The following is a 71,720-nucleotide window of genomic DNA, read 5'->3' on the forward strand; positions in this document are numbered from 1 at the left end:
GAAGGGATAACTCAGAGCTGGGAGGGGGGGGGCGGCTAGAGCACACAAGCTGCGGCCGCGATTCAGTCTGCAGCACAGCTACAGGACCTGGTCTTCAGACGCCGCCCTGGGGGGTGTGTGTGTGGGGGGGGTATTCGTATCAAGAACCTTTTAGAATCCCTTCCCAGTCACTCTTCCTTCTCTCACTCTCTAGCACAGCAGTTGTGGTATCTGGGACAAAAAGAAAGGAAAAACTATTAGATCTTGAATGTGAAAACCACAGGGCTTTTTTAAAAAAGTGTTTACTTTTCTGCAAAGTTTGTTTTCTTTCCAGTGGGAGCCAAGACGCTCTCTAATGCTGGGCTCTGCTGGCCACTGGGCCAGTGGAAAAGATTCCTCTACATGGAAGAAGCCCGCTGATGGGGACATACAGGCTGAATGCCCTGAGGTCCGATTGGTGGGAGGAAGGTCCTGCCTGAGAAGGGACCAGGAGCAGAGAGGCCCACTGCACTGCAGAAAGTGTTTCAAAATAATGGCTACTAATTCCTGAGAACTAACCAAGTCTTCAGGCAGGGTCTTCATTTTACAGCACATGCTCCTCTCCAGGAAAGCATGTGGTTAGTATTATGGCCATTAAACAAATGAGGACACTGAGGCTAGAGACTGTTGTGATGATCCCATTGTGACTGAGCTTTGATTCTAGGTCCAATCTGATTCTCCTGCCTTTGCTTTGAAGTTCTGTGTTCTTAAGTGTGCCTTGAGTAACCGTGAGTAAGTGACTTAACCCTCTTGTGGCTCAGTTTCTCATCTGTAAAATGGGCACAGAAGTTTTGAGGATGCAGTGAGAGGGAGGGTGTAGAGTAGGGCCCATATATTGTTGTATGTAAACTTTTACTGTGGGAACACTCAGACTTGTGATTATCCACGTGGTATCCGGGGAAAGAGGATGGAGAAGGCTCTGCTTTCTATCTCAGTGCTGCACACACAGGCCCTGCCCATGTGGGCATTCCCTCTTTCACCCACAAGGCAAGGCATGCTGCTCACCCAATATGTGCTCAACCTTATACCAGGGGAGAAGTCAATGGAGTCACTGCCCTAAGGAACACCAGCTTGTTGGAGAAAATAAATGAATTTACAAAAGACATCATGGCTAGTGCCTCTTCTTCCTGGGGTACAGGGGTGTCCTGGCTCAGCCAATCTCTTCATCATCCAGCACCAATTCAGGTATTAGCTCTCATTTGAAGACCTTCCCAACACTTGCTGCCTTCACCTCGGCTTGGGGACCCTTCTGCTTCATAGAACACTTTCTGTGAGCTGAAATCTCTACGTAGATCTTACTGTCTGCTCCTTCTCATTCTCTGCCCGTGGAGACCTCAGGGCCTCACACCATGCCTAGCACGTGGTCAGCAGTCTTCCCCGAACTTCTGGGACCCACTTTTTAACCCATAAGAGTGGGCGTGGCTTGTTTGTCAATCACACCAAAGAACAGGCAGGAATGCTGTTCCTCCAGGTCCGAGTCCAATAAATGTTAGCTGTTGTCACCAACATTATCAGGGCAATAACAATGGCCCATCAATGCCAGACAGGCTGGGCCATGTTAGTGGCAAGTTTACCCCTTTAAGATTTATTGCCTCTGAAAGAGCTAAGGGCCTTTGGAGCAGTATGCTTCTTGCTGAAGGAAAGAGGAATGGGTGTTACAGTGTAATAGCCACATATGAATGTCACAGTTCTTGCATGCAGTCCTCCTGCTAGAAGCTTTTTCTGGCCTAGTTGGCCATGAGCCCTCTCCTGCATCCTTCAGCTTCCCAGCACATTGGGAGCTGCCTGCTTAGCGTGGATTGCAGCACACCTGCCTCGTTCTCTGCTTGCCTTCTCTGTGGACGCCTTGTCTGTAGCGGAATCTCAAGACCTCTGCGAGTAGTGGCCACCCATCACTGATGCCTCCCCAAAGGCACACCTCAGGACTTTCCACACAGGGAGTATTTAGTAAGTAGCTGCTTATTTGGCATGCTGGAAAACATGTGGTCCTGAGCCTGGCACAACAACACACCCTGGTATACCGTCAAAATATGGGCAAGAGGCAGGAGTCATAGCAGCAGCCGCAGAATGGTCAAGAAATAGAAGAAAATGTCTAATCTGGCTTACTAGAAATCGAAGAAATGGAGCTGGGCGTGGTGGCACATGCCTTTGATCCTAGCACTTTGTAGGCAGAGGTAGGAGGATCACTGTGAGTTTGAGGCCACTCTGAGACTACCTAGTAAATTCCAGGTCAGCCTGGGCTAGAGTGAGACCCTACCTTGAAAACACAAAACAAAACAAAAATTAAAGAAATGGAACTCAAATTGAGGTTTTCTTGGGATTTGTAGGCACTTAACATGTAGGCTAGTGAGGCTCTATAGCAAGAGTCAAGCTAAGCCTAAAGCTTTAGACTTAGCAATTCCACCTCTAAAAATCCCTCAAAAATACTGATAGATACAGACAAATATTTATATGAAAATATGGTCACCACAGTTACATTTTCAAGGTGAAATTGAAAATGGGCCAAATAGAGTATGGTATAGGATAGAGTACATGTTGCCAGGACAATGGTGTTTTATTTGAAAAGATACTCCACTCTATCATGAAAGACATGGACATTAAGACACTAGTTTTGGCTACAAAAATTGATAAAATCACTTCGAAAAACACCCATACACACTAATGGGCTGGTCATTGTCAGTGACAGTTCAGACACAGCTGTCCAATTTTGAAAACTCCCATACATTTTCATATAACTATGGTGTGCTTGAAAACCACCACGCCCAGCAAAGGGACTATTTTGAAAAGGAGTACATAGTAACAACCAATGGCTCCTTACGTGATTGAACTCTCACCACGACTCCAAGTTAGGTTCTGTCACCACAGAACTGTTCAGATATGAGGCAACTAAGGCACAAAGAGATTAAGAGACTTGTCAGTCACTTGCCTGGGGAGAAAATAGCTAAAACGGGGTCTGAGTTAAGAAAACGTCTCCGCCAGCCGCTCTGGGACTTACTGTCACAGCACCGCTGTCTTACTCTCATGAAGGACCAGTTGTCTCTGGTGCTGTTCACTGTGCCAACCTCTGCCTCACCTGTGTCCCTTGGGGCTGCCATCCTACCTGTCCCAGCCCAAGCACCTCAGCAGCGGCACATTTCTCAGCTTGCCATCTGGCTTGCATCTCTTCATTCTTCAGGACTCAGCCCACTATCACCTGCTCCGAGAAGCATTCTGGGATCGTCAGGTGGCAGAGACAGGTGCCTCTCTTGAGCTCCTGTGGCCCTGGTGCTAAAACTCCCTGCATTTAATGCTCCTCCTGCCAACCTGTGATAATGCTAGCTCCAGCGCTGCCAAACTAGAGCTGCGAGCCGTAAGCCCTGGGCTGGACTGGGCTTGCAGATGCTTCGGCTACATGGGCTCGTGGTCGTCACAGTTTATCAGCATTCAAGCAGCGGGAGCTCTTGCACGTGCATGCTGATTTGGGGCTTCTTCTTAAAACGGGATGGCAGTGCTGGGCACGTGTTCCGGAAGGGCAGTCAACACAGGCAGGCTCTTATAAAGGAGGATAGTTGGCTGTCACCTGGTGCCCCTATTGCTGATGCCAGCTCTTTCCCTTGCTCATGCACTGGCCTGGCTTCGGGGGCCAAGGGTATTACGAACAGTGCTTTAGTGACTTTTGCTACTTAACAAATCTTGGAAACTGTAGTGTCTTCCTTCACAATAATGCTTGCTGCAAGTCGGCACTTAGATTCAGGCCAACCTACTGGTTTCTCTGCTGGTGTCACCTGGACCTTCTCAGGTGTCTTTGGTGAGCTGGCAGCTTGCTGGGCTAGTTAGGTGGAGAGATTCTCATCACCCATCAGGCGAGCCTGGGCTTGCTCATATGGGGTAGATTCCGGCCTCAGGACTCCCAAGAGCAGCCAGAGGCCAGGTCTCCCTTATAAGTATGTTCCCAGAGGTGAGCTTCAAAGCCACTTGCACTGAGGGTCACTAGCCAAGGCAAGTCATGCGTAACACAAGGCTTAGGGATTGAGAAAGGGATCCCATTTCTTTTCTTTTTTTTTTTTTTTTTTTTTTTTTGAGGTAGGGCCTCATTCTAGCATAGGCTCACCTGGCATTTACTCTGTAGTCTCAGGGTGGCTTCAAACATGATATCCTCCTTTGCCTCCCATGTGATGGGATTAAAAGCATGTGCCACCATGCCTGCCAGAGACAGAGGGGGGTGTGTGGGAGAGAGAGAGAGAATGGAGACACCAGGGCCTCTAGCTGCTACAAGTGAATTCCAGACACATGCCCTACTTTGTGCATCTGGCTTTATGTGGGTACTGGGGAATTGGACTTGGGCCATTAGGTTTTATGGGCACTTTAACTGCTCAGCCATATCTCCAGCCCAAGATCCCCTTTTTTAAAAAAATATTTATTTATTTATTTATTTGCAAACACACAGACAAAGATAGGGAGGGAGAGAGACACACAGAGAGAATGGGTGCACCAGGACCTCAAGCCATTGCCAAGGAATGCCAGATGCATGTGCCACTTTGTGCATTAGGCTTTATGTGGGGACTGGGGAATTGAATCCAGGCCTTCAGGCATTGCAAGCAAGTGCCTTAACTACTGAGCCATTTCTCCAGCCCCACAATCCCATTTCTTGATGGGAGGATCTAGAAAGTGGCAGCACAGAGGTGCAAGCCCGCTGAGATAAGAGGGTTTGGTGATGGGTTTTGCAATCCACCTGCAGGCAGGAACCATGTCACATTTATCAGTGTGACTTGTGGCAGAAGGCAGGGCCTGACCCGCAGGATGATTGGCAGGTTTCACTTAAAGAAATGGAAAGGAATATGAATGACCTCCTTGCTCTGGCTTTTGCATCTCTCCCAAGCCTTCCATGGACGCCCTGCCTCTTCACACTCTCTTGGTACTGAAAGGCAGCAGGAGGGTGGTACCTCTCAGAAACCCAAAGACAAAGGCACTGACTACGGAGCACTTTAGGTTAAGGCACCATCCCAGGCCACATTGTCCTGAGGGAAATGCTATAGAAACTGCAGCCACATTAAAAATGCCAGTGGAGCCAAAATGCTACTCTACTGGACTGGTTTCCTGTGGTTCAGAAACTGTGGTGAGAAATCCTGGACACATCCAAAGACCATCTGAGTGGTCAAGTGGCCTCTGGCTAACAGTCTGCATCTGCCATGTGGTTCTGCCCTTGATCTCCACATGCCCTGTAGCCCATCCATGAGGCCACAGCTGCCCTGGAGGCAGAGCTAGAGACAGAAGCATGGGTGAGGACACAGCGGCTCCAGGCTGGTGCTGTGGGATGGCTTGGCTTCCTGCTCACAAGGCAACCTCCTAAGTCCTAGCCCAGGAACTGGGAGACACAAAGTCCCTCGCTCAGCTCAGCCCAGCCCAGTCCAGCCCAGCTATTAGCTTACTCTCCTGTCTTTTTAAAAAATATTTTTTATTTTATTTGCTTATTTGAGAGAGAGAGAGAGAGAGAGAGAGAGAGAGAGAGAGAGAGAAAGAGAATGTCTGCTCTAGGGCCTCCAGCCACTACAAACTCCAGATGCATATGCTACCTTGTGCATCTTACTTACATGGGTACTAGGGAATCAAACCTGGGTCCTTAGGCTTCTCAGGCAAGCACTGTAACTGCTAAGCCATCTCTCCAGCCCCCTTATTTTGTAAAAACAAAACTTATTTTATTTATTTAATAGAACAAGAGAAAAAGATGGAGAGAGAAGGAGAGGGAAGGAGAGAGAGAATGGGCATGCCAGGACCTCTAGCCACTGCAAGACACATGTGCCACCTTCTGCCTCTGTCTTAAAAGGGTGTTGGGGAATTGAACATGGGTCCTTAGGCTTTGCAGGCAAACGCCTTAACCATTACGCCATCTCTCCAGCCCTTCTCTCCCTTCTTGAGCCCTCTCCTAACCTGTTTCAGGAGGCTTACATTGTCTGGAATTTTTCTCAAGGATGCAAATGAGACTCTCCATTCTTTTTTGTGTTTCTCATCCACCCTATGACCTGATCTCACTTCCTTTGAGGCTGCTCAGATGTCACCTTCTCAAGGAAGCCTGTCCTGAGCATTCCCTTTAGGACTGTAATCTTCTCCCTTTCACTATGCTCCCCAACACTCCATCCCACTTCCGCTTCTATCATGGGTAGTCTAATACATCATATCATGTGTTTCTGGGTATAGTATTTGCTGTTTGTTGTATATCCCCTCCCCTTGCATGCAAATGCCACTGGCCTGAGGATTTAATTTGATTTGTCACTGTATCAGTGCCTAGGATAGTCACTGGCACACCAGTAAATAGACAAACATGTTGACTGAATCAACATTTGGAAGCAACTTCCCCAATCTCCCCTAGCACTCTTGTTTGTGGCTTGAGCCATGCCCATACATAGAACTGATGACCAGGCCTGCCCAGGGCCCAGCAAGGAGCCCACTGTACTCTCACGACTTTCCTACTGAGGGTAGTCATCATTTCCATCTTACGGGGGAAGAGACTGGGGCCCAGAAAGGGAAAGTGGGGCTTGTCTATATTCAAGAACATCTCAGGGCTGTTCTGTGGAGTCCCTGCTTCCCCTCCAGGTCAGGAAGAGGAGCACACAGAGAACAGGCAGCCAGAGCAGCCAGGCAGTCACTGTGTCCAGAAACAAAGGCTGCCTCTGCCAGGTCTGCCTGATGTCCCTTTCCTCCTCTGTGAAAACACTCCTTCTTTAAGGAAAATCAGCTCCTCTCCCCTGCCAGGACATTTGTCACCAGCCAGAGTGTTCTGTCCTTTTGTTCATGAAGTCCTTTATGGTATCTCATCTCTTAAACACAGTGGTTACAGAAGGACCCAGGACCCAAGGTAACCCATATGTTGAATCCTTGCTTGAGCTGTAACATGTGGACACTAGGAGCAGAGTCTGGTGTTACGTGAGCAGCGACAAACCCAGAGTCGAGCTATCTGGGCTGCCTGTCGCTCCCCAGAGCTCCATTCTCCACGCTCCTCATGCTGGACAGCTGAATAGCAATAGGACCCATGAAGGGCAGGCAGTAACACGAGGGAGCACGGGAAAGAGGGAATGGGAAAGCAAGTGCACCAGAGAGCTGGCTGTGTCTTCTGGCCCTGAGAAGCACATGCTAGAGACACTCCTGGACTTCCTGATAAAGAGAGCCAATGTTGCTTTCTGGCTTTAGCTGGTTTAGTGCAGTTACTGTTCATTATAACCAAGAGTGCCATACACAATACACAGGGAAAGCTGTGAAGAAATCAGCCAATGAAACTCAACCCAAGAGAATTCAACAGGGGACCTCCACCCACTGGATTCCCACCCAAATAAAGGCGGCACCCATAGAACCAGCAGGTGGCCCTGGGGCTCATTTCTGAGTCAGGACAGTCCTGAAGGAACTGGACTGGGGTGGGGCTGGGGGCGGTGTTCAGTGGCTTGGGCTTGGACAAGTGGTTCCCCTGTGTGGAATTTTACTTCCTATCTGCCTGTGAGGTACCATATCTGACCTGAGCATCCAACGAGGAGAGACAGGCATGAAGGGGCACAGTGAACCCAGGCTGACCTGGAATTCATCAGGTAGTCTCTCAGGGTGGCCTTGAACTCTCGGTGATCCTCCTACCTCTGCCTCCCGAGTGCTGGGATTTAAAGGCCTGCACCACCACGCCCAGCTCCTGGCTTTTAAGCTCCTGACCACTGCCTTAGTGGACAAAGCCCCTGTGGAGGAGTGGGTCCCTACTCCCATTGGTCGGGTCTGCTTGAGCTGTGGTGGAGCCTGCACAAGGGGGCTCCTAGCATGGGCTGCTCTGGAGTAGGTTGGCCCGCTGTTGGATCTAACTTCAGTACCTGTTATCTAAGAGGCCCTGCCCATGCAACTTACCCTTCTAGAAGCTTCAGGTCTATCTCATGTAAAGCAAAGCAGTTTGTTCTAACTACTTCTTAGATCCATGAGGGCTTAATTGAGATCATGTCTCGGAGGCGCCCTGACGACAGGAAGTGCTAATGTATGCCAGTTCCTCTCATAATAACCTCTGACATTTACACAGCAGTTTGCATTTTCTACAAGGGGCTTGCACATGCATGATTTACTTAATGCTAACCTTATCCATTTGAGAGAGAATTTAAAGTCCCATTATGTGTGGGAGGATACTGAGATCTGGAGACTCAGAGGGACTAGCCCACGTCATAGAGGTGGTGAGTGGTGGGGTCCAGAGCTGAACCCCAGGCCTACATTGCCACGGCGGAGCTTCAGGGACACTTGGCTATTCTGGAGTTCTGTCAGAGGCAGATTCCCCCCTGAGGAAGGGAGAGTGTGACCGAGCCCTCAAGCTTTTAGTAAAGACCTCAAGACCTGGTACCAGTCCTGGCACTGGGGTTTGGGGAGATGATGTAAAAAGGTGAAGGAGAAAGGAAGTCCCCAAGTAGAACATCACTCAGGAACATCTCCCTTCCCTCTGTCAGCACTCAGCACAGCCTTGTCTCTGGACTCCGCTGCTAAGCAGGGGAAAGGAAGGAGCGAAGGAGTAAAGTCTCATATCACATACACATGTAGATTATTTAAGTCTTCAAAAGGGTTTTTAGCAGAATCCCTATGTTACAGTCAGGTTTGAGTTACTGGCATAAAACCACTCGACCAAGAGCAGCTTGAGGAGGAAAAAGGTTTATTTTGGCTTGCAGACTTGAGGGGAAGCTCCATGATGGTAGGGGAAAATGATGGCATGAGCAGAGGGTGGACATCACCTCCTGGCCAACGTCAGGTGGACAAAAAGAACAGGAGAGTGTGCCCAACACTGACAAAAACCCTACTTTTTTCTTTTTTTGTTCATTTTTATTTATTTATTTGAGAGTGACAGAGAGAGAGAGGCAGATAGAGAGATAGAGAGAGAATGGGCATGCCAGGGCTTCCAGCCACTGCAAACAAACTCCAGATGCATGCGCCCCCTTGTGCCTCTGGCTAAATGTGGGTCCTGGGGAATCAAGCCTCCAACCCGGGTTCTTAGGCTTCACAGGCAAGTGCTTAACCGCTAAGCCATCTCTCCAACCCAAGAATCCCTACTTTTTAATGAAAAGAAATCTAAAGATAGAGTTTAAGGATTCTGCCCAGAGTCATACCTAGGATGAGGTAGAGCTGGGAAATGCACACAAGTCTGCTGACCAGTCAATGAGTGCTTTCTCATTGTCTCTCTTTTAAGTGAAAGGCTTTCCCAGGTTGGTCTGAAACTTGTGATACTCCTGCCTAAGTCTCCCAGGCTCTCTTTATCACCATGTCCCTCAAAGGTAACCAGAGTCTCATCAACAGTGTCACATCGCAGATGTTACACTGTGGTGGTTTGAATTTGGTGCCTCCTCCCTTAAACTTGCATGTTCTGAATGCTTGGTCCCCAGCTGATGGGAATTAGGAAGGTGGGTGGAGCCTTGCTGGAGTGTGTCGTTGAGGGTAGGTCTAGGGTGTAATAACCAGCTTCCCCTTTGCTAGAACTCAGCTCCCCTTCCTGACTGTTTGCCACCTGCTGTGGCAAAGAGGTGATGTCCAGCCTCTGCTCTACCATGTTTCCTCTGTCGTCATGGAGCTTCCTTTCTAGTCAGTAAGCTAAAATAAACAACTTTCCTCCCATCAGCTGCTTTGGTCAGGTACTTTGTGCTAGCAACACCAAGGGAATTGCAATATATACTGAGGATGTCATGTTAATTTTTCCTTGCTGTTCCTATCTGGCTTTGTGCATCTGCTCCCACAGAAGAGACTTTTGATTGAAGAATGAACTTGAAAGTATAAGGATGGTGTTGGTTGTAGTATAGGGTTTGTGTTTCTTTTTTTTAAGATTTACTTTTATTTACTAGAAACAGAGAGTGAGAGAGAGAGAGTGAGAATGGGTGTGCTAGGGCCTTTATCCACTGCAAATGAAATCCAGATGCATGCACTGCCATTTGCAGCTGGCTTACATGGACCTGGAGAATTGAACCTGGGTCCTTAGGCCTTGCAGGCATGCACCCTAACTGCTATGCCATCTCTCCACCCAGGGTTTGTGTTTTTAAGGTGGGAAGTGTAGACAAGCAGATCTCTTGGATCATGGGCTATCTAGTCAAGCCTAAATAAGTGAATTAAGCCAATAAAAGACCTTGGCTATCTAAAGAATTACGTCTGAGGTTGTCCTCTGGCCTATACATTCATGTACACGTATACACATATCATATACATCTGCATCTGCACACACATAGGCATGTATTTGCACAAACACAAAACTTTTTTTGGTTTGTGGTTTTTCAAGGTAGGGTCTCACTGTACCTCAGGCTGACCTGAAATTCACTATGTAGTCTCAGGGTGGCCCCAAACTCATGGCGATCCTCCTACTTCTGCCTCCCAAGTGCTGGGATTAAAGCGTGCACCACCACGCCAGGCAAAACATTTTGATGAATGCATAAAACTGCACAAATTTATGAGGTGCAATGTGATATTTCAATCCATGTAAACAGCTTGTGCTCATCAACTCAGGGTGATTAACATGTCTATCTCCTTATCACTGCTTTGTGTTTGATGCCTTAGAGTGTCTCTCTTCTAGTAATTCCTCAAATATATAATAGGTGATTAAGAACTATAGTTACCCCATGGTGCAGAACACTAGAATTTATTCCTTGTCTCTAACTGGATCTTAGTCTCTGGTATCCAGCCTCCCTCTAGCTTCTACTACTATCCTTCTTAGTCTCTATTCACCACTGTTCTTCTCTCAAATCTACTTTTTCTAGAGTCCACAGGTGAAAGGGAACATGCATGCTTGATCTTTCATGATACCCTAACGCTTGTAGCAAGATGGGTGGAACTGGACGATATTATGTTAAGTGAAGTAAGGGTTGGTTTGCATATCTATTAACCTTGCAAAAGCATTACCTTAATGTCTACATAGTTTGCTATTAATATAGGTACATCTATTTAAAAATTAGAATTAGAATTTTACAATCTATGTATTACATTTCTGTATATTTTTACTTATGTACATTTTATAAGCACATGTAGTTGATTTTATTTTTAATATATACTTGTGCTCTTTGTTTTGTAATCGGAAGGCTTTATGTCATTCATGTCGTGTTTTCAAATACTTGTGAGTGTGTGTATGTGAGGAAGAGAGAGAGAGAGAGAATTTCTCTCTGGAATCAGAGTCCACACAGACCTCAAGTCTTCTTTCTGTCCTGTCTGCCCTGTCCCCTCCTCTCAGTGGCCTGCTATCTCCTCACTGATCCACACAAGAGTTAGGCGTGCTCCCTGAAGATATTCTCACACCGCGATCCTTCCAGGCAGGTTCCTGAGTAACTCATATAGAATGCTCAGCCTCTCCCCGTCTCTTGCTCTCACGTCTACCCAAAGCACCCAAATAGTCGCCTCTTTGTTTTGCTTCTTGTCAATCTCCTCCCACTAGAAATCAAGACACAGTCCTGTGTCTTCTGTTTGTTGTGGTCTTCCTGGCACTTGGTAGAGGCTCAGTAAATGCTTACTGAGTGTGATGGTTAATTTTCATTGTCAGTCTGACTGAATGTGGACTTGACTCTGGGAATATCTGTGTGGTGTGAGTTGTTTTCAGACAGGCCTAACTGGAGCAAGATGACCCAACCTGAATGCGGGCAGCACCATCCCATGGGCTGGGTCCTGGACTGAAGAAACTTTCATACTCTTGCTGCCATAGCTACAGCCACTATTGCCACTACACATTCTCCAATGTGACGGACTTCACCTTCAAACTGCAAGCCAAAATAAATCCTTAAGTTGCTTTTGTCAGGTATTCTGTCACAGCAAAAAAAAAAAAGAAAAGAAAACAAAAAGAAAGTTACTAATACAACAAATGAGTGAATTCCCATCTAGCTCTCTTGGACAGCCTGACTTTCACACTCAAGTCCAAGCTGACAAAGGCAGCTTCCTTCAAGGTGGCCTCAGTTCCTGCCTTCCACACAGGCTCCATCTCAGTGGCCCTGAGCTCTGCTCCTGACCCCTGCTCACAGGCCCCGGGACTGCTGCCACCAGGAAGTGGGGTGCAGGAAGGCTTGTGTGACAGGCCTTGGGGTTCAAATAGTCCATACGTTTGTTCTAGATCAACGTGGAACCAACCCGTGTCTTTCATGTGGGCCACAGAGATTTGGTTTCCTCACTGTGATGTTCCTGAGGACCTAAACTGGCTCCCTTCATCTTTGTTCCTCCTCCTCTCTCTCTCTTCCCCCTTAGGGCTCTTTCTTTCACTTCTCCGCACCTCACACCAATAGTCTTTCTGCCTCTCTCTCTCTCTCTCTCTGTTTCTATTCCTCTCTGTCTCTCGTTGTCCCCACCCCCCACTGGAGCTGGGTCATGCTTTTCTTCTGGCCCTGCTGTCTTTCCCTGACGTTGCTCTAGAGTGCTTCCTCTGTCCCTTGGTCACAAGTTCTACCTCTGTGCCTTTGTCATCCTCGGCTCTGCCGCTGACTCCTGACCTCTGTACTTGTCTGCACAGCCTGTAGCTCCCTGCAGGTTCCCAGGTGTCTGTCTGTGGCTTGAGCATTCCTGTGCCTCTCCGCTGCTCTGCAGCCTGGGACACCAAGAAAGCCAGGTAGAACAGGAGCAAACTAGGCCAGGGCCCCTTTCTTTCCCTTGCATGGAGCTTCTTCACCCCTGAAAGCCCTCATATTCTGCTTTGCCCCTGGTATGTGCCAGTGCTGAGGCCTGAAACTGAGGAAACCCATTTATTATTCCTGGTGGAAAGACCCTTCTCTGAAAACCTCTGCCCAGTAACCCTGCATCTGAGGGAGAGCTAATGCCTTGCCGGGAAAGAGGCTCCACCTGAGTGGCTTCCAAGGAAAACACCCTCTTGACAGATGGAGCGCCAGGAGGGAGCAGGCTCCACACGCCATAAATTGCCAGCCCGACCTTCTTCCTCAAGGCCCTGTCGAGTCCCCCCGCTGAACCAGGAGGGGTTTGCATAGCTGGACTCAGCGGTGAGAGGAAAGGCCTGAGAGGCCATGACGCTGAGGACTGATAGCCAAGTGAGACCCCCAGCAGAAGGCTCAGGGTGGGTCATCTGCCGGATGCCTAGGACTGGGAAGCCTATAGTGGTATGGTCCTGCCATCACTCAGGAAAGCTTTGCTCCATCCTAGGAAGAGGGGTATTCAAAGCAAGAGAAAAGTAACTGAAAGGTCCACAGAAATGGAGGACCAAGCTGAACATAGTGGGCCGACTCAATATCCCATCTCTTCCCCTTCCACACCCTCTGTACTGTCAGAGATTGTTGGAGGAAGAAGGTTTTAGTTTGGCTTGAATGGAGAGCACCTACATTCATTTATAAAGTCACTTGTTCATTCATACACTCATCACTCGGTGTTTAATAGATGCTGTGCATTGTGACTCACTCAGATTACCCCAGTGCCATTCACATTTTCTGTCTCTGAGCAGCTCATAATATTTGGTTTGACCAACATGGGGTAAAAAGCAAATAGAATTGCAGATGGCCCAGTGGGACCTGGAGGGATCTGAAGGGAAAGCTGGGGACTTCTTAAGCCCTTTGCAGCTGGGTGAGGCAGTCGGGAAGGCTTCTTGGAGGGAGTGAGCGCAGGAGGAAAGTGTTACATGCAACTGGAGCATGGTGGCCTGAGGTCTGAGGCCCCAGAGTAAACACTGAAAGCAGGCCGGGCCAGAAGCAGAAGGCAGTAAGGGTGAGGAGGGTCTGAATCCCCCAAGGTCCCGAGGAGGACAGTCCAAGGGCAAGGGTGTCATGAGAGGGTGGAACAATTTGTATTTGAGGTCTGGATTGTGTAGAGGGTTAGCAGGGCATTGGTGAGGAAGATGCGACAAAGTGTGGTGACTGAGCTGGTCTGGAACTCTGCCTTGGTCACAGAACAGCAGTGGGACAAGTCAGTTTTTCTGGCTTCAGTGCCTTTATGCTTAAAATGCACCCTACCCCATCATACCTCTTTCTTGGAGCCTTCCCAGAGACACCATGAGGTCGTGCAAAGACTAACAGAGGTCATGGGGTATGAATCTTGTTGTCCATCCATCACTGCCTGAACAGAAATGGAGTACTGGAGTCCTTGCCTCAGGGAGCAGAGAGCCAAGGGGATCCTAGTCACACCTAGTTCTCAGGATTTTGCTCTGGACTAAGACGGGGAGGGGGCTGCACAAGTTGTCACTTGGTTGTGCTTACTGTCCCCTCCGACATAGCTCCTTTTAGCCTGGAGGCTCTAGCAGACTCCTGTGTTGTACTGAGGTATGTCTGTTTAGATGTGCCTTCCACAGACACAGACAAGTTCTTCCCACCCAGTCATTCCTTCCTGCTCCAAGAATACACACACCCTGCTCTGCTCCTAGCCCAGCCTGGGCGTGAGAGGAACTCTGCCCTTCCCAGGTCTCCCAAGCCAGGCTGTCTCATCTGTGTGTCAGCTCCTCTTGTCTTTCTCCTCCCAGGAGCTTCTTGCCACTCCTGACTCTGTGTTTTTTGAAAAGAAAAACTAGAAACATTTGGTAGCCAAATGCTTTTTCTACCATGCCACACATGTTCCCTGGGGCAATGACCATAGAGAAAGTCCCTGCTGGAATGAGAGGAGGGCAAGAGAAGCTATAAGGACAGGGAAACAAAGCATCGTGTCTCAGTGTATCATCAGCATGGTTATCATCATATCACCATCATCACCATCAGCTCCATCATCACCATCATCTTTCTTGTCATCAGTTACCTAAGCCCTCTAGGAGCAGAGAGACAGGGACAAGTGTAAGGGATGCTGCTGACTCAGTTTCCCCTTCTGAAGCCCCTCATGGCTTGACCCATGTTAGTGGGCTGGAAGTGTCACTCTGTAGCTTCCAGCACCGTGAGATCATTTATGAAACATCCCCCGCCCTCCCCCAGGGAGTCATCAGGTCACTGCGGGCTGGGTGGCATGGTGCTAGAGACTGGACATCTGAGGTCCACATTACAAGGTATTCATAGGTTTGGATTCTTCCAGAGCTTCTCTCCTTGGTCTGAAGATGGCTACCTTCCCCTGTGTCCTCCTAGGGCCACCTCTATGCCTCCTAGTTTCCCATTCTGTGAGGGCATTAATACTACTGGCTTGGTACCCAGACTCATGACTGTGCTTGACTTCAGTCACCTCCTTAAAATACCCTATGTCCCAACACTGTCATGTTCTCAGGGGCTGGGGAATAAACTTTGTTGTGGCTGGAATCTGGAATGTCCCCTACAGGCCTATGTGTTTGAACATTTTCTCCCCAGCTTTTACCCAGGCAGTGGAGCCTGTAGGAGGTAGGGCCTACTAGTAGAACTGGACCGTCAGCCGTGGACCTTTGAAGGCCTCACTTGGCCATACTTCCTGGTATGCTCTTTGCTTCTAGGTGCATGTGGTGGCAAGGCCCTGCTGCCACAGACTCCACCACGCCTTCTCCCCTCAGTTGTTTCTGTCAATGATACAAAAGTAATGCACACAGACTTCAACACATAAATCTGGGGACACTTGAACCTGTAACAGGGAGTTTGCCTTTAGTGGGACAGCTAGATACAGGAAGTAGAAATAAAAACAGTTTAACCATGATAGGACTATGAAAGAACTAAAACAGGCTGAGAAAGAGTTTGGGAAAGATTGGAGAGGGGCCTTTTGGACGGAGCAGCCTATCTGGACTGACTACTGCATGGGCAGGGGCCAAATCTGCTCCCTATTCTTCTGGGGCCCCCACACGGCTTACTCGAGTAGAGCTCCAAGAATGCATTGAAAGGGGACAGAGAAATGAAAAGATGCATGCAAGTGGGGCTCCCTGAGGTTGAGAAGGCCAAGCTCTCGTGCAGAAGGCCCTGAGGACAGCAGGGGGTAGGCAATGTCTCTGCTTGTGTGCGTGGGTGGTCAGGAGCATGTGGGTGGCCAGACAAGAACCTGGAGCCTCAGTCCAATGGGAGAGGAGGTAGAAGGGGGGGGAGAAAAAATGGAGGTGCTAAGGACTGAGTGCTATTCCTGAGTGTAATCTTAGGCAGGATACTATCCTTGCTGAACTAATTTTCTATTTGTAAAATGGGGGCGTGAAGTGGGGAGAGCGTCCTCAAAGAGTTTCTGTGGAGACTAAATGAGGACATATATGTAAAATGCTTAGCGTGGTGTCTGGCGCATAATGAGTTCTCAATCAATGCCAGCTAATGTCACAATTGTGTCCCTTTTAGAAAACCCTTACAGGGCTACTGTGAGGATTAAATGATGTCACATGTAAAATACTTATGATGTTGCCTGGTTTATAGAAAGTGCTCGATCTATGCCAGCTAATCTCATCATGACTATTATACTCCTTCTGGAAAGCACACAGTGCCTGCCAATCAGAGCTGCTATTAGCTCCTTCTTGCCTTACCACATGCCCTCTTCAATCACCAAGACCTGTCCATCCTGCCTGCAGCTACTGCTCTGATCTGGTCCTGCCCTGTACCCTTGGTGATGGGGTGATGGCCTTGCTACCTTCTGCCCACTCATCCCACCAGCTCCCTAGATTGCCCAGCTTCTCAACTGCCCTGTCCCCAAACTAGCTTCCAGAGAACCAGTACTGAAAGTCTGATTACAGAATTCTTTGCTCAAACTCCTCCAGTGCGCAATACTAGCCAGATGGCAAAGGACACCCAGGGCCGCTCAGATTCGGGCCTCACGTTCCAACCCCATCTCCTGGCACAGTCTGGTCATCAGGCACCTCGTCCCCCAACCCCTGTTCCTAGGCCTGTGGGATCTTCTCATGCTATCTCTGTGCCTCTGCTGTTCCCTCTATCAAAAGGCCTGTCCCTTCTTCCCAGCCCTGGCATCTCTCACTGATGCTCCTTCTGGAGCAAGCACAAGGACCAGGAAGTCAGTACTGCTATTCCATTGCAGCCTAAGTCAGCTAAGCCCTGTGAGCTTCCTAAAGCCAAGCTCCCTGGGACATCCCCCTGTAGCTGCCCTGCCCACCTGAGCTCTTCAGCACAGCCTTGCCCTGCCCTGCCCATGTTCCTGACACTTCTCCAGACCCAACCTAGACACATCGCAGGTCCTGCTGGGAGTGACAGCGTGGAGTTCTGACCCAGACTTGGTCTCAGTTTTATAGGCAAGGAGGCTGCGGGGAAGATTCCATCCTCGTAGTGGTTCATTATCTAAGCTCCCTGCAAGGCCCTCTGCTACTCCAAGATTCTCCGACTGAGTCTTGGGGAGACTCCGTCTTGAGCTGGACTCCACAGGCTGAGCAGGGAAGAGGGGCAGCCTGGACTCCGATGGGCTTATACTTGGCTGAGCTGTCTGTTAGGACAAACTGCCCTTCATATCTGGTGACAGTGGAGGTGCCTAGAGCCATGGAAGCCAGAGCAAGGCACTCTCACACCCCATCCCCAGGCATGCCTTCAAGCACTCAGAATGCTGTACCTTGCGCAGCGGTGGGAATGCGGGATCACTGTGCGAGCCGGGGTGCTGCCCTTGCACGGTGGCTCAAGAGACTGAATGTTAAAAGTGGTTTAGCAGCCGTGTGTGGTGAGTGCTGGAGTCGGGCCGCATGGATTTAGTACAGTTCTGTCACTGTGGAAAGCTCTGTTGAACAGAGCAGCTCAACGACTCCAAGGTTTGTTTCCTCACCATGCAGCCCCACAGACCGAAGGGCCTCCAATGCTGGACAGGCCAGCTTGCTGTGTGATTTTTGAGAAATCTTTCTACTTCTCTGGTTAGTCCATCAATACAATGAAATGGCAGATGTCTAGTTTTGAAGACTGGGTTTAGGACTTGGAGCCTTCTCTTCTCCCTTGGAGGAGAGAAAAGGAAATCTTCACTGTCTGTCCCCTTGTCTCTCATTCCCTCCGTTGACCCCAACCTTCCACCGCTCAGAGCACAGCTCCCAGCGACCCAGAGAACTTTTGTGTTTACCGCTTAGCACTTGCTGTACGGGTCTCTGACCTTCTTTAGAAACTTTTTCTTTACGAGTTTATTTTGGCTTGTGCTGAGCATTCATAAAATTCCTAGGAACTGGAGGTTTAAAAGTCGGGCTTGTAAAAGGAGTAGGTGGGAGGGGGTGGGAACAGGCAGAGAGGGGCGAGGCCAGCAGCCAGCCCTGGGAAGCTGGAGGAAGAGGCGAAGTTTTCCATTCGCCGCTCAGGGCCTCCCCGCTGCCTGTGAGTCCTGGGTTTTCTGGGTCGTGAAAGGGGAGAAGAGGTGGAGGAGAGAGAGGGCGTGGGGGAGCCTGTGGAATGGCAGGCTCGGGAGGGCTGGGATTTTCCCACCGCAGCAGTAGAGCCACAGATACTGATAAGCGGTCCTGCTGGCTGGTCTTAGGTTTTTCTTGTCATTCATCTCCTCCCTGGCCAGGCGGCTCCTCAGCAGGTTGTAGGCACGGTGAACCTCCTGAGCTCTAGGCATATGAAACAAATTAGGACTCCGTTACAGCCACCCAGAGGCGGGTGATGGATGGGGCCTGTGCTCACGGCAAAGCTAATTGGCAACACACAGAGACATCCAAGAAAGTATATTATTTTGCCAGACTTTGGAGTCACTGGCCTTCTTCTTCTTCTTTTATTGTAGAACATTCTACAGTCAGAGATAAAAAGCACAGTGAAAGTTTTAAATCTAATAAAAGCTTTTGACTGCAGAGTAAAAATAACATACACAGAGAAGTTTGATTTGGATTCAGGTTTTATTAATGTTCTTTCATTGCAAAATGTTTCCAATTAAAAAACAATTCAGAGAGCGCCACATTAATAAACAGCTTGTCTTTCTGAAGGGCCAGAGATTTTGAAATGCTTTGATAGACACACACACACACACACACACACACACACACACACACACACACGCACGCACGCACACACGTGCAGTGGTGCAGGAGGTAGCTGCAACAGCACAGAAAACATTCCCAATGTCACCAGACCCGAAAGGAGGAAAGCCTCATGACTGCGTTTGTGGAAGAACCTGAAATCCTTCAGTGTCACCTGACCCAAGGATCCCAAACCATGTCCAAATTGACCCAGATGTGACCAGCGGGACCAGCTGATAGTCTAGGCCTCAGTTTCCCCATTTTTAAAATAAGGCTATTAGTTTTGATGATCTTTGATGCTCTCAGATATTCTCCAGGAAATTAATAAAGATACTCATTGCTTATCCTCCAGTGTTTCCTAATCTTTGCTTTAGGAAATATTAACTAAATCTAATCTTTATCAGTGATGAAAAGAGTTCAATCCTAGTCAAAACCTATCAAACCAGGGGCCTCTACTTGTGCCTAACTTTTGTAAAGAGTAACTGATTGTGTGACTCTGGTGGGAAGTGGGGCAGGAGTTGAAAGTATTCATGCCCAGAGGTTGTCAAAAAACCCTTCATGGTTGCAAATGGTCAATAAATCAATTTTGCTTAATTCCCAACCAGATGCTTTTAGAATAATGGGTCATTTTTTACTCAAGTACTTTCTTTTTTTAAAATCAATTTGCAAACTTTTTATTATTGAATCCTTTTCTAATGAGTAAAAAAAAAAACAAAAAACAGGTAGAATGTAGTTCATTCTTATAATTCCAAGATTTCTGCATTTAACAATTCCTCTACTTGATAAAATTTATTTTTTAAAATTTTTTATTAGATATGGGCATACTTAGTATGTAAACAACACAAGTTGGTACCATCCTTTCCCTCATCCCTGACCCTTTTCCGAAGAGGCCCTCCTCATTGGGGATGCAGGTCAACCCCATGGGGATTGTGGGTCATGCATTGTAGGAGCAGCAGTCAGTTATTCGGGAGAGGCAGGGTCTTTGTGCATAATGTCCTAACTTGTGACTCTAATAATCTTTCTGTCCCCTCTTCTGCAGACTTCCCTGAGCCATGTCGATTGCATTTTGAGACTACTTCAGTGATGGCCTCTTAGGAGCCTCTGGATCTCTGTTTTGATTGAGTGTCCTCAGTGTCTATCTCCTTCGCCCTTTTGCTGATATCAGGTTCACCAAGAAAGAAGCACTCTTGCTCATTTCCCCAACTCCTCTGTGGTTTCAGCTGGGGCTGGGTAAAGTGCGCTGGCTCATTTATCTCTTCAGGTCCTGCTCCCATCTGAAAAAGAGAAGCAGAATCTCTCCATGCCTCAGCCACCCACACTTCAAGTACTTTTTTTAAAAAGTTTTTTTTAAATACATTTTTATTTATTTATTTGAGAGTGACAAAGAGAGAGAGAGAATGGGCGCGCCAGGGCTTCCAGCCTCTGCAAACGAACTCCAGACGCGTGTGCCCCCTTGTGCATCTGGCTAACGTGGGACCTGGGGAACCGAGCCTCGAACCGGGGTCCTTAGGCTTCACAGGCAAGCGCTTAACCGCTAAGCCATCTCTCCAGCCCGGAGTTTTTTAACTATAGGGAGGAAAGAGATTTTTAGGAGAAAATACTATCTTAGATGGGCTAAGCTGTTAGGCCCAGGAAGCTGTGCAGGGTGGGTCAGTTTGGGGGAAGTAGCCATATCTTCCTGGAGACTGAGCACATAGTGGTTGGTCTGTGGTGTCTTCAACCTGAGGATGGTCACTTCTTCTCCAGGGCTCTGTTCCCCAGGGCACCTGGCAGGTGTCTGGGTGCTTGTTTGGGTTGTGTTCACTTTTGGAAGCTGGACGTGCTCTATTAGCATCCTCAGCCTACCACAGCTGATCCCTGACCCTGCCATGTGCGTCTCCCCAGGGCCACCACAAAGAGCCCAAGCAGAGTTGAGACAGACACACAGGGTCAGGTTTCCAGAGATTTTGCTGCCCTCACACACAGCACAGCCACTCAGCATCATCTGGCTTCTCCAAAGGAAGAGATGAGCACATCCTCTCTGCAATGGCTCCTGATCCTCTTTTAGGCAGTTCTTCCATACGGCTGTGTGCTCACATAGACTCTGGGCATGGTTTCCCATGGAGGACAGAGTCTGACTATCTGTGCACCACTGCAGGGCCTGATGGCCTTTCCCATCCCCTCATCTCGGCTGCACCCCCTCCCCGCCCCCAGAGTCCTGGCTGGAGCAGCCTGGAGGTGACCATCGCCTATGGCTCTCTCTTTTCCACTTCCCAGGGCCTGGATGGCCTTTGAGTAAACAGATAGCCCAGCGAGGTGTGTGATCAATTAGCTTTGCTGAAAATACAATCATTTTGTTATTCCAAGCTGATGAGGAGGCCTCTTCGGCCTGCTCTCCCAGCCGCCACATGCCAATCAGCCCGTGTCACCGATATAATTTTCCACATAAACACAACCTTTGTGCAACATCTACTCTTGTAAATAGATGTAATTCCCAAACCAAATAACGCACTTGGAGGGGAAATGGATATTATGCATGCAAAAAGAAAAGCTGGTGATTTTTACACTTTCCAGGCAACAAAAGATTACCTCTAATTGTGAATGGGGAGGGGGCGGTGGCTGCTGGGAGGCAGGGGAGGCAGGGGAGGCAGGGGAGGCAGGGGAGGCAGGGGAGGCAGGGGAGCAGGGGAGGCCAGCTTCCAGGCACATTTTTTTCTCCCTCTGCACATGTGTGAGTGCAGACCACCAGGAACTGACTAACCAGGGATTTGTCCTGTTTAGGCAACAAGGAGAACGCGGTTGTTGTTGTTGATATCTGAAAGGAAATAGAGTTACTTAATTATAAGGTTTGGTCTCTCTTGCCAGGAGAGACTCTCTGAACCTTAAACCATACACATCCTGTTGCAGCGTTTCCCCCTGCGCTCCTGCTCGCAGCAGCCTCGGTGGGCTGCAGAATGGGAGTGCTCCGAAAGGCACTGGTGTGTTCCTCTCAATGTTCTGCTCATTTCCATGGATCCCTAAATTAGACCTTGAAAGCAGCGGAAGTTGCCGGGCAGCCAAGGAGTGAGAACACCGCAGAACCCACTGTGTAATCCCAGCCAGGGCTCTCTGAGGGCCAAGGAAATGAAGTCTGAGATGCCCCTGCCTCCTTGTGCCCCCCTTCGGTGCAGGAGCAAGAGTCCCGTCAGCATGCCCAGGGCCCTGGGCCATCTGTGGGGACTGAACAAGGACTCCCAGCCAGCAGGAGGATGCCACAGGATGGCTGAGCCACCCCCACGAAGGCCCCATCCTGGGACTCCACCACTGACCTTAGGCCCAGCAGCTAGCCAGTCTCTGGACATGACTTCTGTGCATCTGGGAGGTACTGGTGTCATTGAAGATGTACTTGCAGCAAAGATGATTTCTGGCTTTTGCAGAGATGCACTATTAGCAGGTGAGTAACGACAGCTTGGCCTCAAGAAAGTCTTGATTTTCCTAGAATACTTCTTGGTCTTTTTGGTCTGAGTTGAAATGGCACACAGAGAGGATACTGATCTGTAGGTGTGTACAGGGAGGGGAAGAGAAAACAAGCACATAAGCAAGCTTGGGGAACAAGCAGGGACCATGAGTCTCCAGGTTCCACCCTAGCTTCTGTCCATCCTAGCCTGGAGAAGGTGTGTGTGGCCCTGTAATGTATCTGTTACTAAAGACTCTTCTTTTTGACTCTCCTCTGCTCCAACAAAACCCCGCTCAGAACCTTCCTCCCCAATGTCTCTTGGTGCCAGGCCCCTGAAGCCCATCTGAAACTCATTAGCTGCTTGAAACAATTGTCATGGGAGCCCTTGATGGAAAACAAGAAAGGGAGAGGGGTACTTTTAAAGGACAGAAATCGGGATACAGGGGCCGGCAGATGTTTAGAAACCTGGCTGTGGAGGAGGGGCTGGGTCCTGAGGCATACCCCTCCCCTGACTCTGAGCTTGGCCCCTCCTCCCCAAGCCTTTTTCTTTAGCATCTCCCAGAGTCCTAACCGGGTGAACTAGTCCCCTTTGGGTCTTTGTTGCTGCACAGATCTTGGCCTGGGGACATTGCACAGTCTGAGCTGGGTATCCTGTGGGAATCCCTCCACTCTGTCGCTGCAACTTAATTCCCAATCTTTGTGTTTTGCAAAATAAAATCCTAAGAAATGAGAAATGTTGGAACTATAACCCATAACATTTAACTGGCAGAACTAAGAATCTAAGCATTAATAGAGTTGTGAAAATATAAGCTGTGGGATAAAAATTGCATTGCAGCATCTGAGAAACATAGAATGTTAGGACCATGCTGCTATAATTCTTGAAATATTAATTTATAGAATCACATAATTTAAATCTTAGTAGCATAAAATATTAGAGTTCAATAATTTTAGGATTATAGAATCAGAATCCAGATTTATGTAGAGCATTAGAAATACAGAGAATAAATTTATAGAAGTACAGAATTATGACCTTTTACAGTCAAAGAACTTGATAATGATGCAGTGTTAGAATATTAAACTAAGAAACATTGAATAAGAGAGTCTTAGAATCACAGAATATTAGCATTGTGGAATGGCAGAATGGGAGAGCCATGAAGTCTCTAGGACGAGAGTCATAGTAGTTTCTAATTATAGACTCATTGGCTTACAAGCACTTAGAATCACAGAACCTTATCATCAGGACATCTGTTTTGTTATAAAAGCATAAGATGTATGAATTATAGGATTTTGGAGTGACAGGATTTTAGTCCTTGAGGAATTTTAGAGGCAAAAAGGGATTTGCAGGTCTTCTGACTGCACCTTGGCCCAGTCCTATTCCTGCTCACATTCTCTCTCCCTCCCTCCTTTTCTCTCTCTCTCTCTCTCTCTCTCTCTCTCTCTCACACACACACACACACACCCTAGCTGACACAGTCTAATTTTATCGTTATTATGCCCTTAGGACTCTCGTCCTCCTTTTCTGCCTCTTTTCTCTGCCCTGCTTCCTGTTTTTCAGTACGGCTTACATTCTTTTTACAATCATCCAATGTCTTAATTCACCATGCCTCTGCCTTGCAGAACACGACTTCAATGAGTAACATACTAGAGGAGTGAAGCTTTCGCTCCTTTGGGAGATGGGAGGGTTTGCAGAAGGGACTAGGCAGAAGTGTGTGTGGCCTGGGTCCCAGAAACAGCAGCGAATGGGTCTTCATAGAAAGTCATGATATCCTTCCTTTCTTGGGAGGAAGCAGGAGCCACAGTGGTGGCTGTGGGAGCAGCCTGGCCTGTCTAGGTGAGAGATGAGACTCCAAATTGTAAACCATTTCATGCTTATTTCTTTTATGACCCTCATGGGCTGGGGTTTATACAAATCAGACAGAATGTGGATTAGATAATTTGGTGAGAATGAACAGCCTCTGATGGCTAGCAGGTTTGTTTGGGGGTGATTAAAGATGGGTTGTTGAGGATGGTTGGGTGATGAGTTAATAATGTTAGCCATGTCCTCACGGGCACTGATTGAGATGTGGTGGCTCCTCACCCAGCCATAAATCCCCACAGGGGACAACACAGGGGAAGAGGATGGTCAAATATCAACAGGAGAGCAACACTCGGGATTCTATTACATCATTGAGGAATAAAGAAAAACAAAACAAAGACAGCTTCAGAGGCACCCTGATACATTAGAAAACATTGGCTTCCTAGTGAAATCTATCCCAACATGCTATAAAAGAACTAGCCAAAGATAAACAGCTGAAATAGGGATGCTCCTTGCCATTTGTTCGAGCACTAAGACAGTGGCTGTGGCCTTTTTCAGGCTCAATTTGCAGCAGTGGCCCAGCGACAGGTCCACCTAAAGTATGTCTAAGACTTCTAAGGGTGTGAGCAGCATGGATTAGAAACTATAAGACATCAGGCATTTTCCCCACAGATAAAACATTAAAGCAAGCCCTTTTACCAATTTCAAGTCTTTTTTCTTAATAATCCATTTAGTTTAGAACTTCAGATCCCCATAGCAAACTGATTACAGCACCCTGCTGCTTCTACAAATATCATTTTGATGGAGCCGAGAATTTTCCAAAACTGTAAATGCCTGAGTGAAGTGACCAGGTTTCAGGTGACTAGCGCAGCCTTGCATGCCTGCTGTGTGCCTCTAGGCAAGTCACAACTCCTCTCTGGTTCCCAGTAGGCCCACCCACAAATAGTAAGTTAGATTAAGTAATCTCTATGTGGGAACAAAAATATTAGAAACAGGAAAAGAACAATTTGGCTTTGTTTCCTTTTATGAGTTGAATTTGAAATTAGTCAGGCCAGTGCTTCTATTTATTTTAGAGGCAGTTCAACCAAGAATTGCCATTTTTATGGCTTTAGCTTTTGATTTTTCAATGCTAAACAACAAAACCACGACCTCAAACTCCGAGACTATTGGCTGCAGCCATTGTACACACTTTCAATAGTGGGGTAGACTGTGCTAACAACAAATGACAAACACCTGCTCAATTCTGAAAACACAAGAAAGGAGATGGGGAGCAGAAATGAATGAATGGTATGACAAACCCAGGTTGAGAGACCACATTGTCAGACTCAGTTTCCCCATCTGTAAGACAAGGAAAGGATGGAAGCAGGAAAAATCTCCAAGTCATCTTCTGCTTCTAAACACAGCATTAGGGATTCTGTGCTTCCTCTACTGCCCAACCCTGCTGCCGACGGGGACGCCCGAGTTGATGATGGAGTTGGAAGCTGTAGAGAGGAGGGGAGGAGAGAGCCCTTACAAAGGGACAAAGGCAAATGTCCCACTTGTGGACAAATCCCTTTCACTATGAGCCTGAAAGGCCAAGGAGGGGTATGCAGGGTGAAAGGAGGAACGAGGACCTTCTTGTTACAGCCCTGCTCCAAGTGGACAGACTTAGAAGTGGAAGGAAGTGAGTCAAAGAGACACATAGGCGGCAGGGTTGGGGGCATGCCAGTTGCCAGCAGACCACGGTCAGGATGGCAGGTCCTGGCTCAGCAGCTGGGGCTGCTGGGCAAGGCTGGGTGGCAGGTAGGTATTGAATGGTGGTTGACAGAGGCTTTCATCTGAAACTTGGCTTTAAGCCTATGACAGTGCCATGTGTCCTTTCATGATTATCAGAAGAAAGTTGCACCTGAAACATTTTGCACTGGATCTTCTAGAAGTGGTCAGATTCATGGTGAGGTTGGGGTTTGGGGATGGTGTGATGATAGAGCCCAGAAAGGTCCATTCAGCTAAAATACCCAGTCAGGACAGCTCTGACCCACCAACCTCAGTTCCATATCTGATCTCTGTAGACAAAGAGCCAGATTTACAACCCCCTAACCAACAACATGTCAGCCTGACAAAACAATCTGGTAAGTTACAAAAAGGGAGTAGGGATGGTAACAAACAATAATATCAGTTCAATGTTTTTTAAAAATAACCAAAAGAGACATTTCCTCCTACCCATAACTGAGGGCTAATCCCACAATGCATGACCCATCTACCCCTACAAGGAGGGGCCCGGAGGAGGGGTGAGGAGAGGGAAGAGGCTAACAATGGTACCAACTTGACTGTATTCACTGAGTACTAAACTAATTAAAAAATATGAAGCAAGGAAAAAAAAATAACCATATAGCTGGGCAAGGTGGCTCAAGTTTGTAATCCCAGCCCTCAGGAAGCGGGGGCAGGATTGCCACAACTTAGAGGTCAACCTGGCCTACATAGTGAGCTCTGGGCCAGCCTGGGATACAAAGAAACTTGGTCTCTAAAAAGCAAAAGAAAACAAACCCATGGAGCTTCCTCCAATCTTATAAAAGGAAACAACCAGTCTGTTCATAGGCACAGTTGTCTGTCTCCCAAGCAGCTGACCATACAATAGGCTTGAAGATGGAAGCCTTGAGAATGGTGCTTTGGTCTAGCCTGGTGCTCCATTTTGCAGGTTTACCACCTGTTAGAACATGTGAGGAGGGACTTGGGGACCTCCTTCTTCCCTTGTCACAGGAGATGGGGGTGTTCAGGGCTCTTACCAAGAAGCCACAGCACTTGTGAGGTCCCTCTTCTCTCAGGTGACCCTCCTTGGCGGTAGTTCTTTCTTTTGTCTCACCACATTTTCTCTTGCTTCCAGGACCAGACTGGATGATCCTTTTTGTGGCCAGTCTCCTGAGGAGAGCATGCCCAGTGTGATGAACACGGGAGAGGGCCGTTTCCTCCCTGCTGACGTAGCGGAGGGTCTGGGTAGAGAGGAGATGCAGGAGAGCCTTCCCAGTGTTTGCTGAATAAACATTGAATCAAGTTTCTGGACTGTCATTCTGCAGCCTTTCAGAACAGGAGAGGCCAGATGGACCCGAGGGAATTCCTGCGGCACATGAAGAGGCCAGGTCCTAGGCAGGCCTGGCTCTGCAAGGCCCGTCGAGTCAGCATTTGCAGACCAAGGAACTTCACACCTTTGAAAGGCTCCAGAATGACCCACAGGAAAAATAAACTGTTCCTTCCATCCGTGGCGGGTCAGCCATCCTCAGGGGCTGGATAACACACACACACACACCCACCCACACACACACACACACACACACACATGGATGCCGTGTAAAAGGGCCCAGTGTTTCCTTTTCCACTCCCTGAAAGGATATGCACTGGCCTTGCAGGCTGATGGGGGTGGCTAGGAGCCTGAGTCACTGCCTGCCAGGCCTGGGTCCAGCTGGATTCCCTGTGGGACATCCACCCCACTTAGGAATCAAATTACCTGCCGTAAGGCTTGATGAAGGCAGTGTGCATAAGAAAGCTCTTAGTGTGTGTGAGGGGTGCTTCTCCTTTTCTATGTCACCTGGAACCAGTGTACCTGTAGCAGCCACAGCTCCCTCCTACGTCCCTGTACAAGGCAAACCAGGGCAAAGGACTCTGCTTGCGGCTGGCCTGCCAAGTGCTCTCCATGGGATTTCCTCTTCCCCCTCAGTCCCAGGCCCACCATCTTCTAAGCAGGAGGGGCAGTACCTCCTTGACTTAATGGGTCCAGAATGGCCCCAGAGCCTGGTGTGTTGGTACATGCCTTGAATCCTAGCACTTGGGAGCAGAGGTAAGAGGATTGCTGTAAGTCTGAGGCCACCCTCAGAGTACATAGTGAAGTCTAGGTCAGCCTGGGCTAGTGTGAGACCCTACCTTGAAAGAAAAAGGGGGACAGGATGAACACAGGGCCATGGCACTTGCCAAGCCTCCACAGCTCTTAGAGGAGACCCGATCAAAAGACACATTGTAAGCCAGCAGGAGTCCACAGATAGCATGTCCTGGGATTCTCTAACAAGCCTGTCTCAGGGAATGGAAGTTTAATCAGGAATGCTGCGTGCCTTAGACATCACAGAGGGCTTCCTGGAGCAGTTCAGTTTTCACCCAAGTCTCATTTACTGAAAATGCTTGAGGCCCAAACTTGCTTGCTTCCAACAAGTTGGGAAATGGCCCCAAAAGGTCTGTGCTGTCCTACTGGACTTTTTGGAGCTAGAAAGAGACGGTCCAAATTATGATCAAGGTGGTGGGTGTAAAGCAAGATCCCTATGTGAACACTAGCAATGGCTGTCTCCCGAGGCAGTGAACCCCCTGCCATGCGGTGTTCAGAGAGCTGAGGACCAGTGGCAGCTATAGAAGTGGGGCGGGGGCAGAAGGGAGGAGGGGCTGCCTGGCGAGAAGCTTTGCAGTCAGGCACTCCAGGTTTTGGTTCTGGCTTTGTAGTATTCTCCAGTGACTTTGTAGGAGACTCCTAGCCTTGCTAAGGTCCTATTTTCTTCAAAAATAATCCCCACTTCATTTGGTGGGGGAGTCCTGGTCACAGTGGGGATTCTAAATTCTGATAAGGTAGATTTTATAAGGTAAAAGATCCTACACCCCGAGCATTCTGAAATGATGGAAGATTGAGTCCACTATTCAATAGACCTTTCCATTGCTTCTGCAAAGAAGAGCCATATGATGAAAGCTACTATTGTGCTCGGGTTGTAGATGAAGAAACAGAGGCAGACAGCACGTAGCCCGGCTGAGGTTAGATTTGGGTTTGAGCATCTAGGCACTCAACTTTCTAAGTCCATAAAATTAAAGACCGTTTCTACTTTCTACTCCTAAAACCCCAGAGAGGTCAAGATTGTGGGACTTATATGATACTAGCAAGTGTCCAGAATGATGCGGTACTAGATCATTCCAGGGGCCAACAAACTTTCTGTAAAGGGCTGGGTGGCCAGTATGTTAGACTTTGCAGGGTAAAGGGGCTCCTTTGCCATGAAGCAACTGTAGCTGATATTAAGTCACATGAATGTGGCCAGATGCCAATAAAGCTTTCTTGACAAAAGCAGGTGGCAGGGAGGTTTGGCCCTTTTGTTGCAGTTTGCTGACCCCAAGAATCTCTGGATAGCTCAGATGATTTCTACTAAGCACTCTCTTCGGGTTGAGCCCCTGAGAAGCCCAGTTCAGGCCCACTGGAGAAGCAGAGGGGTCTGCAGTGGCCAGGGCAGCTCCCCAGGGTACAGGCCCCCCGAGTGTGGTTGTCCCTTTCTGCTCTGGAGAAGCTGTTGAAAAGATGCCTCTCTCCACTGCGCAGCCTCACTGCTCTCCACTGGAAAACAATGTTAATTTCCCCCAAGCGGAAAGCAGCTGCGCTTGTGAGCTGGGTTCATTTCGCTGTATGAATATTTATGGCCTGTCTCCTAATTAAGCCCAGAAATGCAGTCTATCCTGCTAACAGGGGCCATGGAAGACTGGAAGGCCATGTCAGGAACCAGCCTCTTGTGCCTGTGAAGTAGGGTTGTCAGCGAAACATTTGTTTCCAGAGCCACTTGGCCAGGGCCAGTGTCCGCAGGAGTGCTGGAGTGGGCATTTTCCGGAGGTCAAGCACCCTTGCTGTGGTCACGTGTGGGTGCAGGGGGCTGTCTGAGCCATCTCAGTGTGCAGTGGTGGGTGGCGATTATTTCAAGCCTGTCTGGGGTGGCACAGACTGTAGGCCACCAGCTAGTAAGACTTTATGCTAGAGTGACTCAGTTATTTCCCCAGTGGGCCTTATGGGGCACTCTAGGGACAACTTTCTAGAGGTGGGAAACTGAGTTTGGCATAGATTCTGTAAACCTGGGGCCAGATCTGCCAGCCTCAGTTGCCCATCACTAAAGTGAAGAAAGATCCCAGCACCATCCACCCCATGGAGTGGCCACAGAGAAGTGTGGGGGGAGATGGAAATAGATGGTTTGCAGAAATGGACTCTCAGGTTCTCTTATCTCCAGAGCCCCCCTTCCTTTACCACCCTGAGGCAAGGAGAACTGACTGCCCAGCCCAGTAACCTTGAGGGTTTCCGGAAACCATAAATCTTGCTTTTTTTTCCCCCTTACAGGGTTCTATCTCCAGAGAACTACTTGGGCCCTCATATCCTCTTCCCCAGATCCAATAAACCAAGCAAATATCATAAAGCTCCTCACCCGCCTGAGTCCCCAAACACCTAGCAAAGCCAGGCTTGGCCAAGAATCCAGTGTTTCAGGACACAGCCTTGGAGCTGGCCATGGCTCCTCCCCATTCCCTTCCAGAACAGAGCCCACCTTTCATTTTTGGTTTCTGTCCTCTTTTGGACAATTCAGCTGTCACTTATTCACAGGATTGGGAGATGCCAGCTTGTGTTCCCACCCCCTCCTGACTGCCTTTGGCCCGGGTGAGGACAATGCTTTCTCAAGGTGCATCCCCAGTCTGGGTGCAATCACTCCAGGCCTTGGCAACTGGCACACCCTATAAATTCAAAAGTCAACAAGACGTGGAAGTGGAAGAGACCCTCACTGGAGAGAGGAAGAGGAGGGGAGAGGGCTTTGTCTGGGAAGTTGGGCAAAGGTACCTTGGCTGCCCTGCGTCTCCTTGGCTGGTTGGCCCCACACCCAGATCCCAGGACTTCCTGATCTTTCTCCACTTTCCTGGTCTGACCTCAGATCTGTTTCAGAAACATCCTGGGCCTGGAAGGAGCCTTTGAACCACCTGTCTCACATTCTCCAATACCTATGGGGAAACTGCAGAAGTGGAGGGAGCCTTCTGAAGGTCAAGATCATGGTAGGTAGAATGGCAACAGCCCTGGGCTGCAGTCAGGAGCCCTCACCTTGGCTAAGTACAAAAATTGATCACATTCTGAAATCGAAGCCTTACCTCATAACTATAGGCCCACATGGAGATAGGAGGGACAACAGCTTGCAATAGACCATCCCACCTATAGGACCACTTGCTACTATTTGCATCTGGAATAGCATCTTCACCCAAAAGGGACACTAGGCTCTTATCAGTTTGGGGGTGTGATGCAACAGGCCCATCAGAACATTTAGCAGAGATATCTTGAATACTGTCATCTGTAAAGTGTGGATTATATACCACTCTCCTACACACACACACCTAGCCTATGCCCTCAGCTCCTTGGGGGTAAAGCCAAACTCTGATTGTGAAAGTGCTTTTATTAACCAGGGCCTGGAAGACATGTGGAGCTGCAGAGTCAGAGGCAAGAGGCTCTTCTGTCCTTGTCTTGTTCTGAGCCTGTTGGCTAGAATAATGTAACACCCAGAACTAACCAGCTCCCCAGTGTGGTAGGTGAGCCTGGGAGCCAAGCTTGGCTTTTGTTTTTCTGTCCTGAAAAGACCCTCTATCTCTGCCTGGGAGGACCTGTGGGTACTGGGCACCCAGGTCTTTACTTCTAAACACCCTCCTTTCAGTTTTTGCCAGCTACTGTGTTTTGGGGAAGAACCATTCATCCACATATTTTTATTCACTTTCATTTGTCATCACAAAGCTTCATCAGCCATGTGAGCTTGTCTGTGGCCTGGTGGAGAATCTTTATGGCCTTTTGAAGTCTCTTTCTTCTCGTGGAAGGAACAGAAACAGGAAATCATACTGTGTCAGGAAAAAGCAACCTGACACTTTGGTGCTTTGCTGCCCTGCTAGCCTCCTCATAATTGGACGTGAGAGACCCAGTCAGGTCTTCCTTGGAGCACAGCAAAATTTTAGGTCAGACATTTTATCACTCTGAGATTTACTGCTATAGTTCTATGAATAGCACTTATTTCCAGCTACTGGATGGGGCTATTTTCTTACCCAGCTCTGAGGTGAGGTTTGTGGACTGTCTCCCCTCACCCCCATACCTCATTCATACCATTCTGCTGTCTGGACTGTATTGCTTCCTTTCCATTCCTAAACTTGTACACTGTTTGAGGCTCAGCTGCAGCTGACCTCCCCTCTCCCTGATCATCTTGAATGAAGCACTTGCCAGCTCAGGATTTGGTCCTCAGTGACATCAGTGGGAGTTTTCAGAGTGGGCAGATGAGTGGGTGGCTGAGGCGATGGTAGATAGAATGAGGGATGACAGAGGTGGACACAACTTATCATCTTCCCTATACCTCATCCTCTGAAAAGTGTCAGGTCCAGGTTTTGACATGGACGGAGGCTTAGCAGGTAGGGAACAAATGACCGAGTTTGCAGTGGGTGGATGGCTGTGAGAATCCATGTGGAGAGTGCAGTCTTCAGGCCAGCCTTGGGATGGGTACTGATGTGACACCCATGAGTAAGATGTGAGCCTGCCTTCCTGCCCTCACATTTAGCCATGATCTTACCCTTGCATAAGGAGCTGCATAGTCTGTTCCTTTTACTGACATTTGTGATGACTCCATAACAACAAAGTTAATATGCCAGTAAGTTAATGATGAATGAGTAAGGAGAGGAATGCATAAACAGAATGAGGGAGACAATGAATATTCAGGAGCTAATATATAAATGAATGTTGGAGAAATAAAAGAACAAGTGAAGACTATGAGGTTAAAAATCCATGCCCAAGCTTGGTGTGGTGGCACATGCCTTTAATCCCAGCACTCGGGAGGCAGAGGTAGGAGGATCGTAGTGAGTTCGAGGCCACTCTGAGACTACATAGTGAATTCCAGGTCAGCATGGGCTAGAGTGAGACTCTACCTTGAAAAACCGAAAAAAACAATCCATGCTGTGTGATACATGGACACGAGACTGAAAGCCAGAGTTTCCCAGAGTTAGCCTTTCTGCTTTGCGGGGCCAGGACTGGCAGGCTTCGTGGGAGAGACTCCCAGGGCCCCAGCACAGGATTGGCATCCGGAGACTGGCAACTCTGCCATCACCTTAGCACCTGGGGCCTGGAATTCAGTCTCAGGAGTGGGCTATTATGCTGGTGACTTTAGCATAAGGACTTGCGGGTCCATGGGGACTGGCTTTGCTCTGTGGATGGGATGACCCCACCCAACAGCATGCTGTCCTCCACAGCGAGCAGGAGGCTGGGGGTGGGGAGCAGGGAAGAGCTGCGACGTTCCATCTCCAGGGGCCCGACTTTGTCATCCAACCCTGTTTGCTTCTCTCCGAGGGCCTCCCATGAGGGTCTCTCTGGACCTCCTCCATCCTTCTGATGTCTCTGCTGTCCTGGTTCACGTGGGCAGGACCTTAGTGGTCAGCCTGGGGTAGCTTCCCTAGACATCCACAGACTCACTGTCTTAGGTCACTTAGTACTTTTCCAAAAAGTCACTCTAGTGGTTACCATATCTATAATTGCTTTGTATCCCTTTCTTTTGGTTAAGAATTTTTAAAAATTTATTTTCAAACAGAGAGAGAGAGAGAGAGAGCTTGGGAGATAATGAGTGTGCCAGGGCCTCCAGCTACTGCAAAGGGACTCTAGACAAATGCACCACTTTGTGCATCTTTACATGAGTACTAGAGAATCAAACCCTGGTCATTAGGATTTGCAGACAGGTGCCTTAATTGCTGAACCATCTCTCTATCCCTGGAATTTTTTTTAAATTTCATTTGTTTATTTGAGAGAGAGAGAGAGAGAGAAAGAGAGAGAGAGAGAGAGAGAGAGAGAGAGAAGCAGACAGAGAGAGAATGGGCACACCAAGGCCTCTAGCCCTGCAAACGAACTCCAGATGCATGTGTCATTTTGTACATCAGGCTTATATGGGTTCTGGGGAATTGAACCTGGGTCCTTTGGCTTTGCAGGTAAGTACCTTAACCACTAAGCCATCTCTCCAACTCCGAATTTATTTATTTTTTGACAGTGCTGGGGATGAAACCTAAGTCTTTGCACACACTCTACAACTAAGTTATATATCCCCAAACCTCTTTTTACCTTTTATTTTGAGACATGGCCTCACTACTTTTGCTTAGATTGCTTTGAACTCACTCTGTAGCCTAGGTAGGCATTGAACTTGTGAAGCTCCTCCCTGATTTCTATTCTCTCTAACCACAGCCTTCTGCCTGACCCCTGAGCTTCCTCTGTGGCTTGGATCAATGTTTCTTCTACGGCAAATATAATCATATCATTTCCCTTCTGAAATTTCTTTACTGACACTTCTTTCTCTTTATCCCATCATTCCCAATCCTATAAAATGCTGATCTAAAAGAATATACTGCTTTTAGATTTTAAGAGTTTTTTTTTTAATTTTGGAAATTTGTCTAGGCTTTATTTTATCCTGAAAACCTGAAATCTGAAATGCCTTGAACTTTGCAATGTTCTGAGTGTTAACATGCTCAACCTGGCATGTAAAGTGCATTCCATAAGTAAGTTACTGTCCCTGAAGACAGGGCATCGTGCTGGGCTGTGCATGGGGAGGGGGGCGTGTGGTACACGTTGGGGAGATAGATAGCATAGACATGCATTTGGGGACATCTATAGTGTGCCCTGAATTCAGGGACTGTGGGCAGGCCAGCCTTGCTGGCACATTGATGTCAGCAGAAGAATACTGGGGCACTGGGTGTAAGAAGTGGTTAAGATCAAATCCCAGAAGATATTGACTGGAAAATTAAGGAGTCCCGCCTGTTGTGTGGGCAGTGGGAAACTTCTGGGAGTTCCTGCAAAAAGTGCAACCTGTTGTCAAGCAATGAGGACTCTTGTCCCCATTCTGAGCTGGGAAACAAAAGCATAGGACATTTGAATACCTTTCCCCTGACAGTCTGATACAACAGGATTTGAACCCAGGCCTAGGTGACCTAAGTCTCTTTAACCTTTGTCATCCAGGAGCTTAGTGCTCACCAAATGCATCTGGTTGAACAACTCAGCAACTTCAAGGCTGGTGTGGTAACCCTCCCCACCCCACCCCCACAGCTTATTGCAAGTCCCCAGGGTGGCCTCCAAAGCTGCAGGCTGTGAATGGGGCCTTGACTCAACCTTTCTGGACTTGGAAGTCAAGAGGAGAATTCATAGTACTTTCGAAAACACATGTTCTTTTAAGGAAGAATTTTTTTGTTTTCTTTTCAAACAACCCTGGTTGGTGACGAGTGGCCAGGAGAGGTGCCCTGTTTTTCCATCCTGACACCTATTTCCAGGTGGGGGTAGGGGAGACTCCATCCTGAAATGTTATTTCAAACCCTTCCCTGGCCCTGTGGCTCCATTTCCAGCCCACATGCCATGAAGCCAAGCAGGAGTCCCTGCACATCCTGTTGCTCTTGCTGGTCTGAGCACTTTTCACGGAGGAAAGACCAGCCTGCTTCAGCCGTCCTCCCTCCTGCCCGTGTAAATAAGATGTCACTGTTGTACATGGGGCTTAAATAAATAGCTCTGCCGGTACCAATGGCTGCTCTCCTGGCGGGCTAGCTTGCCAAGGGCAGCAAGCTCAGCATACTCCTCCCTGCCCTGCACAGACTGAAGGCGAACCTGGTGTTTTGCAAATGCTTCTGCCCTACTTTCTGCCATCTGAAGCACATTCCAAAAAGGAGCAGGCCAGCAGTGTCTTGTCATCTGAAGGGGTGCGGACAGAGATGGATGGCTCCCTCCCTGCCAGAGAAAGCCACATTCAGACACTCCCAGATAGCCAGCTGCCACTTTATTAACAGCAAAGAGCCCATCTGAATCAGGCTGGGGAAAGAAAATATTATGCTTGCTTGTCGGGAGGGCCTCATCAGTCTTCAGCAGGAGCTGACCACAGCGCTGGTCCAGGGCTGAAAGAGGGGGCATGTCTGCAAGGCTGCTCTAAGCTCTGCTGCAGCCTGAGGTAAAGGGAAACTCCCAGGTACCCTCAGGACAGCTTTGGATGGGGACTGGAGTGGGGCTCAAGAGAGCTAGACATGGCCATCTCAGGCAAAGCAGAGCTTGAGGAGCTAGAACATACCCTGGCACCTCTCAGAACAGCCCCGAGAGCCCCTGCTTGAAGGAGCCAGGCTACAAGCAGAGACAGTGCACATGAACTATTCAGTGATCTCAAGATCTCCAGATGAGTTGAAAAGCTGTCGCTGCATAAACCAGAGATGCTACTTTGTCAGGATAACTTGGGTATCATTGCCAGGGAAAGGTGTCAAGCTGCCTGAGCCTGCCATTTAACTGGGCAGAAGAGGAAAGTCAGCTTATGGTCCTTCTCTTATTGTGGCCATTATTTTGAACAAAACTCAAAAGCCAATGCCTGTGAATATGTATGCTGGGAAGACCTTGACCTCTCTGGGAGTCAGCTGTACCCCATTACAGTAACTGAGTTCTGAGTCACTGGGCTAAGCAAAGCAGGTGGCCCTGGGAAATGGAGGCTTGGGCCTCATAGGCATGGCAGGGTTGTTAGATCTTAACAAAGTGGATCTGAAGACCCAAGTTCAAATCCTGATTGCATCACTTGCACTTGTGCATGCAACCCTGAGCACCTCCTCAGGGTTCATTCTTCTCCTTGAAAAGATGGAGTGAGTGCTGTTGGGAGAGTAAAGTGGGTGTGTAAGACAGCATAGCAAGCACTGGCTAAGTAACCATGTGTGTAACCGTGGGGAATGAATGGGAGGAGTGGTGCATATGAATGACTGTGGGATTTCTCCAGGACAGTGTGCTAATTTTTATTTGAGAATATTTGCAAATATAGACCAGCACAATTTCTGGTTCCTATCTGCAGATCTTTCCAGGATCCTAGGACAGAATGCCATGGCCCACATGGTGTAAGCAACAGCTACTTGGAGGCAGAGGAGATGGCTCAACACTTAAAGGCACTGGCTTGCAAAGCCTGCTGGACCTGGGTTCAATTCCCCAGTACCTACATAAAGCCGGATGCACAAAGTGTGCATGTATCTGGAGTTCATTGACAGTGGCAGGAGGCCCTGGCGTACCCATGTGTTCTCTTTCTCCTTCCCTCTCTCTCCTTCTCATAAACAAATAAAAATTAAAAACAACACACCAGTTACTTGTTTTGCATAGTTCTGGAGGCTGGGGTGTCCCAGGTCAGGATGCCTGTAGAGCCCCATCCTAGAGGGCCTCCACTTGCCTTCCTTGTCATCTCATCTGGCTGGGAGGGCCCAAGTGCTGGTCTTTCTTCCTCTCATAAGGACACTAATCCCATCATGTGGTTAGACCTCCAGACTTCATTTAAACATAATTACCTCTCCCTTTCTTCCCAAATCCTGTGCAAGATGACACTTGAACATGAATTTCAGGGTATACATTCAGTCCATAGCATCTGCACGGTGCATGTGTGTACCTGCTTGTGAACCTGTGTGCTGTGTAGGTAGTAATGCATACTGATGTATTACATGTTAAACAGAGACCAATGATGTATGGAGGCTATAGACCTCTGTGTGTGGGCCTGTGTATGCATGAGTGTGTGGCAGAGGTTAAAGTCACAGACTCAGATTCCTCTTGTGCACACAAGTGTAGATATAGGCAGAAGAAGGGCGTGACTTTGACCCTCTGCTTGACATGGCAAGTGTTCTGTTCGCAGCTGCTCAGGGGACGTAGTAGAGGAACTCGGATTTTGCATGGGGGATCCAGCCAGAGACGTCTGCTACAAGTGCTCAAGGATTTGTCATTGTTTGAGGAAGAGCTCTTCCCTGCAAGCAGTTTCGCAGAGAGAGGACATGGAGCCCTGTTGTTAGTTCATCTCCTCTGGCCTGGAACCGTCGTCATCTGTTTCAGTGGACCGTATATTTCACTGATCTCCTTCCAAGCTCCAGCTCGAGTGACATTTGCTTAGCAATTGACCAGTTTGAAAAGCTGATGTGTTAGTACCCAGGCATTTGAATGGCACACCATACTCCTAAGAGCAGTTCAAGGTCTCAGGGAAGGGAGGGCAAGGGCATTCAGGTAGGTGGTCAAGGGTTCTACAGACACAGGCCTGCACATTATCCACTCCAACACTGGCGATTCCTCCTTACCCAGGGTAGCGAGCTAATTAGTAGGCAGCTGCCTCAATTCTCTCTCTCTCTCTGCATGTGTGTGTGTGTGTGTGTGTATGTGTGTGTCTGTCTGTCCTTCTCTCGTTGACTTGCAGGAATAAAATGCTCAGCATAGAGATATGTGATTTGTCTTAAAACTTGCAGTTTCTCTCCTCTGGCAGGAGTGGAGCTCTGAGTGCTGGAGCCCCAGAGTGCTGAGCCGCCAGCCAGGATGAGGTTCCCACCACAGAAGCCGCATCCCTGCTGGAGGCCGCAGAGAGTGGCCAGCCCTGCAATGCAGACGCAAGGGCCCCATCCTCACACAGGCACTCGTATCTCCTCACATACCTGAGCATGACTTGGCACAAGCACATAAACATGGCACAAAGACACAATCACACAAGTTTGCCTAGAAGCATAGGACCATCCACACACACACACACACACACACACACACACACACACACACACACACGGCGAGGGAGAGAACCCGACCCCACAGAGCACATCTGTATAGTAACAGACCTATATGTGGGTATACTACACTCCTAAAGAAACATGCAGTTGCCTTCACGAGCACACACCTCCACAGCTCTAGGTGTGTGTATAATACATACATCTTCACAGGATTCCACAAGCACACATGGGAACAAGAGCTCCTGAAATTTACAGAAAAAATGTTCCGAAGCCTTCATTCATGATTCATATCAGAAGCTCTCTCAGAGGGCTATCCTGTATCTGATGCCACATGTGGACACCGTGAGGCTCCCAATGCCCATGGCAGGGAGCTGTGCATGTAGACCACAGGGCTCCTCTAAGGTCTGATAGATCACTGAGTGCTACATGGTGAATTTTGAAAGGTTCCTTGTATAACGAACACAGAATATTTTGTAATTAAAGTAAGGGGTGGGGAGATGACTCAGCAGTGACAGGTGCTTGCTCTGTGAGCCTGCAGATGAGAATTTGGATCCCCAGCACCCATGTAAGGCCAGATGAAACATGGTGCTCAGTCTGCATCTGGGATCCCAAAGTCATAGGCCAGCTAGGCTGGCCTTCCCAGAGGCAGAATGAGAGAGACCCTGCCTCAAACAGGATGGAAGGAAAGGACCAGCATCCCAAGGCTGTCCTCTGATCACAGCATACATGCCGTGGCATGTGCACACTCATATACACACACCTCATATACACATGCACATACATACACACACAAACTGAACTCAACTAAATTAACAGAGATCGTGAAAATGAGAACAGCTATGAATTTTCCAAGGGATGACTTTTTTTCTTTTTGAGATAGGTCTCATGTAGTATAGCCTAGCCTCACTAGGTAACTAAATTCACTGTGTAACTAAGGATAACCTAAATTCTTGATTTCCTGCCTCCATCTTCGAGATGCTGGTGTTACAGGCATAAGCCAGATTGCATGGCTTTATGAGGTGTTGGGAATCAAACCTAGGGCTTCATGCATGCTAGGCAGGCACTCCACTAACTGGGCTACATTCCTGGTTCAAGTGATGTCTTATTGTTGTTCTTTCAAGAACAGGACACTTGCCATGTCAAGCAGAGGGTCAAAGTCACGCCTTTTTTCTGCCTATATCTACACTTGTGTGCACAAGAGGAATCTGAGTCTGTGACTTTAACCTTTGCCACACACTCATGCATACACAGGCCCACACACAGAGGTCTATAGCCTCCATACATCATTGGTCTCTGTTTAACATGTAATACATCAGTATGCATTACTACCTACACAGCACACAGGTTCACAAGCAGGTACACACATGCACTGTGCAGATGCTATGGACTGAATGTATACCCTGAAATTCATGTTCAAGTGTCATCTTGCACAGGATTTGGGAAGAAAGGGAGAGGTAATTATGTTTAAATGAAGTCTGGAGGTCTAACCACATGATGGGATTAGTGTCCTTATGAGAGGAAGAAAGACCAGCACTTGGGCCCTCCCAGCCAGATGAGATGACAAGGAAGGCAAGTGGAGGCCCTCTAGGATGGGGCTCTACAGGCATCCTGACCTGGGACACCCCAGCCTCCAGAACTATGCAAAACAAGGAACTGGTGTGTTGTTTTTAATTTTTATTTGTTTATGAGAAGGAGAGAGAGGGAAGGAGAAAGAGAACACATGGGTACGCCAGGGCCTCCTGCCACTGTCAATGAACTCCAGATACATGCACACTTTGTGCATCTGGCTTTATGTTGGTACTGGGGAATTGAACCCAGGTCCAGCAGGCTTTGCAAGCCAGTGCCTTTAAGTGTTGAGCCATCTCCTCTGCCTCCAAATAGCTGTTGCTTATGCCATCTGGGCCATGGCATTCTGTCCTAGGATCCTGGAAAGATCTGCAGATAGGAACCAGAAATTGTGCTGGTCTATATTTGCAAATATTCTCAAATAAAAATTAGCACACTGTCCTGGAGAAATCCCACAGTCAGTCCTATGCACCACTCCTCCCATTCATTCCCCACGGTTACACACATGGTTACTTAGCCAGTGCTTGCTATGCTGTCTTACACACCCACTTTGCTCTCCCAACAGCACTCACTCCATCTTTTCAAGGAGGAGAATGAACCCTGAGGAGGTGCTCAGGGTTGCTTGCACAAGTGCAAGTGATGCAATCAGGATTTGAACTTGGGTCTTCAGATCCACTTTGTTAAGATCTAACAACCCTGCCATGCCTATGAGGCCCAAGCCTCCATTTCCCAGGGCCACCTGCTTTGCTTAGCCCAGTGACTCAGAACTCAGTTACTATAATGGAGTACAGCTGACTCCCAGAGAGGTCAAGGTCTTCCCAGCGTACAGATTCACAGGCATTGGTTTTTGAGTTTTGTTCAAAATAATGGCCACAATAAGAGAAGGACCATAAGCTGACTTTCCTCTTCTGCCCAGTTAAATGGCAGGCTCAGGCAGCTTGACACCTTTCCCTGGAAATGCTACCCAAGTTATCCTGGTCTCATTCTAGACAAAGTGGCATCTTTGGCTGATGCAGCCATGGTTTTCTTTCAAGAACAAAATAAGTTGGAACCAAATTTTTTCTACATATATATGCATACACATATACATACATACATACATACATACATACATACATACATATTTATATATGACCCACCCATATTTAAGATCAGAACAGGGGTAACAGGTACAACTTACCAAGTAGATTTTCATCCAACTACAGATGTTTCTCCTGAGCTAAGAGGAAATTCTGGCCCCATTTCTCCCTGCTCCAGAGTGGTAATGTGAGGTCCAGGTAGGGCGAGATAGCACTTGACATTGTACAGCCGTGTAGAATTTCTGTAAAATGTATGCTGAGCACACAGCAAACGTCCAGCTATGCTACTGCTGTCATGGTCACTAGCATAATCGTAAGTCATTACCACGAGCTCAGCAAGGGCAAGAGCCCGGAATGCTTTCCCTTTCATCAGGTTTATAGACAAGAGTTCCTTCTTGGTTGAGAAGTCATTAAGGGTAGGGGGGGGCAAGACAGTAGAAATCTGGGTACCCCACCCAGTTCCATTGTCTCTGATTAAGACCTAATTGGTGGAACCTGGTGGAGTGCTGGCTTAGCATAAAGGAGGTTCAACCCTGGCACTGAAAATCAAACCCCAAAATGTGGGAAGGGTTGTTGGGAATAGATGCATGATGAACTCTGGAGAGGCTCTCTGGGTAGAGAGCCAACCTTCAGAGACAACTTAGGGTTTGCACAGGCAGGGCACAGCAGTTGCAGGTGGGGTACAGCGCCTGGGAGGGCGGGTGACGGGGACCTCAGGTCAATGTTCTAACCACTTCTCCCTCCCGAGCAGGGCTGCTGGGTGGTCTAGGGGCAGGACGGCGGTTTGGGGGTGGAGTGGGAGAGGGCAGGGCAGGCCCTGGTGAGGGGAAGGAGTGCATGGAGGAGGGGAGCTGGAGGGTGCTGGAAGGAGTGGGGCGCTGGGTGTGTTGGGGTCGTGTTAGGAGGTTTGAGGGCACTGAGGAATTGGGAATGCCTAGCAGATGCTGGGAGAGTCCGAGCAACCAGCCCAGGGCCCAAAATGAGGGCCTGATAGGGTGAATGGAGAGACCCTGCTGTTCCTTCCAGGTGGCTGAGGGATGGGCGCCACTGCACTGGGAGGCCCTCACCCTCCTGTACTTTGTGTCTGGGGCCCCAGAAATGTGGTCGACATGCGCCCCCCCCCCCAAGGGCTGCCATTTGGAACGCATTTGCAAACACATGGATTGTTTTTAAGTTAATGCTTTTTAATTCACTCTGTTTCCCAGTTGTCGTTTTTTTATTGCAAAGGCGGATTCTGCCGGTGTGTGTTCCCTTGCAGGGGCGGAGTGGGGGGTTAGCTGCGTAGCAACAGAGACGGGGAGAGAGGCAGAGATAGACAAAGGCTCTGCAAGGCGGTCGCTAACGGGTCACGGGGTCATTGCAAGAAAGAAATGGACGGGGAAGGGGACGCAGAGCGGACAGGACGAAGTCCCCAGGAGCCCAGCAGCGCAAAGGCTCCAGTGGCAGGGCTGGTGGTGGGCGGCACGCTCCGGTGCCAGAGGGTGGGAAGGGGAGGGGAGGAAGAGAAGGAGGAGGGAGGAGGAGGGAGGAGGAGGGGGGAGGAGGAGGAGGAGGAGGAGAAGGAGAAGGAGGAGGAGGATGAGGATGATCGTGCTGAGAAAACCAGCTCTGGAGACCAGGGCAGATACCCCCACCTCGACTAAGACCCCAAGGAGTGGAGCTGGTTTTCCTCTGGGTCTCAGCTTTCTTTTGGAGTCGCGGAGGAGTTGACTTGGCCTCCGGGAGAAGGGCTTGCAGGGACGAGGTGGGCGACCGTCTCGCAGGAACAGGGTCGCCAGGGCTGGGCCTTCGAAAGATCAGAGAGGGAAAGAGGGGACAGGCGAGGCAGAGTCCGCCCCTCTTTCGCCCCGATGGCTGATCCTCTATTTTCGAGCCCTGCCTGAATCCCGCGCTGCGCTGGTCCTGGGTGGCGTCGTTGCCCCGCGGCCCCGCCAGTGACCAGAGTCCCAACCTAACCACCCCTTTCCTCGCAATGCCACCTGTAAGACTGGAGCGCTGGTGCCCGGAATCAAGTAGACAAAACAGCCCTGGGAGGAGGCCGACGGGAGACCGCGTGTCCTCGGGTCTCTGCACTGCGCTTCCAGCGGCTGTCCTGTCCCAGCAATGCGGGCCCGGGCCGCCGCCCCGGGGGCCCCTGTTTCTGCAAGACTGCCGCAGCGGGAGCCGGCTCTAGCGCTGGCATCCTTCGCAGCTGAGAACCATTCCGCCCCAGCCTCTCCCTTTCCCCGGGCTCCGCGAACCTGTCCCCAGGGGCGTCCTCAACACGCAGCGGGGGGCACACAGAGCCGCTCGCGGGCCCGCACGCGGTGGTCCCGCTGACCCTCGAGCACACACCGATCCACACTCTCTCGGATGAAGCCTGGCCCGGGCCTGGGCCGAGCTGACGGAGGCCGCAGCTCTCACGCCGGGAGTCCGCGAGCTGAAAGCCCGGGGTAATTAGCGCTAATTACATGTGTGCAAACAGCCTTAGCCCCGGGCGGGCGCGGGCTGGAGCTGGCCGCCCCTCCCAGGCCTGCCCAGACATCCCACCGCCACAGCCCGGCAGTGCCGCACCGAGAGCGGGGGGAGGGCACGGGAGACCCCGGAGGACGCCGCGTGCAGGTGCGTGCGCCTCCGGAACGCTGCGGGGCCCGGGAATCCTAGGGTGGCTGGAGCCAGACCTGAGGTCTGAACACCCCTGGGGGTCTGGAGGGTTCCCGGTCTGAGCTCTGATCGCAGTGGCCTCCTGGGGGTCTCGGTGCAGCCCAAGGTGAGGCCGTGGGGCGAGGAAGGCACAGTCTGGCGCTGGAGTCTGGCGCTGGAGTCTGGCGCCTAATGAGCCACAGGACTCTGGAAAAGCTAGCTTCCCGGAGCCTGGAGCCTTAGTTAGCGTGCCCATATGATGGGTATGTGGGAATTGTGCCAGACCTAAGGGCTTTTAGATGTTCAGTCCAAAGAGGAGGAGAAAGGGCTTCGTGTTGAGTCCTCGCGTGCGACCGTAGCTTTACAGTTTGCACCTTGAGCCCGAACCAGGGATCTCCGCTTGAGGTTGAGGAGCCTGTGCTGGGCTGGGTTGGTGTGTTGGCAGGGGAGGGATTTCTGTTTCCACGCTTGTAGATGAAGCTCAGAGGTCAAACGTCTCATCAGAAGCCACACAAAGTAAGAAGCAGCTTGTATTCGGACTTGATTCCCAGCCGGGATCTGCGCATCTCTCAGCCAGCTCTCTGGACCTTGTCGGGTTCCAGTCACCTCCCTGAGTTTGGCGAAACCTGGCAGCTGCCTCCCTGGGCACGGCTCCGAGAGGGTTGGCTGCGGGCCCATGGCGCCCTCTTGCGCTCGAGACCGGAGGCACACTGTGCTCCCGCCGGGCCCTGACGGTCCTGCTTGATGGGGATTAGCAGCCCACAGCGATGGGAAGATGCGTGAGCCCTAGATCATGGAGCGTGGGCACCACTGCAATTTCCTACAATTCTATCTCTCCCTTTGAGTACCGTGAGGTTGGTAGGATAAGAACCGATTCCCAATATGCACCTAGGGTAACAGGTCACACAGGTCCACTCACTGGCCAGTGCTGGAGCAGAGCCCTCCTGCCATGCTGTACCTCCCTGGGGCTGGCGATCTGGCTTTTAGCCAGGTTAAAGAGAAACACGTTGGAGTAGGACTCCAACTTTGCGTGAGTTCCCATCTTGTACTGGTTATGAGATCCAGAGCACACCAAGGCAGCTTTCAGTGTGTGTTCTGAGTGTGTAAAAGCCCATCGTGGTGCCCCAGGGTTTCTGAGGAGGTTTAATGAGCCTGGGGGAGACTTCCAAGGCGCACAGCACAGGGCCTGCCACTGGCCTGGAGGAGAAGCTTTTGACCAGAATGGTGGCTATCCCACTGGGAATAGGGGATGGAGGGCTTTAAGGGCACGGCTAACCATAGATGGGGAACCCAGGGAAGAGGAAGCCACTGTGACATGCGCAGCTCTGCTTGTCGCTCTTTCACGCAATCCACTTTCCCGACAGCCTTGCACAAGTCCTGGAAGGCCTTCCCCTCCCTACAGCTGGGGAAGCGCAGGCCCTGGGGCAGCCATTATTAATAAGTAAGGCACACAAGGGAACACCCGAAGGGCAAGGAGACCCCAAGGATGAGGGTTCGTGCTTAGCAGGGATGTGAGCAGTAAAAGGAGGTTGGAGGTAGGGTTCTTGCTGTATGGGAGTAAGACCCAACAGGGTGCATGAGTCTCAAGGGTACCTAATGGTGATAATGGAAAGGTGATGGGCACAGGACATATTTGGGGCTGACTGTGAAGAATCTGATGGCTGTGCAGCTGTCACCCTACCCTTTTGTAAGTTGAAAGTGTGGGCAGGAGACTTCTCTAAGGCCTATTGGGGAAGACAGGTGTGGTACAGGGAGGTGGGGCAGCGGTCTGGGCCCAGGGGTCTCTGCTTCCGTGTAGCAGAATCGGCCAGAAGCCTTGTTGATTAATACTTGCTGAGTCCTTGCCCTCTTCTGATGCAGTAGGTCTGTGGTTAACAGCACTCTCACACATTTTAGGTGCTGCTGTTGCTGCTGGTGGTGGTCCAAGGGCCTCACTTTGAGAATCACTGCTCTAGTCCTTTAAAAAGCTTTCCCCGAGATCCTTCCACTTACCAGCTGCATGTTCAGACTGCAGTGACTGGTTGGGGTGGCTCTTGTTCTGATCAACTTCTGAGAATGCCTCTGGCCATGCCCTTATATCCGCACACTGCAAGAGGATTGAGGCAAGACCTCAAGACCCTTCCCCTTCTCTAATGTTCTAGAGAACGACTTCTACATCTTCAGTCAGACCTCCTGGAGGAGACAAGAGACTTAGGGCCACAGTCTAGCCAGAGTCTTAAAGATGGAAACTAAAGCAGTTACTCTGTTTCATGGGTTGTAGGCCTAACTGTCAGAGACTTGAAGTCCCACCTCAAACTTCCTCCTGAAATACACAGCCCAGGGCAAGGGATGGTGGGAAGGTATTTCCAACAAGCGCTCAAAGGAATGAATGGGCTGTTGGTAGCGGGGAGAGGGAGTGGACTGATATGATAGGGACAGGCCCAGGTGGCTGTAAGGTTCGTTCAGGCAAGCAGACAGGGTGGCCTTCGTGGCTGCCCTTCCTGCCTTGATTTCTCCATCTGAGGAATTTGCCACATGTGTTCACCATTTCCCTGACCTTCCCAAGCTGCCATCAGGATAATATATGGAAATTGCTTTGACCTCCTGAGAAAAGAGGGTCTCCAGGAATAGAAAGTTCAGCCACTAATCCTGTCCCCCCAGACTTGCCACTAATGCCTGTTTCCGATGTCAGCCTGGCAGGTTGAGTTTAGCCAAAGAAAGAACAACTTAGCGGGATGATGGTTTTTCTAATGGCCCCTGTTCTCCAAACACACCCACACACAATACACTTGCACACACAGCCTGGTCACAGACCCACCCTCGTGCCCAGCCTCCCAGCGACCCTCACTCATATGCACCCTCCTGCAGAGCAGTCATAATTGCAGAGAATAATTAGAACTAACATTTGCACAGAGCCCTGCCGTTACAGAGTGGTTCCACCAGGCACTTTCCTTTAATTCTCACACTGACCCAAGAGGCGAGGATTATTGCTATTATTAACTAAGGCTCAGCAAGGTTAAGTGACTTGCCTAAGGTCACTCAGCTTGTAGGCTACAGAAATAGCTCCAATTTGGATCTCCTGGCTCTGAATGCTATCTTCTTGCTACTGGTGCACATGATTGCTCCTTTGTTCATTCATTCACATATATGCATTGTACATCAAGCATGGATCATGCCCTGTGCTAAGTGCTAGCTGACTTGCTGCTCCTGTCCATCTGTTCTCATAACGAGTTGCTTCTCTTCCCTACAGAAGAAGACATGGGGTAGGAATGACGGCTGAGACATGGTCCACAGTGTGGCTCCGAGAGTCCTTGCCTGCACTGGCCATTGTGCTGACCTACTCACTCACGGAATCACTTTCTCCCTCCCTCTGACACAGACACACACACGCACTCCCCTCTGTCCATACCCTGGCTACAGGGACTTTTCCAAACCCCTATTCTCCAAGGCAGGGTATAGAACAGTAAGTGATCAGCACAGGTGCTGTGTACTACAGCCCCCCAGCCTGTCCCTGTCACCTAGGCATTTTTTCAGTGGAGCAGGCCCAGAAAATCAAGGATAGGATTTGCTCCAAAATGCCATTGGCATCTCTGGGGACACAGTCACATTTTCCTACTGATTACACAACACGATAGCATTTACAATAGTCACTCTATCCATCAATATCAGTCTGAGGCAGCAAGCAATGTTCCCCTGCCCCCACCCTGTGCTAACCCAGGCTGAGCACAGAGGCAGATAGAGTGAAGAGAGGACATGGCCCTGCCCTTCACAGAGCCCAGGGATGAAGGAGAGATGTTCTCTCTCGGCTGCTGGGGGATGTCTGTCATCAATGCCCATGAGCCTTGGAGTCATACAGACTTGGGTTATGGTCCTGGCCTTACACTGTCTAGTTGTATAGCCTGAGAAGTTCAAGGACTTCTTTAGGACCCTCAGTTTCCTTAGGTACAAAACAGGTGCAATGACTTCTCTGCCTTGGGGCAGAGTTCCGAGCAGTGGAGCCTTGCTGGCCAGTGGACTGGGTTAGAGGGTGGCGCTCTGTTTGGATTTGTTGTTATTCTCTTTTGGAAGACTAGGCTCTGTTTCTAAATGGGATTTTCTGGCATCTCTGCCTTTTGCCCCAGAGAGGGTCTATGTGAAAGCAGATGAAGAAGGGGTGACATTTGTCATGCACCCAACCACATTTGCCCTGTGCCAGGCGTGCTCAGAGGTCTGAATCCATAAGCGCCTTGCTAGTGAATGAGGAAGATCATGAATTTATAACCTGGCCCTCACAACTCCAGAGTGCAGCAATGAGACAAGACTTCAAGAACTTGGGACAAAGGGCCCGTGTGTGTGTGTGTGTGTGCACGCATGCACACACATGCATGGCCTCCTGAAGCCTGGATGTCTTTCTCCATTAATTCAGTAAATGCATATTGAACTAATGTATATTAGGAATCCACTGTGTGCCAGTACTGTTCTAGATGTTTGGGTTATTACAATGAACAAGATGAGAAAACTTTTATATCTATGAGGCTGATATACATATATATATATACACATATACATACATACACATATAGAGTTAGATCTTAGTTCTGTTGTGTTTTTTCGGAAAGCCATGTGGCTGCTCTGAATGAGTGGCTCTCTTCTGATGTCATAGAAGTACTCCTAATTTACAGTGCTCTTTTGAGAATACATGCCAACTGAAGTTACCTGCTGACTGGAAAGGCCTGTGCTTAAATGCCTTAATCTGAGGATGTATAAGCATGTGTGCTGGCCATCACCCGTTTTCCTTGGCGCAGTGAGCACAGCACCTGTGGGACTCCGGAACTGGTCCCAGATTCCACCAAATCCACAACTCCTCCCACCAGAAGTGGAGGGAGGAAAGCATATGGCTCTGATCTCCTGACTGGGGTTGGTTTTGCCCCAAGACAATATATCCTGCAAGTTTCTCTGCTTGGAACTTACTTTCCAAGCCTCTTTCTAGAATAGATTTCATTTTTTCCAGAGGTCAGAGCATGCTAGGCTGAACATTGGAGCTGTCCTAAGTCTGGGAGCAGCTCTGGCTTTAGTGAAGGGTTCATGAGGTTGTCCCTAGGTGGAGAGGTGTGACTGTCATCAGTGAGGTCATTCTCAGAGTCCCACTGAAGAAAACACTCCACTACTCATGAAGGGTTTGTCACAGGTGTCTACTGGTCTCATGGTAGCTCCCAGATCAAATACTTCTCTTTTCCAACTCCTGCTATAGTGCCCAGCCCACGCAGCCAACCACACACATCCTGAACCCACCACCTTAGCCTGCCTAAACCCAGCCCGGCCCCGCCCCGCCCCCTCAGTCCAACCAGGCTACCCTTTTACACTCCTCCCTCCTTGTAGGGAGCCTTTCTGTCCCACAGAGGCTGAAAAGCCCAAAGCTGCCTTTCCCAAACTGCTATTTAGCTAGAGTTATGGATGTGAGATAGGATGTATGTGAGACTTGAAATCATATGGGAACCAAGAGTACAGAGCTGCAGGAAGGAGGCCTCCATTCAAACATTTGTAGACACAAATGCATGCCAATGTAGACAGGAGTGTTACATGCCTCCGTGTCCCTGCCACCCAGCTTCAGCTATTATGAACATCTCCCCAGTTTTGTGGTCTCCTATCCAACGAATTTTCTTGCCACATTTTCTTTCCTGGGGATGAAAGGTGCCAGGGCTTTCATAGTGAGGTGGGCATCTGGCAGACGTGGGTATGCCAATGAGCCTGTTTCTGGAGCCAGAACTGGGCCAGTGGCTTTTTGGCTTGGCAGATGGCTTCCTGATGGTTGCACCAGGAGCAGCTGTGTTGGTGGTCTGCTTCTATAGCCCAGCCTCAGGAGCTGCTCCTGAAGATGCAGCCCAGAGTCTGTTTCTTCAGTTTCCAAAGAGTTCTGTCAGCCACTCGGTACCATTGCTCTGTGTATGTCAGCTTGAACTACCCAGAGTGAATTTGGTCTTCTGCTATTAGAAGCTAAGGAATTCCCAACATATTCTATGCCCCAGACAGTCTAATTAACCTACCCTCAAGTTGTTTCAAGCCACCCAAGCATGTTTCATCCAGCTTGGCTCAAATCAGTCCATCCCAGCCCTGTCTAGCTCCAAGCAGGTCATCCTGCCCCACCTCTTTCCAATACAAGCATCCTAAAAAAGCTCAGGCCAACTTGCAGAAGCCAAATAAGCCATTTTATTTGCAACTGTATCTGGATTTCCCCATCCAACTCCCCATGCTCCCATGTTTTCCACCTCTCATCCTAACCCACCCAGTAACCTTCTACCTGACCCGTTCCATGAGAGCTGAGCTGAGGAAACCGTTTCATCTCTTACAGTTTACTGACGATCTTCTGGGAGCCACTGCCAGGGAGCAGAGGGAAGTTGAACTTCTCTACAAGTGTAAAGATGCATTTTCTGATCAGCATTTCTTTCTTTTCTATTTTCCATTTTCTTTCTACCATAGTCCCTTCCCCCTTATCTATGTTTTTTCCCTTTGGGTACCCACTGTTCCCATGGTGCTTTGTGGGTGTTCCAGACCTCCAGAGGGAAGGCTCCCTCCACCCCAGCCCCACTTCCTGGAGAGGGCCCCAGCACCTGTACCACCACATAGCTTCCCCATGTAGCAGGCAGAATTTCTAAAACTCAATCTCAAGGATGTCCTGCTCTGATACTCCTAACTTGTGAATATGATGAGACATCAGTGTGGTCATTATGTTATGTGGTGCATTTGACCACAAGACTGGGATATTAGTCTGAATCATCTGGGTGGTCCCAGTGGATTCTCATGAGCCTTGAAAAGTAGCAGGCTCTGTCTTTCCTGCTGCCAGCAGAAGGGGGGAAACTTAGAGATATTTGAAAGCATAAGGAGGATGTACTGCACTGTTGCTGGCTTGGAATGAAGAGTACCGGGATAGAAGATACGTGTGTGGCCTTGAAGAGCTGACAGTCAGCAAGAATTAGGGACCTCCATCTACAAATGCAAGCAGAAGGACTTGGCCAACACCCTTGCTGAGCTTAGAAGCACATTTTCCCCAAAGAATTCCCGTCAGATCCCAGCCAGCTAACAACTTGATCTTGGCCTTATGAGACACTGAGCAGAGAACTTAGGTGAGCCCACCTGAAATTCTTGGCAACAGAACTGTGAAAAAATAAAGGTGCTATAAACTGCTAAATCCATAGTAATTTATTGTGGTGCACAGGAAAGAAAATTCCCAGTCTGTGTTTACCCTCTCAGAATAATCTTGGTTTTTTTGTTTGTTTGTTTATTTGTCAACCTGAAAGACAGATTGTAAAAGAGCACTGAGCACAGGTAACCTGGGTTCCAATCCTGGTTCAGTCACCTTCTAGCCAGGCAACTTTAGCACTATTTTTCTAAGCAGAGCTTCATGCAGCTGTAAAATATAAAGACAACAGTTTTCTGCTCTGTTTGTTTGAAAGATTAAATATGATACACATTATCTGCATGGCACACAGTAGAGACATTAGTTTTTGACAGTAATTAGCTGATATAAAATAATCACTTCAAAAATATTAGAGTATATGAAGCTATTGTTTTTCACTTCCATCATTAATAGTAAGACAATTATCATTCATATATTTTCATTAACAGTCATGGTATTTATCTGTATTTATGGGATACAGTCTGGTATTTCTGTACATGTATACAATATGGAGTCAAAAATCAGGATAAGTGGCATATATATATCACCTCAGACATCCATAATTCCTTTGTGTTAGGAACAGTCAAGATCCTATTACTGGCCATCAACTGTTCATATCCTGGGGTGCTCTGACACAATAGAAGCTCCTTCTCCTATGCAGGTGACCCCTATGCTCACTCACCATCTCTCTGTCTCCAGGTTCTGGCAACTGCTACTCTCTAACTGTAGGATAACTCTAATGGTACACCCGAACTGGGGTAAAGGGCACTCGGCTGAGGAAGTCCTGCAGCTCCCCCAAGTCGGAGGTCACTTACTGGCCTGGGGCTGAGAGCAGCTCTTGAGTTAGTCAATTAGAGGCCTCTGGAGGAAGGCAGCAGCAGTGACAGTGACCTGAGGCTGAATAGAGAAAACAAGTTGGAAATGTAGAGATCAGCTTATCTGGTCTCCTAGTGTGTACTGAGGGACCAAGTGAGAGAGCCCTGAAACCTCATCCTACGGTACCAAAAGCAAGTAGAGCCAGGTGTGTGCTATGGTTGTTATCAAGAAGCCCACCAGAAACCCTTTGGTTCTCCTGAGTCTAAGCCTCACAGGCCATTGTGGTGCATAGAACAGGCTGCCTTTGCTCAGACAGGGCTACGCAGGCTGCTGAGGAGGAGGAGGTGGCTGCCAGAGCAGGTGGGGGAAGAAGCAAGCCCACTTAGTCTCCCCTGGGCCTGTGATGCTCTATACTGTGCCCCCTTCTTTTCTAGCAGGGCCGAACCCCTGTCCTTGGCTTTCGGGATCAGGAGAATCACACAGAAGTCTTCAGGCTTGTTCTCCCCAGCTACATGTGGGAGCCAGGGGTTGGTTAGGAGGCTGTCCAGTACCATTATTCGCTTTGGTAGCCTGAAATCTGCCAGAATGTGGGACACCACAGAAACTAGCAAAGGTCCCATCAGGGCTTACCCATCCCCTCCAAGGGTGCAACACTTACCGACACACGGAGTCTTTCAGCCCAGGGGTCTGGAGAAGGGCACTTCTGCCCTCTCTGGGCCTCAATTTTCTCCTTAGTCAGTGTTAGCTGCCTTGTATTGGACTTTTACAAAGTCATTAGATGCAGAAGGACTGAGAGGAGGAGCTGATAACAGAATCAGCTCTCATAGTAACACTTCAACAAGGAAAACAGTTCTCTAGATCATCTCAGAAAGAACTCTTTCTGTCAAGTGTCATTGTATGCTGATCTTGTCTGCCTCCTGTCTTATTTCAACTGCTCATTGTTGTCTCTCAGCCAGTGAGCTATTTGAGGCTGAAAAATATTTTCCCCTTGGCTCAGAAGTTTGAGTGTCTGTGTCTAACTCTGCCTCCATTTTCTAAGTTATTTTGACCAAGTTACTTAATTTCTTGGCCCCTCTTTCAAGATCTGTAAAATGGGGATAATGAGAGTTTCTACTTCATAGGGTGGTTGTGAATATTGAGAAAAATCCTTGTAAAATGCTTGGCTTAGTACCAGTCACATAGTAAATACTCAATATTATTGTCCTTGAATCTGTACAGGGCACATTAGGTGCCTAATAAATGTTTGTATAGAAAAAGGAGGGGACAATAAATAAAAGATAACTGCAGACTCACAACTGAATAGAAAAATCTCTCACATTTATTTACCTAGCCTTTCACATTTACTTTCATGTACTTACCACACCATTGCTCTCAGAGATGTTCTAGAAAGAGTTTGATTTCATTCATTTAGTCACTTAAGAAATGTTTATTGAGCATCTCCTGGTGCCAAGCCCTGGCTAGGTGCTGTGACTGCTTACACCAAGAAGGTGTTCCAGGTTTAGCTGGAAGCAGTGGTGTTGGGCTAAGACACTGGGATGCCTGGCTCCCCACCCCTTCTCTGATCCTGCTGCAGCCAACACCTGAGTCCTGGGTCAAATGACCTCCACTAGAATCCTGGCTCTCTTACTCAGGAGCCATGTCACTTGTTCTTGGATAAATTCCCTCATTTTTTCTAAGTCTTGGATGGTTCATACAAAAAAAAAAAATTGGGGATAAAACATTTGCTGTCCTTCAAGGTCTGAGTTTCTGGGTGAGGGTGGAAGGCCACACAAAGGAGACAGGAGTGAGCACCTGGCCTTCCTCAGGGCTCTCATCTGAGGTAGGGAAAGTACGCTGATTTGCTAAGCGATTGCTTTCATTCCTAAAGGAGTTCATTCTCACAGGAATCTGTCTTGCAGGTATCTCACTTTTCAGGCAAACTGAGGCCCAGCGAATTCCATGAGGATGCTGCCCAGGCCTCTCCATATGTGCGATGGAGATCAGGATCCCCACCGGCTCTGGAGTGTGCCTATGTCTTTCAGCCTGGTGGCCTGGAGAAAAGACCCTGGGGACCTTAGGCAGAAGGAGAGCCGCCAGGCTGTGGGTGGGGCAATGGCGGGTGGAGGCTGAGAATGTTCAGTGGGTCTTGGCTGTGAGACAGGGCCAGTTCTCCACACAGAAACTCAGTCATGGGGCTCATGGGGACCGCTCCAGGGCAGGCAGGGCTGCAGTTTCACTTGGCCCAGCTCAGATGGAGAGTGACAGGGCTAGGGGCTGCCTGACAGTTCAAAGAAGATATGTGGCTTGGAGGTCGAAGTTCAGCTGAGAAGTCATTCCATAGACCCCTCAGCTGGGAAAAATGTGTTCAAGCTGTTTTTCCCCTCCTGAAGTTGGTTTTGTCCCTCCCTGCTCTGCTTGATGGTGGTGGGGCTAGCTCTCGCCCCTCCTCCTGTAGAAAGAAGGCCTTCAGAACCCTCGTGCCCGCGCTGCCTCTTGTTCTACTGAGCCCTTGCTGCACGCCAGGCCGTGACGGTGCTGGTGAGGATAAGAGCACGGGGGCTGGGCGAAGCTGAAACAAGATCAGATCATGCAGTTCGGCTGGATCTGAGCTCCGATAACCATAACTTCTGTTTATTGAGGGTTTCTTGTGAGCCACACATTGAGGTGCAGGATGACATCTTCATGTCACATGTGAGGCTACCTGGTAGCTCTTATGCCATTTGGCAGCTGAGGTGCTCAGAGGGCAGCCTCCCACCTGGTATGGCAAGAAGCCAGCCTAGTAGTTCAGCCTTTCTCTTTCTGCCATCTGACACACCTCAGGGAGGGGCTCTGGAAAGCCTGAAGCGCACTGTGGGTCCGAGGGGCGTGGCGAGGCTAACTGGAGCAGACTGCTCACACTGTGTGTTGAGTAGATTCCCGCCAGAGAACAGTGGTGATAAACCCGGGAGCCTTGCTTTGGGTTCTGTCTGCGACTCCTGGCCCTCTGCAGGCTTGCCATCTTCTCCCCTTCACTCTGCTTCTAGCTCATCGCACCCACCATGCATTTGGCTTTAGTGGCCACAGGTCTGTCCTCTAAGCTAAAAGCTGCCCATGCCACTGCCTACTTAACCACTTTAAGTCCATGTTTTTTTTTTTTTGTTTTTTGTTCATCTTTATTTATTTATGTGAGAGTGACAGAGAGAGAAAGAGGCAGAGAGAGAGAGAGAGAGAGAGAGAGAGAGAGAGAGAGAGAGAGAATGGGCGCGCCAGGGCTTCTAGCCACTGCAAATGAACTCCAGATGCATGCTCCCCCTTGTGCATCTGGCTAACATGGGTCCTGGAGAATTGAGCCTCGAACTGGGGTCCTTAGGCTTCACAGGCAAGCGCTTAACCGCTAAGCCATCTCTCCAGCCCCTTAAGTCCATGTTTTTAAGGCACTTGAGGCTGGAGCTATGGCTCAGTGATTAAAGGTGCTTGCTTGCAAAGCCTGTTGTTGAAGGCTTGATTCCTAAAACCAGATGCACAAAGTGGCACATGCTGTCTGGAGTTCATTTGCAGCAGCAGGAGGCACTGGCACATCCATTTATTCTCTCCCCACCTCTCTCTCTTTCTCAACTAAATAAATAAGTATAGATATTTTAAAAATAAAAATGAATAAAGGCATTTAACATGCTAGCAGACCGCAAGCCAACCATGGTTTCAGGGCTCTTGGCTCTATGCCTCACACCATCACCTAGCCAGCAGCTTATGGTGGAAGAGTGAGCCTGACACTCCCTCCTTCATTGCCTTCGAGGAAAGCCATCCCTAAGGCCTGTCCTCCTTCTGCATCATGTACCCTGCCCTCCTGACCATTCTCCCAGGCAGGCTGTACCGTGCACCACCTCCTCACTGGCTCCCCTCTCCTGTCCTACCACTGTAGACTCACCTCAGCACTGGCCATGTGGTCACCTGAAAACACACTGCATTCAATTGCACATCCACAGCCTGCTGCTGCTCCTAGGAAGAGATCCCCACTCCTTCCCAAGGCTCCCATGTGACTTCTCCATGCGTGTCGGTTACCACAGCGCCCACTAAACCAGTACTCCAACACAGTGGGCTCCTCCTAGCAATCTGAATGAACCAGGCTGCTTTCTATCCATGAACCTTCCAAAGCAGACTCCATGATTGAGGACACTATTCCCAACTCTGGGCCAATCACAGCTTACCTCCAATATGACCAACCTCCTTAGGGTAGTCTGTGTCACCTACCTTGCCCTGTTTTGTGGGCTCATTGAACCCAGTGCTTTCATCATTGGGCTTGTACACTTGTCCAGGTGTAGTAGAGCCAAGTGACACTTTCCCCAGGAGGACTTCTCACCACTGTACTGAGCATAGTGCCGTAGTGTCAGATAAGGGAGTCATCCTAGCGCTTGGGAGGCAGAAATAGGAGGATCATGAGTTGGAGGCCACTCTGAGACTACATAGAAAAGAGAGGTCCCTTTTCCTCTTTGGTTCTGTTCTCCTTCATCAGTTTGGAAGTTTCTCCAGGACAAGGCTGGGTCCCCATTCATCTCTGTGCACCTAAGCTCAGCCAAGGGCCTCAGGGCAGATCCTGGTGACTTGATATGCCTAATGGTGGCCGTCTTGGTGCAGCTGAAACTGTACAATGGGCCAGGGAAACGTTGAAGGGCCTGTATCTGCACCCAACCCTTTACATTCTATGGAAGAGAGGAGTGCCAGTGTCACTCACTGATGACTGGTCAACTTCTGTACCTCTCTGGGCTTTATATTACTCAGGGATTGAACTTAGTGACCTTGTGGCTCAGTACAAGATTCCAAACCAATAAAACCCTCTGATTCTGAAAAGGGGACTGAGTGTCGAGGGCTTGTTTGCAGAAGCCTCTTGAGAAAGTGAAATGGTTCTGAGGTTGTGGAAGAGGAAGGTTTGGGCTCAGGGTCCAGCTCCCTTTCTGTCTGAGCCTTGGCTTGCACAGCTGTTACCCTGGGATAGGCAGGGTTTCAGAAGAGACCAGACCCATTTTCTAGGTGGTACTTCCAGCTTTTCTCAGGGGGCGGGGAGGGCCCTTCGGCCAAGGGTTTAGCATTTTAAGTCACCAGTCATGCCCCTCCTCCCGGTTTCTAGTCCCAGCACATTTGCGCCCCACTTCCTCTACTGGTTGACTTTCTCTGTTAAGGCAAGCTGTCCCCTAATCCCTCAGAACCTCAGTTTCCTTATTTGCACAAAGTGGAGAGAAGAATAGGAACTGAATCCATGTGATTATTCTTGCAGCGCTGGGGGAGGGACATTCATTAAGTATGCAAAGTAGAAACTGTCCCCATTCCCAGGTAGAGCTGAAAGATAAACAGCCAGGGGATGTGGCCCCTGGCTGGCCGACGTGGGCTGCGGAGCTCTCCCTAGGCTCCCGAGTTTCCAGAGCGATCCGAGACGCCGCGGGTGGCTGCAGAGCCAGGCAGAGGCGCGGTCGCTCCTCAGCACAGCCATACCCTGTCCGTACACTCTACCTGTCACTCACATGCACAAATGTGACCAGGGCAAAGGATGAGACCCCGGGCGATGGCAGAAGCAGAACAGCAGCCAGGGCTGTTGCTTCTCAGCAGGCAGCTACTTCGAGTGGTCAGGACGAGTGCGTGCGGCCGGGTACACTCACCCCTCGCGCCCGCTGAGCGCCGGGCCTTCGCAGGGCGGGCCGGGGTCCGCTGGCTGAGGTCTCCTCCACCGCCATTGTGCGGCCTAACCTGGGCGCGCGGGCCGCGGCCGCCCCGGCCATTATGCGGGCGCATGGCCGGCCGCGCCAGGGCGCAGAGCAAACTTAACCTTCATTTGGGAGCGCCCGGCGGCCGGAGCGAGCGCGCCGCGCAGCCATCGATCGCTGCTAATGGCCTCGTCTAAATGCGGAGCCGCTGCTTCCACCGCCACCACCACCCCCCCGCCGGGTCAGGGCGCCCCGCCCTCGCCCCGCGCTCCCTGCAAAATAGTGTTTACCAAAGTCAATACTGGCCGCACTGTCGCCCCGCACCTGGGAGCCTCTCTGGGCTCCCCCAGCCCACGGCTGGATCTGGGGTCTCAGGTGGCCCTGGGCCTGAAGAGGTACCCAAGGGCCAGACTTCCGCAGGCCTTGGCCAAGGTCGCTGAGGACCAGGAGTCAGTCACCCTCTGTCCTTCCTGCCTGGTGTTTGTATCCCTGCCGAGGCATGCTTTGGGAAGTGAGGAGCTTCAGGACATACCAGGCTCGACCCCAGACTCCATCTCAACTCTGGGTAGATCCTTTCCCAGATGAGCCCTCAGGGCTGTCATTTTAAACATCTTCCCTAAGACCCCTTAGATCGATGGCCTTAGAGATAGTGTGGTCAGATGCCCAATCAGAACCTAACACACACCTGAGTGGCTCCTCTCTGTCCCCTACCCAGGTCCCTTCAGACAGCTGTTGGCTGGCTACTGCTAGTCTCAGCTTATCAGAGACTCTGGAAGGCTCTCAGCTGAACCCCCGGTCCCACCAACAAAAAGCCTGCGGCTGATCTTCCACACCTTGGCTCCTTCCATCTCTCACCTGTAGGCACAGGACCACATGAGGCTGAGAAACAGCACACAGCTGGATAATGGGTCTTTTCCATTGAAGCCTCCGCTGGCTCACTCCAAGGTCTGGGCCTCCCCAGGCTACAGCCAGGACCAGAGTATTAAAATGTCAAGCATTGAGCTCATTTAATTATAAACCACCACTCCCTATTCTTGTACTGTGTGCATCTAGGCTGGTTTTCACACTGCTGGCTCTAGGAAACACAGACTGATAAGAAAAAATACGGTAATTGCATCTTTCCCTCCCTTCACTCTTCATTCCCACAAGAGAAAGGAACTTTAAAACAGACCAAGAGGGAAGACCAACTGGCCCCAGGGTGGCTCCTTAGCTTATTGGGCTGGAAGACCAGCAACCCAAGCTCGCCCTCTGGTGGCCATGGCTATGCTGACAACTCCGCTCCTGAAAGGAGGTGGCTGAGTCCCAGGCCCTGGAAATGCAGGCTCAGGGGACATGTATGTGAGTCACAGACCCTTAAAATCTCAGGACAGTTCTCCGGTGAGGCAGAAGAAGCTTAGATTCTTGAGGTATTGTGCTCATTGATCCTTGGACCAGTGACAGTACCCACCAAGCCTGAGTACTTTGTCAGCATAGCAGCAGCATGCTGTGGTGAGACTGTTTAACTGTCTAGCACACCATCTCAGAGAGACTGCTTTTACCCCCATTTTACAGATCAGAAAACTGAGACTGTCATTAAGCAATTTGTCCCAAGTCCTAGTTGAGCCTAGGCCTTCCAACCACAGGCCTAGGCTAGCAACCACCCAGAGAGGCCCAGAGACAGTTCAGCCTGTGCTCATCCGAGGCCAGTGTCATAGATAAATTGTGTGAGTCTTCCAAATGGAAGTGTGGAGTCATGGACTACTTGGAAGAAAGTATTTTAGATTTTCAGACTCAGGAACCATGACTTAGAACTGGGAGGGTCTTGGGGATGGGGTGGGTATCCCTGGCTTTACACATGAAGCTAGAAAGCTTGGCTAGATGGTGCAGGACAGGGTGGGAAATGTGGGCCTCCAGTCTCCTGACCCAGGGTTCTTTCCACTGTGGATTTCTCAATCAAGGCTTCTCCAATCATGTTCTTTTATAGCCACTGCAATAAAGCTGTGGACTTTTGCTCCAGAACAGCACATAAAATATCCCATTATTTGCCTTTTAGCCTGAGCTTCTGTTTTACATCTTAAGTCTAAAGTGTAAGCCTCATAAAAGGTAATCATCTAAGGCCTGTTCAAAGAAAAGTCATAAATTGGCCATTTAGCCCAATCAGTCTTTATTGTGTTCCTATGGGTACCTGACCAGGACAAGCCTGGGCCCTGGGGAGAGAAGGGGAAGCATAAACCTCAGCCCCAGACAGTGAGCTGCTTAACTCTCTTTGGGGGAGGAGTAAAGAGATGCAAAGTGGGTACTAGCAACAGAACAGTTGCAGAAGATAGCACCCCATGGTCTCTGGCAGAGGGGGGTGTGAGAGCTGGGAGAGACCTGTATGGGCTGGGGAAGAACAAAAACAGTAGAATCACGGTTTGCTTAGTTTTGTTTGGTTCTAATTTCTAAGTAAGCATGACACTGCTCTTGCCCTGTGTTGGGCACATGATGTATCATTGTGTAGCAGGCTTGGCACAATTATGCACCCTTGGGTGGGCAAACCCAGGCTCAGGGAGGTTAGATGTTTATTCCTAGTTGCCTAGCAATCCTAGAGCTATGATGTGGACTAACTTCTATTTGGTGTTGAAGCTTTTGCTTTTAGCCACTGTGTCACACTTCTTTGGAGTTGAGACTTAACTGATTGCAGTGGCTTACACGACAAGGGAAATTTGCAACATGCAAGGCTAAAGGGTTGGAAGGCTGGAGGACAAGAGGTGGGTAAGCTCTACAAGAAGCCCACACCTCCTCCACGCTGGATTATTCTAGCCTCATGCCAAGCCTTCTTGCCTAGTTGATCAAGAAGACAGGTCTTTTCCTAAGCCAGGTGACCCAGAATTGTGTTGCATGCTTAGACTGTTCAGGGTGGGGGCTGGGCCAAGTAACCCTAACCAGCCCAGGCTTCCTGAAGCCACCTCTCAGGGGATGTTCCTTCCAAACCTCCTCCAGGTCCTCCTAGCTGGTTCCCATCTTGCCCACCAACCCCTCAAACACTCCAATGTCCACAAAAGTACACGAGGCCTTGCTGTCCTTCCTACAGGAAGGGGATGTACAAGGGGAGAGCTCTGCCATCTATGTGACCACAGTGTCTACATCAGGCTTAGTGTAGGACTGTGGAGACTCTGGTACCCAGGTCCTTGGGTCCACATTGTCCCTCACCTCCAAAGATCATTAACTCTGACACCCTTCCTCCCTCATTACACCTGAGCCTCCTGTCCTGTCATGCCTGAGTCTCAGGCCTCACTTCTCACATCTGGAGCAGAGTCTCTTCATTTTTCTCTCTGCCCCCCCCCCTCCTGGATTTTATTTCCTACCCACAAATGTGGGCCCTGTCCTGCTGGGAGCCCTTCTGGGCCCTCAGGACACTGGGTTAGCCCCGTTCACAGGCTCCCCATCCTTGTATGTGTGGGTGGCTTCAGCCTTGCCCATCTGTGGCTCTTTTCCATGGGTGTGATCCTGGGGGGTGTGATCCTAATCACATGAGACACCCTGTTAATGTACACACTGGGGTGGTAACAGAGCCTTCACTGAGGTGCCGCGAGGATTCAAGAGCACAAACATGTGAAGTGCTTATGGCATGTCCTGGCACCTAGTAAGCACTCAATAAAGTTCTCAGGGTTAGCTGTCATCATCATCATCAGCTTCCAAACAAACTTCATTCAGTTCTAACTTACCGAGCTGTTCACAGTCATATGGGAGAGAATGCCCATATACTGAGAAAGATTCAAGGTGTGTGTAGGATATGGTTCTCACTTCTTTAAAGAGATGAGGTCTGGCCTGTGGCTGCTCTGTCTGGAGTATGGCAGAAGTAACACTGCCTGCCTTATAGGTAGGTTTCACCGGGGGTCTGGGAGCCTTGACCTGCCACATAGGATCTTTGACCTTCCTGCTGGAGAGGCCATAAGGAGGGTCCTACTGAGTATGCCCTTCAGCCTTCCCACCAAGGTGTCGGACTGTCCTGTCCTGTCATGCCTGAGTCTCAGGCCTTACTTCTCACATATGCCTTGCTCCAAGCCCTGCCTCTAGCTGAAGACAGAGTGAAACGACGTAACAGTCCATGGAGCCGAAGAGCTGCCCAGCGAAGCCTGCCTGACTCAGACCTTATGATGTGAAGAGATAGTGAAATCCTGTTGTGAACTTCTGAGTTTAGGATGGTTTCAACCAGCTGTAGATAACTGAAGTAACAAACAAGAGCTATCTGGGTTTGTGAAGAAAGACCCACTGCTAGTGCTAAGTCAAAAAGATTTTGGAATATTACACATCTAATAAGATGTTGAAACAAAGTTGAAAGAATATTTTAACATGTTATAAACTTGAATAAGTGCATTATTTTGCATAATTTAAAATGCAATTACAAATTTTATAATATAACTTGGCTTGTCCAAACTTATGAGCAGATCAAACATAGAAAAATAGATTTGTTAAAGTTTAGACTGTGTTGCTACTTGTATTTATCCAGAATGCATTAGTTCCATGAGTTAATTTCTCTGCTATTTCTAACTCAGCACTACACCCCCTTAGCTTTTTAGATATTTTTTTTAAAACCTAGTAAGTGTGAATTACCTTCCAGATTGAAAAGCAATACTAATTCCGACTGGCACCTGGAGTAACAGCCTCTTACTCTGTGGGCTTCGAACATGGCTTCATCTCCCAAGAGCTTTGCAGAAAAAGCGGCTATTTCACAGGCTGGGCTTTCCCCACCCCCACACGACCTCCCACTAATCGTTTCTTGTCCTTTTAGTAAAATTAGTAAATTTGGGCCTTTCACATGATCTCCTATTTTATTGCAACCCGGTATCTCTCTCTAAAATTTTAACATTGCAAATCTTACTTGGCCAGAGTCACATAACCCCATTGTCTCGTCACTGAGACATATGTATCTGATCTGTGAGAATTATTGAGGTTTTCAAGATCTTTTTATTATCTAATAATTAGAGGGGTCATCGGAAGGTTTCCTAAGAGATGAAGGATTGTGTCTGCATGTTTCTTCTCCTTCTCAAGACACTCAGATAATTCCTCTCCCTGGAACACTGAGCTGGACTTGAAAGCTAGCTCACTGGGCTGCTAGGTGCACCCCATCTCCTGCCCAGTGGTTATGAGGCCAGCAGGGTTGCCCAGTGGTTTTTAACCTCTTCCATGACTTCTTGGCCTACTCTGGGTTCTTTGCGATTTTTCCTTTCTGAATCCATAGCTAGAAAAAGAGATAGATGACAATGTTTATAAAGATATATGTTTATTAGAAACAAATATCCCTAGGTAAGCATTGCCCAACTTGTTGAAATGATATGTGACCATATGTTATTATGTTTTCCTTTTCACCATCACTGCCTTCTTGTATCCTTTGTCTTAACGTTGTTGGTACTGTCATGAATTCAGTTTTTTAATTAACTTAGCTTATTCTAATAAGCCATATTTATCTTCTCCTCCATGTCACTACTCTGCCATTGGATCCCACCGTAAGCTGGCTCCTCAAAACACTGCACTGATTTCCTTAAAGAAGAAACTGGCCAGACACATGGCCATCCTCACATTCCATTTTCTCTCCAAGCCAAGGAGTGCTGCCTTGAAGGGCCCTCATTCTTTGTAGTAGAGGGTAGTGGCAGAGCCTGGGACTTGGGGCTATGTCAGCACGTGCCCTCAGCGCTGTAGCTCTGCTTTTCTGCTTAGCTTTAGGTCACCTAGACACACCGGGCAGAGGCAGAGGAGCTTCAGCCCTGGCGATCTGCTCGGATGGGCTCTTCCTTCCACTGTTGACTCTGGGAAGCACAGATGTGCAGTCCCCTCCACCACCCTGACCTGGATGCTCCCTTCATTACAGCAGGAGAGATGGTCTGTATCTTCTGGTGGGAAGGCTCCTAGACAATAGAGGGGATGTTCAGTAGAGAATAACACATCTCTACTGTTTGTGGTTTCTCCTGCAGCTGTAGAGTCAAAATCAATTCAAAGATCCCCTTTAAGCATTTCCTGCTGTCTCCCATCCATCTGCAGAGAAGAGTCTAGTATGCACCGCTCCCCTCTCTGCCTTAGTCAGATTCTACTGGAGATTCAAGACTTCTCACCACAGCTTCATGCAAGAAGTTCCTTTCATTCCTGGCATCAGAATGGCCTGGATGGGTGACAATAGCAATGCTCATTTTCTTACTTGTTCACAAAGGTAAAGGTTGCCCGAAGACAATTACCACAGAAAACAAGGAGTGACCCTCAGTCAGCACATCCCCCACATCTGAGTCACTGAAGCTGAAGTAGGCTGGGGAGAAGGACATCCACAACGGGGGTCAGTTTGTGTTCTGTCCAACCCAGGCCTGTTCATTGTCACTACTGGTCCTCCTGGTACCCCCATCTAGGCACTTGGTAATTCTCGGGTCAGGCTTTGTGGTAGACGTTTATTAAATGAGAACACATGCAACTCAACAACACAATGAAGGCTAATTCACGCAGAGCAAAAACTTAGTTTTTTTTCCTAAAAAGACAATAAAAACTTCATAGAAACATAGTCCTCACCACAACCATGTGTGACAATTATTAACATGTCCAAATTTCCTCAAGCAATATAAACATCCTCTTAGTAGAAACTGAAGGTACTTGCTTTGTGTGGTGTTACTTAATGGCCAGTTTTTGTGTCTTCCCCAAACAAATGGATGGTCTATCTCAAGGACAGAAATTACATGTATTTTTTTACTAAAAATTATTTTTAAAATGGCATGCATTTCCATGACTGTAACTGTCGCAGTTACATGATTGCATACAGCACAGCCTCCTTCCCATCTGTCTCCGGCCACCCGCCACCCAGAAGACGCCCCCGAAGATGCAATGCGATCAGTTCTGTGCCTCTTCCCAGAACTATTTTATGCACCCACAAATAAAAGTGCACAGATGGTCCTCCTCTGTGGCTTAAAAATACAAATAGAATCACTCCATACATTACATTTTTACACCTTGTTTTCCCACTCTACAATGTACCTTACAGCTCAATCTAAAGCACTACCTCATAGAGAATGTCCTTATCCATTTCCACTGTTGCAAAGACTGACACTCATGACTTTATCTCAGTATACTTAATCTTTTCACACCGATTACAATGTAGTTTGTTTCTGATTCTGTAATACTATGAGAGATGCTTCGAATAATAACTTTTTCACAAACATCACTTTGCGTGTAGGTAGTTAATTGTATCAGCAGGGCACACAGTGTTTACATACATACTTTGATGTTGAAAAATTGCCATCCAAGAAAGGAAGCAGAGCTCATTGAAAGCCCTGTGGAGTGAGGCTGCTGGCTCCCACATAATATCAACCTTTTTGATCATGGTGTAGTAAGTATAAAATAGATCTTAATGAAGTCTTAATTTGTGTTTCTCTAATTATAATAATGAGCATTTTCCCATATACTTAAGAGGTATTTTCACTTCTTTTTTTCTCTAAACTGTGTATATTCTAGCTTTGCCAGTTTTGCAGGCTTGCTGTAGTGTTGATTTTTTAAATTGATTTTCAAAGCTTACATTTTAAAGGAAATTGACTTTTGCCTGCGATATGAGAGGAAGGTATTTTTCCCAGTTCATTATTTGACCTATAACTTCCTTATGGATTTCTTTTACATGGAAACTTTTCCATATGAACTTTGGAATTTGTAATGTTCAAAAATGCTGTTGATATTTTTATTGAGTGTTTTCACCATTGAAGAAATGTTATAGTTTTTTTTATACATAGTTAAATGTATCTTAATGATACACACAATTCCATATGTATTTTAGTCTTTTGTGATTTTTTATTCTGTTCAGTTGATTTATGTGCAAATGCCATGCTGTTTCAATGAGCGGCTTTGCTAGAATTGTTTTAACTATAGGATAGTAGCCTCTTATTACTCTTCTCTTTTAGACTTTTCTAGAATGTCGTTACATATTTATTTACCACATAAACCTTAGAACTGACTTATTCAGTTAAAATACAGTTGTTCTTTTCATTACATGATATTTGATATTAACCTAGAGAGAACTGACACCCTTATGGCATTGTTTCCTCCCGGTCAGAAATCTTGCCTGCCCTTCTTGCTGTGCAAGTATGTCTTTAGGTCTCTCCAGAACGTTTTAAAGTTTTCTTCACATGGATCTTATCTGTTGCTAGTTTTTATTATTCTTAGATATTTTTAATCTTTATTGTTGATACTGTGAGTTTTCCTTCATATGACAGTATCTTTCAGTTGAATATGTATTGATGGTCTCTTGGGTGATTTTCCCCATCCATCCCTGTTCTTCCTCCCTCCCCCTCCTCCCCTCCCTCCTGCCCTCTCTGCCTCTTACTCTTTCTTTGAAACAAGGTCTATATAGCTCAAGCTAAGCCTGAGCTCCTCCTGCCTCTGCCTCCTGAGAGCTGCCATGCCCAGCCCTCCTCATGTGTTTCCATTTGGTCCTCTCTACTGCACTGACTAGACCTGACGGGGCCTCACAGGGATCTGGTAACAACGCCCTTCCTCCTGCCTGCTCATGTTTTGAACCAACGTAGGGAAGAGAGCAGTTTACCGATGTGCACTGGTAGCTGGAGATCATGGTTTGTAAGCATGGGATGAGAGGATTTTCTAATACTAATTTGGTATTAGATAGTCCACAGGAAGGTGGGAATGATGGGTGACCTCATGTGGTTCACGTGGCAATAGCTGCTCTTGTACAATTAAGGTGGGGGGGTGTAGAGAGGAGGGTGCCCTCTGTGTAACAGCTTTTCCCCCAAAAGCTAAGGCTCCCAAATTCAACAGTTTTCCATGGAGGGAAGTGAATGGGGAAAGCCAGGTACGTTACTCTAACTGGGCTCCCTCAAAGAGGAAGGACATTCTTTTTCACAACTAGGAAGAGTGAAGGTGGCAAGAGTGGACATTCTTATCTTTCTCGTAGACTTCAGCGACAGTACTACCAGGACATGCGTGACGACACCGGCACACGAGATGTCCCTGTGTGGGAGTGTGATCGTGAAGCCCATTACTCCGCAGTGAATGTGCACTAGCGACAATGAAGATGACACGAAATCCAGGGCTTCCCTCATGCTAGGCAGGCACTCTATCACTGAGCTGTACCCGCAGCCTTCTTGTTTGTTACTTTTTGAGACAGGTGTCATTCAGTTGCCCAGGTTGGCTTTGAGCTCACTCTGTAGCCCGGCAAGCCTTGAACCTACAATCCTCCTGCCTCAGCTTTCTGAGTAGTTTGGATTATGGGCCTGTGACAACAGGTCCATCACCTCCAATGTTTTATTTTTGCATTTTTTTCATCAAAAAGAATGGTTTAATCCTATCAAATATTTTATTATAACCCATGGCACAGTCATTTACAATCATTTTCTTTTTCTTATTGACTCTTTTTTTCTGTTTTGTTTTTTGAGGTAGGGTCTCACTGTAGCCCAGGCTACCCTGGAACTCACTATATAGTCTCAGGGTGGCCTTGAACTCAGGGTGATCCTCCTACCTCTGCCTCCTGAATGCTGGGATTAAAGGCATGTGCCACCATGCCCGGCTTTATTGACTTTTTAAAGATTTATTTATGTATTTATGAGAGAGAGGTAGGGAATGCTACAGAGAGGAGCAGACACAGAGAGAGTGGGTATGGGTGCAGCAGGGTCTTCTGCCACTGCAAGCAAACTCCAGATGCATGCACCACTTAGTGAGTCTGACTTTACATAGGTACTGGGGAATTGAACTTGGGTCCTTAGGCTTTACAGGCAAGGTCCTTAACTACTGAGCCATCTCCCCAGCTCATATAGACTCTTTTAATATGAAAAAGAACACCATCCCTCCTCTATCCCCCCCTCCTCCTCTTTCTTCCTCTTCAACAGCCTATCACTATGCTGCCCAGGTTGTGTGGAACTCCTGGGATCCAGTGATCCTCTTATCTCAGCCTCCCAAATGCTGGGCTCATAAGCCCATGGCTTCCCAGTCAGCCTAGATGAATGCTTAATGTTGTCCGTATGCAAGATATAATCCTTATATCTTGGAAAATTCACTGGGGAAAAATATTCTTTTAGTGTTCATCTGGATTCCATTTGTTAATGTTTTACCAAGGATTTTCATCCAAATCTCAAAGTGAGCTTGTCCTGTAGTTTCCTTTTTCCTTTTATACAACATACATTAGGTTTTTATTTCATTTATTTCCTTTTTGCGCGTGTATGTGTGTAGTGTTCATGTGTGGATATATGCATGTTCACATGTATATGTGACCATACATGTGTGTGGAAGCCAGATGTTGGCATGGGGTATCTTCTTTGGTCATTATTCACTTATTTATACAGGCAGGGTGTCTCATGTAAACTCAGGGCTTGCTGATTCTGCGAATCTAGCTAACTAGCTTGCCCCAGGGATCCCCAGTTTCCACCTTCTGAGTCCTGGGAGCACAAGTGGGCTACCGTGCTCCTGCGCTTTCCTGTGCGTACTGGGGTGTGAACTCTGATTCTGGAGCTGGCATGGCAAACGCTCTATTAACACACTGAGACATCTTCCCAGGCCTTATGGTAGGTTTAAAAAGTCGTTATGACTTCCCAGTACATTTTTAAAAATTTTCATCTTTTTATGTACCCTTGAGCAAGTCAACAATAGCAGAATGTGTTGGTGTGTGGAAGTGGGGCCAGGTGTCTGTTTTTGACATTTAATTTCTAGTTTAAACTTTTAGATTATAGTAATGCCAAATTCATCATATTTACTTATTTTCTAATATATATATTTAACTTTATTTATTTATTTATTTGAAAGCAACAGAGAGAGAAAGAGAGAGAGAATGGGCACACCAGGGCCTCCCGCCACTGGAAATGAACTCCAGATGCATGTGCCCTCTTGTGCATCTGGCTAACGTGTGTCCTGGGGAATCGAGCCTCGAACCAGGGTCCTTAGGCTTCATAGGCAAGTGCTTAACTGCTAAGCCATCTCTCCAACTTTTTTTAAAGATTTTTTAAAATTTTTATTTAAAAATTATTTATTTGAGACAGAGAGGGAGGGAGAAAGGCTGAGACAGAGAGAAAGAATGGTGTGTCAGGGCCTTTAGCCACTGAAAATGAACTCCAGATGCATGCGCCCCCTTGTGCCTCTGGCTTACTTGGGACCTGGAGAATTGAACCCCGGGTCCTTAGACTTCACAGGCAAGTGCCTTAACTGCTAAGCTATCTCTCCAGCCCAACGTCATATTTATTAAAAAAAAAAATCTTATCTCCCAGCATGCTTCAGTTTCTCCATGATGCTAACACACTTTGCTTTGTGTTGGGAGCTGGGGATCCAGAGATATATCAGTTATTATTTCTACTTGCAAGGCATTCTAACCTAGTAGAGAGATAACTCTAGAAATAAATGACTCGAATGTGACATGCCTGGTTTTGAGTCAATACGGAAGAGTGACCACAAGGGCATGCATAGCACTTACTGACATCTTCCTGGTTCTAAAACCTCCATCGGCCAGATGCCCCGGTTTATCTTGAACAGCTGGGAGGTAGCTCCCTGCCACCAAAACTGCCCTTAAACGACCCTCTTTCCTTGACGGTGATGGGAGTCCCTCCCTGTGGCAGCCCTTCTTTCCTAGTCTGCTGGATCCCTTCCTCTGAATACCACTCAGCACCCCCTTTCCCTGTGTGTCCTCCTCGCCACTCTGGTTCCTTCACACCAGTCTTGAGCATATGCTCCTATGTCTCCCATCCTCACGAGTGAAGAAAACTGACAGGCAAATGAGAGTGCTTCCCTGTCACTTAGGCTGTCCCTTCAGCTTATCACTCCTTACCCAGGCCACTTCAGCCCTGGTTGCCTCAAGCCAAAGTTGACTCCTTTCGTGAAGCTCACAGTTACCTGCTCAGGACCCCTCCCAACAAGCCCGGCTCCCTGCCTGACACTCTGCCTGCAGGTCAGCTCTTCCTTGAGTCTTCTCACATGCTGCACACACTGTGAGCTCTGCTTCTTGGGGGCTCAATCACCCCTTGTGTGGTAAATGTTGTATTTACATATTTGTCCCTCAGCAAATTGGAAGTCCCTTGAGGGCACAACTTCTCTGATCACTTCATTTTTTCTAAAGCCTGGTACATGTGAGGCAGAGCACACGTTGGATGAAAGAAATTTTAGTAGTATTTTTAATTATTGTTGTTAACTTCTTTTTCTTTTTTCTTTTCTCTTGTTTTTCGAGGTGGGGTCTCACTCTAGCACAGGCTGACCTAGAATTTACTATGTAGTCCCAGGGTGGCCTCGAGCTCATAGTGATCCTCCTATCTCTGCCTCTTGAGTACTGGGATTAAAGGCATGTGCCACCACGCCTGGCTGTTAAATTCTTTATGTAGGCCAGGAAACTAGGGCTCAGAGCACTTTCTTGTCCAAAGTCATATGATTGGTAAGGAAAAAAGACACTTAAGATCAACTCAAATTAAAGTCAAATTCCTGTTTCATTTCTCACTCCTTCATGCAGCTACTATCAGACAAGACTGGGCGTGTTGAGGGAGGTATGGCTGAGGACCTCATGCTGCCACGGTCGAGAAAGGGGTGCTTGGAGCAGACAGGTCCTGTGGTGGCACCTCAGCTACGTCATTGCTCAGAACTGAACAAATCACCTCACCAGTTGACATCTTCCCTGTAAGTGGTTATAATGCTCTCTTCCTCCTCATGGGGACTGCCGGGGAGGTTGAATTAGGTGGATTTAAGAATAAGCACCAAACAAGGAAGGATTCAGATTCACCTAGCTTGTGGCGCTTCCCTCGGGGCGTGTAAAGGAGAGGGCCCGGCCGGTTCTTCTGTAATTACCGCATCACAACACAGGGTGTCGCTGTGGCGAGCCTCAAAGCGGCGGGAGCCCGCGAGGGCAATCAAGCCCGAGGCAGCGGCTTTCAGCCGGGCTCGTCGCAGTCGGTGCTGCTGGGGGAAAGAGGCAGAGGCTCTGCGCCTACCACTGGGGTCCAAACTCGCCGCTAAGTCCCCGGGAGATGCTGGTTTAGCCCCTGGAAATGTGCCGGCACATGTTTCTTGACCTCGAGTCCGTTGGGTCTCCGAGGACCTCAGAACTTTGTGGAGAAAAAAAATGCCCAAAGAACTCCCAGCGTGAGTCTCTGATGAGGAATTTAATAGAGTATTCAGAAAACTATTTTGTATTTTTCCTTCTTCTCTCAGGCTATAGTCTCTTTTTTTTTTCTTTCAGACTATTGTAAGTGTTTTTTCTAAACTTATTTTAGTATCTTATTATAAGCTCATCACAAAGATTTTAGAAAATCGGGAAAGATAAAATGGAGCACTAGTCCCTCAGAATAACCACTAAGAATAAGTGGCAGTACTATAATATTTCCATACCTGTTGTCGTTTTTCATGGTTGAGATAACATTCTGAACGTATCTTTTTTAAAAAAACTTTTTGTTTATTTTTATTTATTTATTTGAGAGCGATAGACAGAGAAAGAGGCAGAGAGAGAGAGAGAGAGAGAGAGAGAGAGAGAGAGAGAGGGAGAATGGGCGCTCCAGGGCTTCCAGCCACTGCAAACGAACTCCAGACGCGTGCACCCCCTTGTGCATCTGGCTAACGTGGGTCCTGGGGAATGGAGCCTCGAACCAGAGTCCTTAGGCTTCACAGGCAAGCGCTTAACCGCTAAGCCATCTCTCCAGCCCAAACATATTTTTATATTACATCATGTTATGAGCAAACGTTTGTTTGAATTATTTTTAGAGGCTGTACATGCCACAATTACCTGATTAAGCCAGTTTCCTGTTGTGAGGCATGTTGGCTGTTTCTTCATATATACAATGATGTGAGAACTTCTTTCCACATGATTGGACATCGGACTGACTTTTTCAGTGCATGTGTGTTCATATGTATGTGGGCATGCGTTTGTGTGGGAACAAGTGTATGCTCATGTGTGTGGGAGCCAAAGGTCAGTGTCAGGTATGCTCCTTAGTGGCTCTTCACCTGAATCTTTAAGACAGGGTCTCTGATCTGACTAAACCTGCAACTCACTGATTCAGCTAGACTAGCTAGCCAGCAAGTGCTGCGGATCCCTCGTCTCTGCCTCCTCAGCACTGGGCTGACAGGTGTGTGCCCCCACATCCAGCTTTTACATGAATGCTGGGGATTCGAACTCAGGCCCTTATGCTTTCACATCAGCACTTTAATCACCAGGCCTTATCCCCATACTGGACTGACTTTTAAAGCACCTAGACTAACCTGCAGAATTTTAGATTTTGGTGGAGAACTGGATGTTTAGGAAGAGAATCACATGTTTCCTCTCAAATGGCTTCTTTGGTTACTATCAGTTACTCTTGAGGCCTTGCATGAGTTCCTAAGAATTGTTGATTCTCATGAAATTCTTGTTGAATCTTGTAATATCAACTGAAAACAGTGGCTAAGGTTGAGTAAAGGAGAGAGGCAGGGAAAGACTGGAAGGTAGAGTGCTAGAGGAAGATGCCACACCCCTGCTCTGACCCATCCTGCAGCAGATTTCTGTCTTAAGGTCTCCACGAGGCACTTAGGGGACTTTGGAAATTATGGGGTCTTGAAGCCAGGAAAATGAAGTGTCAAGACCCAGAGAAGTGCCTAGGACGTAGGGCAGAGCCCAGACATCGGGAGAGCTGGACTGAATCCTATTGATCCATCTGGCCATTGGTCTATCTCATAAGTGGTCTCTAGGTGGCGCTGTGGCTGCAAACGTTCTGGGTTTAGGTGTTAGGG

At 48.5% G+C, this 71,720-nt stretch overlaps 2 long non-coding RNA genes across 2 annotated transcripts; one reads left to right on the forward strand and one right to left on the reverse strand.

The window, feature by feature from the left end:
* Positions 1-19,952: 19,952 nt before the first annotated feature.
* Positions 19,953-26,907, reverse strand: LOC123460898. Its single transcript, XR_006637273.1, has 3 exons — positions 26,697-26,907; positions 22,012-22,237; positions 19,953-19,998 (listed from the first exon to the last, which is right to left on the reverse strand). It is a non-coding gene; the product is annotated as an uncharacterized LOC123460898 (long non-coding RNA).
* On the forward strand, positions 21,618-26,961 carry LOC123460899. The gene is made up of 2 exons (XR_006637274.1): positions 21,618-22,136; positions 26,795-26,961. It is a non-coding gene; the product is annotated as an uncharacterized LOC123460899 (long non-coding RNA).
* Positions 26,962-71,720: the final 44,759 nt, after the last annotated feature.

Source organism: Jaculus jaculus, chromosome 5 (assembly GCF_020740685.1).
Source record: "Jaculus jaculus isolate mJacJac1 chromosome 5, mJacJac1.mat.Y.cur, whole genome shotgun sequence".
Taxonomy (NCBI): Eukaryota; Metazoa; Chordata; class Mammalia; order Rodentia; family Dipodidae; genus Jaculus; species Jaculus jaculus.